The sequence below is a fragment of the Bicyclus anynana genome, chromosome Z (genome assembly GCF_947172395.1).
Source record: "Bicyclus anynana chromosome Z, ilBicAnyn1.1, whole genome shotgun sequence".
Classification (NCBI taxonomy): Eukaryota; Metazoa; Arthropoda; class Insecta; order Lepidoptera; family Nymphalidae; genus Bicyclus; species Bicyclus anynana.
In genome coordinates, this window is record NC_069110.1 from 1022674 (window position 1) to 1083621 (window position 60948).

The window sequence follows — 60948 nt, forward strand, 5'->3', positions numbered from 1 at the left end:
CTGGTCTGATTTTAAAAATTCTTTCACCAGTAGTATGCTACATTATCGGGGAGTGCTATAGGCTATATTTTATATTGGGTATCATATATATTAGCCGAGTTATCACAGTTTTTGTCATACAGGTCGGACTGAAAATCCTCTTAAACATATTTATTCGCAAGCGCTGCCTTAACTATTGTGTAAAATTGAAATTAATGTATGGAGACTTTATGTATCTTCAAAAGTTCTACAAAAAAGTACGCGACATCATATATCTATCTTCTATATATTAGCAGATATAGTACCTTTTGTGTTTTAAAAATTATTAATTTTATATACTTAGGTTTACGTCATTATTTATACAACTAAACTTTAATCCTTAGGAGATAAGATTTGCCCTTTACAGTATGTTAATTACTTAAATAGTTTCGGAGATAATACAAAATTTCTAAAAGACGCAGAAATTCCGCTATATGACGCCCGGCGCTTTCATTTACGTAGTTCGCGTTCCCGTGTGAATATGGGGATCAAACATAGCCTATGACACTCACAAATAACGTAGCTTTTTATTGGTAAAACAATTTTCCAAATCGGTCCAGTAGATGCAGAGATTACCTCCAACAACCACACGAACTTTACCTCTTTGTATTATTAGCATAGAAGTCTCTATTTCTCTTGGTCATACCACCACTCTCGAAGGACTGGACCGATTTTGCTAAGGGTAGCAGTAAGATAGAGAAGTTACAGGGTAGGGTACGGGTAGGGAAGCGTAGGGGTAGTGTAGGGGTAGGGTAGGTTTAGGGCCGGGTTTAGGGTAGTGGTAGGGTAGGGGAAGAGGTAGGGTAGTGGTAGGGTAGAGGTACGGGTAGGATAGGGAAGTGGTAGGGTAGAGGTACGGGTAGGATAGGGAAGTGGTAGGGTAGGGGTAGGGATAGGCGTGAGATAGGGTTACGGGTAGGATAGGGGTAGGAAAGGGATAGGGTACGGGGAGGGTAGGGGTAGGGTGGGGTGGGGGTAGGGGTAGGGTAGGATAGGGTAGGGGTAGTAGTAATGTTGACATCGAAATTTACGCGGACGAAGTCGCGGGCGTCCGCTAGTAATTTTATATAATTATATGCAACCAGTGGTCAGGGTTCCATCGTGACCAACCTTCTCGCAATACGCGCCGCAATATCCAGCTGTTAAGCGAATACTACTTAAGCGTTTCGCTAAGACCATTGAATGAAAGGGCTCTCGAAACAATAATAGTTGTCTCAACATTCCACAATCTGGCTGTAATCTCGTGAGGTCCAAGTATTTTGATAGGTACTTTTTCTTTTTCAGCTTTGACCAGATTACCTTCATGTGAAACAGTAATATGACACTTACTTATTAAATTTCTACTGCAGATTTTATTTTATGTTTAATAAGCCATTATAAGTCAAATTTGAGAATAAGGTATAGATAAATAATAATTATATTAATTTTCCAAGCAAGAGTTAATTTTCTTGCTGACTCTTAGCAAGCACTAGAAAACAGGTTCTACTGTTTTTTTTATTTACCATATAAGTTAAAATTTAATGTGATGAACTGTACACTTATAAACTTTTCACTACTCTTGCTCAAAAACACTGTCATATTACCACTCCACAGCGGGGCTATACAAGCATTTTAGCCTCTAGGGGCTAATGTAATTTTGTTTTTTTAATTCTTGTTTGTTACGAGTACTAGCCAAGCACTAGCCTACTATAAAACGGAGGATGTTTTATTCGAAAATAGAATCATTATAGGTAAGTCCTGATTGTTTTGAAAAATAAATAAAAAACTTTAAATTAGAATGAAATGCAGCGTTCTTGTGTGTGGAATGCGTTAATTTTTTTATTTAATTTTTGTTTGAGTTGCGAATAGAGCGAGATTTAAAGACATGTAACATCCTGTACGGTGTAATACCTTTGCCTTTTTCTCGTGAAAGAAAAATAAAATTAAAAAGCAAGAATTTTAAAAACAATATTGCCGTGAATAATCCATACTTTACAAAGTCGAGACGCATTTACTTAAATACCTACCTAGGTAAAGTGGAGAACACAACAACGAACGGATTCACTTACGAAAGGAGTTTTTTAAACTATTATCTCCCACGTTTACCTCAAATAGTCATTATTCATCTTCACAGGAGTCGGAAATTATGTTGCAAGCATCTCCCTTAATATCCAAAATTGTAGACTTTGTACATTTAATTTTCAATTAATATAAATCATTGAATATTGTACTAAACTATTTTATTTTCTCGCAATCGTAGTGAAAAGCAGAGTGTAACACGTGGGGCTAAACCCATTATAAACTCGGTTTCTATTTAGGCCGGTTTATAAAAATACCTCGTATATAATGGGTCTTTTTAGCCCCTTGTATAACAATCTACTATTTAACATTATAAACTTTTACCACAAAAAAGGGACAAATTAAACAGCGTCATGTACTAGCAACATTACGCGGGTGGAAAGTGCGACGAGTGCGGGATGTTGCTAAAATTTTTGGACACACTGCGCGCTATATAATGACTTCTAAACGTGGCTTCTGGTGTTTTTAATTTTTTTCACTCAGATCACGGATTACACCCTCCCGAATGGCCCTCTAAGCCGAGGTCCGTTTTCTTGGGAGTTAATATCGAAAAAAAAAGTATTCATACATATTGTTCATTACAATATTTATTGGAAAAAGATAATTTATTCCGACTTTAAAATCACAAAAATAAACTAAAAAGCGAAAAATAACATAGTATGCTACCTTCTGATCACTTTAAAAGCGGTGCAAACTCAGTGATGCATTAAATAAAAGCAATTAAGTCATAAACTTTTAGGATATAAAGACAGTTCCTTCCTGTGGTTCTTTCAGAAACGGCTTTAATTAATACGTCATTGGCTTGGCCCGCCTTCAAAGTGATCAGAAAGTAGCATATACGTTGTTATTTTTCGCTTTTTAGTTTATTTTTGTGATTTTAAAGTCAGTTCATTTTTTTGTTAAAAAGATTTTATCATAAATGTTTTATATTTAGGAATTATGATGTTGTAGTTATTTAATAATTTCTTGTTCAGCGGCCTCTTTTAAACTTCACACAATCCTCACTGTGTCTTCTTATTATGTGGAAAGATGATTACGGTTTTTATTTTTTAAGGTTATTTTCATAAAATTAAGCTTCACAGAGGAGATATGTTGAAGAAAATATGGTTAAAAGAAATTGTGCACAGTCTTGTAACGATTTTTACTTGTTAAGTGCGTTTCTCCAAAATTCTATGTACCTACTCCTGTTTTTCACGGTGCTCAATGAAATTAGCTTTTAACTGTGTGTCGTGTTTAAAGTTCAATGATTTCGTTCATTAACTGTGTTTTATAAAATCCATAGAGCCGTGATAGCCCAGTGGATATGACCTCTGCCTCCGATTCCGGAGGGTGTGGGTTCGAATCCGGTCCGGGGCATGCACCTCCAACTTTTCAGTTGTGTGCATTTTAAGAAATTAAATATCATGTGTCTCAATCGGTGAAGGAAAACATCGTGAGGAAACCTGCATACCAGATAATTATCTTAATTCTCTGCGTGTGTGAAGTCTGCCAATCCGCATTGGGCCAACGTGGTGGACTATTGGCCTAACCCCTCTCATTCTGAGAGGAGACTCGAGCTCAGCTGTGAGCCGAATATGGGTTGATGACGGTGGATAAAATCCAAACTGGCAGAATAATTTTATATCTTCGTTTTCGACATGCCATGGTTTTCCACAAGTTTAAAGCGATTCTTAATTTTGCGCACATCTTCAAACCTATTTTTGTCGGTCTCCGTTTGCATCGTCAGTTTCGAACGCGGTCTGATTTTTGTTTGACATGTTGGTAGGTATGTAATTTCTTAAAATGCACACAACTGAAAAGTTGGAGGTGCATGCACCGGAGCGGATAGGGTAGGGTTAGGGTAGGGGTAGGGTAGGGTTAGGGTAGGGGTAGGGTAAGTGTAGGGTTGGAGTAGGGTAGGTAAGGCTATGGAAGAAGTGCACAAAAGTTGAAGCGAAGCTTGACCGGGTCCGCTAGTTTCTAATAAAAATTAACGATTAATAACAAACATGACGTGAACTTATTAGAAACAACTCGATTTCACAATCGTCTAGCCTGGGTTCTATTATTCACTCTATAGTTCACTTTTCATTCATTCACTAATGAATATATTCTATTATCTATGTATCTAAGATATATTCAAAGATTACAGTGTATTATTGGAAATAGATAGGCTACTCTAGTTTTTTTCGGAATGCCTGTGATAGCGCCATCTAGTAACTAGCCACGGTATTTTTAGTACAGTATCCATTGTTATAAAAATAATAATGCATATTTTTTGTAAAGGAGAGAGATTTTTGATTTTGTAATAGTCGAAGAAACCAATAAAGAAAAACAAAAAAAAAGACAAAAAGTTTTCCATTGATACCCCCGGGCTCGAACTTAGGATTATTAGATGGTACCTTTGTTATAAACCACTAGGCCAAATGACTATGTGGAACGTCGTTGAAATTAATGTACACTTACTGTCTTTCTTAAATACTCCCTTTGCTTTAGAAATACAAACACATTCTTCCTATTACGCGTCATAATTAAAAGGAAAAATAATTCTTTTTTTTTCGCTTTTTTTCCGTGCTTATACGGTTTCATTCTCTAAAAACATTTTATTTCATACACACCTTAAGTCATTGAATTTACTATCCTGGAATCTTAAATCTAGAATGTAGATAGCGCTGCTTCATAAAGATTTCACGTTCTTCTAAGTTCCCATGGCATGGATATATTCATTTGTGAATTGTGCTTGTCAAACTTGTCAAAGGTTATTTGTCTGTGTTTTTATTTTAATAACCTGTTTGTATTTCTGATAAAATAATATTTAGAACTGCTTAAAATGTGTTACTACTGTGTTTATTATAAAGTTCAAAAATTACACTTTAACAAATAAGATCTATGTGAGTGATTTGTTGATCCCTGACTTGAAATTTCGTAAAGGATCCCTTTGTTTACAAGATGGGAAAGCTCTCGTAGAATCATAGATTTACGAGTCGGTAATCAAATCAAGAGTATGTACAATGTAGATATTATTTATTTATGTGTAGCTAAAGTGATATGGTGTAATAGGTAGCTACTATATCTTTCTCTTTACATCGGAAAATCGTTAATCGTTTATCGATTGTGCTGTAGGTACGCGCCTGCTCCTCCAGCCACCATTCTGTAGCTCAAATCATCGGTCCGGGCTGCGAAAAGGTAAGAAAGAATGTATTATAATTGTACCTGTTTACTGCTTTCCTACATAATAAAACGCAAATAATAATAAATAATTTGTCAACGAAATGTTTACAGTAAACAAACTCGCGCTACTTTATCTAATTCTGAGCCGCCCTTTTCCAAAAAGGGACGCTATTTAAACATTCATCTTAATAGACGTAATTAATATTATGTTCTCATTATGTCTTTTTATTTTATAATCTAGTATATACTTTTCAGTTGCCATGATAGTCCACTTTTCTCAGTTGCCAGAACATCATGGCAATTGGCATGTCTACCTATCTGGCAGCTAAGACTCTTAGGGATGGGTGGAAAAACGCCATTTTGGTATTACGGTTGGTGTCATCATCATCCAACATCATTATATCAGCTGGTGGATGTCCACTGCAAGCCAAAGGCCTTTTGTAGGGACTTCTAAATATCACAAACCATAGCCGCCTGCATCTAGCAAATCCCTGTGACTTGTTTGATGTTGTCAGTCCACCTGGTGGGAGGTCGGCCAACACTGCGCTTTCTAGTGCATGCATTCAATTAGTAATTGAAAACAATAATTTATATCAATTTAGAGTTGTGAATTCGTCAACTCGCTGTGGTTTATCACAAAAGAGGAAGTACACCATAATTTGCAAATTTGCACAGTAAAGGTTGAAGTTAGGGGGCCAAAAGGTACAAGAAGTGAGTCTTTATTCACCCTAATATCTTGGCAAACATACTCTTGACTGATGACTGTCCGAGGGGTCTTAAACATAAACACATACTCAACCTGGACATTTGAAAAACAAGATGCACCAAATGAGTTCCGACTCCTAATGAGGGTTGACCATCACAAGACAAAGACACTTGCAACATATTTGTTTATAGTCTTACGAGTGATTGCAGATTAGCTGTACAAAAAAAAATTATTTTGAGATAAAAGCGAATGAATAATTAAACTTTTGACTATTTTTATTCACAGACATCATTTTGAAAATTTATATAGCTTATGCCACTACAATTCTGACAAATTTAATGACACCTCATGTGTCATAAACCATCCAGCCTTTTGGGCTGTAGGGCGAGCCAAAGATTATTTATGAACATACATACATACACACATACATACACTCGAAAAACATTACTTTCCTTCTGACAAGGTCAGGTGAAATACACACATGAAATATTGTGCAATCAGTCAAAAAGACTATGAGCAGATGGGTTTTAGGTTTGATGTCGGTATTACATGAGTATCCCCTACTAGAGACATTCATATTGTAGTTAAGACTGGAGTATTACACATCCAGCTCCAAGATTATTTTTCTTTTCTGGCGTTTGAGATAGTCTGGTATAGTGAGCTGAGCTGCCAGTGGATGGCGTTCCAATTGCTCTTTATATGTCCTGCTACACTGTTGGAATTCCTCTTTCACTGTTTTGATACACAGATACTCATGAATCTCGCTATTTTTAATGAACCATGATGCATTGCACATTTGCTTGAGTATGTAGTCCTCAGCTCTTTGAATTATTGAGATGCTGGAGTCACAAGCGGAACCCCAGAGCTGTATTCCATATTACCATATTAGTTTCAATGCAGCTTTGTGAAGTTTGTTGTCCAGTGATAGTTTCGAGTTTCTCGAAAGCAACCAGTGAAATCCCTTCTCCACTTCAGTTTTAATTCCTCCCATTTTGCTTCAATATGTTGTCTTCAGGTCATCTTTCGATCTATACTACAGCCTTTCTTGATGAGTACTGTTTACCAACAAATAAATTAAAAATGAGGGTATAAATCACTTGTCATTTCACACCTAATAATAATTATAATTAACTTGTTCTTCAATTAATGAAAATAAATTTGATTAATAAGCTTAGAACAATTAGATGTGGTTAATATATTTATTATAACATTTTATAAACAAACGTTACACAATTTAAAATAAATAAGTTATGAAATGACATGTGTTTTCTACCTTCATACATAATTTCTTTGTTAGTAAACAGTACTCATCAAGAAAGGCTGTAGTATAGGTGAATACCCAGATATCTAACACAATTAGTGTGAGTTAGTTGTTTGTTACCAAGCCTAAATGAAGGACAATCACCAGTTCTTAATGTGAATGTGATGTGCTGTGATTCTGAGGCACTAGCTTGAATTTTCCATCTGTCCAACTTCTCTGTCCAAATCTCTGGGTTTTTTGTAGACTTTTTTGTAAGATCTCTGATGCTACTACAGAATTTTTGTGAGGGGCTAGTAATGCTGTGTCGTCAGCAAAAGTTGCTACTGATACTCCAGGGGTTTGTGGTAGATCAGAAGTAAATAATGTGTATAGGACTGGACCCAACACTGGGCCCTGGGGTACTCCAGCTTTAATTTCATAGAAACCTGCGGTAAATTCACCTTCCTTAACTTGGAAGATTCTGTCAGAGAGGTAGGACTAGAGCATAAAAAGTGTGTGGTAATAGCATTTTGGTTTTGCACAACAAGCCTCTATGCCAAACTTTATCAAAGGCTTGTTGTATATCGAGGAATACAGAGGAGCAATATTGTTTGTGTTCAAGTGCTCCTCTAATGATATGACATGCACAATGAACTTGTTTAATGTTTGCATGATCCCTCCTAAAACCAAATTGATGGTCAGGCAGCAATCTATTTAGCAATACCTTTTCATACAGACTTATAGGTTTATAAGAAGTAACATTACTAGTAGGTTTACCAGGTTTGCAGCTCATTATTACTTGAGATATTTTCCATAATAGTGGAAAATGTCCAATTCTGATAATGCTGTTGTAAAGTATAGTTAGACACATAATGGCTTTTTTAGGGAGCTCCTTTATGACCTAATAGACATTAGGTCAAATTCTGGGGCTTCCTTGTCTTTCAAAATTATGAATGTTCTTCGAATTTCCTGGATAGGATATATTAGACTAGAACATAAATGTGTCATTAAGATGTAAATCTAGCTGAAAGTTCTGGTCTAATATATTATCAATGTTGTCTATATTTCCCGGTACCGTATTTGGCTTGAATATTTCTGCGAGGTGAAATAATATTTAGAACTGCTTAAAATGTGTTACTATTGTGTTTATTATGACGGCCTCCGTGGCGCAGTAGTATGCGCGGTGGATTTACAAAAAACGGAGGTCCTGGGTTCGATCCCCGGCTGGGCAGATTGAGATTTTCTTAATTGGTCCAGGTCTGGCTGGTGGGAGGCTTCGGCCGTGGCTAGTTACCACCCTACCGGCAAAGACGTACCGCCAAGCGATTTAGCGTTCCGGTACGATGCCGTGTAGAAACCGAAAGGGGTGTGGATTTTCATCCTCCTCCATACGAGTTAGCTCGCTTCCTTCTAAGACTACATCATCGCTTACCATCAGGTGAGATTGTAGTCAAGGGCTAACTTGTAAACAATAAAAAAAAAAAAAAAAAAATTATAATGTTCAAATATTACACTTTAACAAATAAGATCTATGTGAGTGATTTGTTTTATGAAACAGTGAAAATTTTGATCACTGACTTGAAATTTCGTAGATAATATGATGATGATGATTTGTTTACAAGATAGGAAAGCTCTCGTAGAATCGTAGATTTACGAGTTGGTATTATAATCAAGATTAAATACAATGTAGATATTATTTATTTATGTGTGGCTAAAGTGATGGTGTATTAATTAGCTATTATATCTTTCTCTTTACATCGAAAAATCGTTAATCGTTTATCGATTGTGTTGTACGCGCCTGCTCCATCCAGCCACCATTCTGTAGCTCAAAACATCCGTCCGGGCTACGAAAAGGTAAGAAAGAATGTATTATAATTGATCTAAAGGTCAGGTCATTTTTCGATCTAGGTGAATACCCAGATATTTAACACAATTAGTGTGGGGTAGTTGTTTGTTAACAAGCCTAACTGGAGGACAATCACCAGTTCTTAAAGTGAATGTTGTGAATGTTTTGAGCCACTAGCTTGAAGTTTCCATCTGTCCATCTGTCTGGTCTAGTATATTATCTACGAAGTCGCCTTTTCTCTTGTATCTTCTCTTTGTCCATGGAACTATTTTTTGTCGAGGATGTAAGTTTGTAGTTTCAGGCGTACACTACCAGCAGGCTTCTTGGATTGCCACTGTGATTTCTTTTGCTGCATTTTCAATATCTTCATCTCTTTTCAAGCTAATTTGTAGCTGTAGTTTTACTTCAAGAACTTCGCGAAAGGCATTCAGTCTGTTCGATGGTTGTACAATTTTAAAAGTTTGTCGAAGTTGAGAACTGTTGTACTGGCAGTTAGTATAACAGGAACGTGGTCAGAGGAACCATCCAAGAATTTAACAACGTGAAAAAATAGTTTTGATAAACCTTTTGCAATAAAGAAACAGTTAGTCTGTTAGGATCTGTAGGTTCAGACTGTGAAAACGTTACAAGTTGTAGAGCACCTAAAGCTTTTTTCAGTTCTCTACCTCTAGTTGTCACTAATTTAGATCCCCAGTGAACATGTTTGGCATTTCAGTTTCCGCCCGCTATGTATCGATTTCCAAGAGTCTAGATATTTAAGTCTAGATATTGTGAGAACAACTCCATTGTTACTTTGAGTTTCGGTGGGCAGTAAACTCATTTGTTGTATGATTAAGTAAAATTTTTTTGATTGAACTCTAAATTCCAATATATGGAATTATTAGTAATCAAAGGTGTTTCAGAATTCTTATTTTTGTTTGGTATAAGAGATTTGAGCGTTTCCGCGTAAGTTCTCTTCTCTGATCTAGTTCCTGATCTGTTTTGCAGGTTTTCGTCATCTCTCTCTTGTGTTTTCATTTTCTTGCTTGGCAGTAATTTATGTTTTCTTTGTAGTATTTCCCTGTATACTTGACATCCTTTATAGTTTGCGGGATGTGCTCCAAAACAAAGTGCACATGTAGCTGGGGTATTTCTATTAGTTTTAAGGCAGTCTGATGTTTTGTGATCTTGTGCGCATTTTACGCATCTATACGGCCTCAGGCAATAATTTATAATAATAAGGGTTGATAATAAAAATAATAAATTACGTGCTAAAATTTTAGGTATTTGATAAAATGAGTGAAGAAACTGAAGACATTACTCCACCAAGTAAGAAACACAAACCAGAATCAAAATTGTCAGATGTGAATGGAGATGATATGCCAATTGATGAGGTCAAAACAGAAAGTTTTGTTAGTTCGAAGGAAATACAAAATTTGCAAGAGTTCAAAATTCTAGATGAGGTGAAATCTAATGAGAATGACAGCAGTTTTGAAAACTCCGACAGCTCTGATGGTATGTATATATTTGTTTAAGGAATTTGTGATTTTTAATTAAGTTCTATAATCTATAGAATTTGGCAACCCCTTTGATATCATTTCTTTTGCTGACAAAATCGATAACGACACCCATTTATAATATTGAATTTGGCTCCCATTTTCATATTTCAGTTTTGATAGGATATCATTACTTTTTGTGAAGATCTAAAGGCAGACGCCCCGTTGCCAAGTGGCACGTCGATTCTCTTTCAACGATCGCTAACGCTTCGAAAAATAGAAAAATGTATGGGAATGACAGATTTTGATCACGTGACCTGTCGATGTCATTCCCATACATCTTTCTAGTTTTCAAAGCGTTAGCGATCGTAGAAAGACAATCGACGTGCCACTTGGCTAGGGGGGCAGTAGTTTCGGAGCCTGTTCAATGCAAACAAACAAACACATCATTCCTCTTTTTAATATTAGTAAAGATAAAAGGACAGTACATTATTCTTCATCTAGCCCCAAGGTAAGTAGTTTGTGTTGGGTAAGATAAGTGATAAATATACGTAAATACATAAGAACATATAGATAAAAGCTAGTGCATAGGTCGTCAATAATAATAATTATTATTTTTATATATTAATTATAACTGCCCCGCGGTTTTAACCGCGTTGTTCCCATTCCTGTGGGAAAACGGGAATAAAATATAGTATGTGACACTCGCAAGCTTATGATCCCTGAAAATACATAAATCTATGCTAATATTATAAAGATGCGTGATTGTAAGGCTGTAGTGGGTGGTGGTAATACGTTGGTTGGTTGATATTAACATAAATAAAAATATACACAATTTATTGCTTAGAATCTGAAAGCAATTAATTTAACGATCTAAATTTATATTTTAAATAATTTTTTTATCAAAAGGCTTATGGCCTTTCAAAATCTTAAATTCAAGTCTTGTTTCAAATTGATTAGCCGGTGCAATCCATACTAAAATAAATTGAAAATTAAAAAAGAACTCAATTCTTTCAATTGTTTTCAGATTTTCTTCTTTTATATGTACACAATTATCTAGCTGGATACCAAATTTCAACTATCTAGGTCATCTAGAAGTATGTAAACATTTTGGTCTATCTGTAGATCATTTTAAATTGTACGATTTTTAGATGTTAATATTTCATCAACTATTGGAGCTGTAGTTCGTAAACCAAATTTCATGTTTTCACGTTAAATAGATTTCGAGATCACTAAGTAGACAAAAGTAACTTTCAAATTCAGTTATTTTATTTTAGTTAGAGTGAAGCCACACGGTGTGGTGCGGCGCCGCGCCGGAGACGTTTTGCCGCATCGTACACATGCGGTGCGCGACGCCGCGGTACGGCGCCGTTGCGGTGCCGAGGCAGAAAGTGTGCCTGCGGTGCATTCATCTGTGATATTTGTATGCGGGACGCCGCAGCGACGCCGCTCCAGCGCCGTGCCGCTAACGCATCGCACTGTGTTGTGGCGTGCCAGCGGCGCGGCGTCGGAACGCACCGTGTAGCATATCATTGATAATTATATGCAGGCCGCCACATCGACACCGCTCCAGCGCCGCGCCGCGATCTCTCCGCACAGTGTGGCTTCTCCCTTAGTATATTGTTTTGAACAAACTCAAAATACGTAATCTTTTTATCACCGCTGCAACACACAAACAACACATGTGACGAATAACTGCTTGTATAAACACGATCTAGTATTATTCATGGATTTAATACTCGTAGGTGCTATATGAACTAAGCGACCAACTAGCTGCGAGACTGACGCGTCGAAGCATGCATATTGCATTATCATACCAGCTAATGGACGTTCACTGCAGTACATAGGCCTTTTGTAGGGACTTCAAGGGAAATTCAAATTATTTATTTGCAAATTGTAAATATATAGATTTTTAAGGAGATGCATATAATTCTCCACAAAATAGCATGCAAGTTCCAAATTACTTTACTTTTAGATAAATCCGAAGGTTTGCCGGAGGAAGAAATTGAAAAAATGCTAGATGAAGATCTTCCAGATGACTTTAAAAAAGCTCCAAAACCTAAAGAGCAGACATTTATCACCCGGACAAAAACTGTCCTTGAAGGTAACGATTCTGTCTCATATAGGTTCATCATCATCATCATCATCATCATATATCAGCTGACGGACTGCAGTACATAGGCATTTTGTAGAGACTTCACAAACTTTTTTGTAGAGACACCAAACATCACAATCCTGAGTAGTCTGCATCCAGCGAATCCCTGCAACTTGATATCGTCAGTCCACCTTGTAGGGGTTACCAACACTGCGCTTTTTAGTGTGGGGTCGCCATTCCAGCACCTTGGGACCCCGATGTCCATCAGCTCTTCGAACTAAGTGCCTCACTCATTGCCATTTAAGCTTCGCGACTCTTTGAGCTATGTCGGTGACTTGTTTCATACTAACTATATATTTTCATATTAACAAAGCTTTTTTTTTCTAAATTCTATTATATTGTAGTATGGTATCTTAAATGGTATATTATGCAATATTAATTATATATGTATATATATATTAATAGTATATATTCTTTGTAGACATAGGCGTTGACCAGTTTCAATCTCTACCCTTGGATTGGATCACTCTGAAACATCAGAGTGGAATGCCTATTTACTTTCATAAGCCATCACGTGTTTGCACGCTTTCCAAACCTTACTTCCTCGGGAGCAGTAACTGTCGTGTAAGTGATGCTCATTCCGCCGTACTATGACATTACACTGCATCATCAATGTCTTGCAGTAAGACTTGTAAATGAGGTCCTCAAACATGGTTGCATGTACATTTTTATTTTGTTCAACACTTAAAAATACCAAGTAATGCATTAATAGTATACACTATAGTCTTGCAAGTGTGTTGATGACACTCCCATGATATGCGGGCGACGGGGGGAAAGACTGCTCGGGTGTAAAATCTTGCGTGCGTGGAAGTGAGGTGCATCAGTCGTGGGTTTTTCATCATCGCTACACGCCCCCCGGCCCGCGAGGACCATTGGGAGTGTTACGGACGAAGTTTCCAAGCTATATATACGTATGTATATACATCATACAAATAGTAGGGGACTGTGATTTTTCAATAGTGGATTTTTAAATTTTTTTAGATGCAGTGTTTTGTCATTGTGTATTTATCTATACTAATACAATGCAGAAAGGATTCTTACTAATCTTCTTCAAATCGCTTAATAACGATCGTTTGATGTTTAAAATCTGGACGGTGATGGTATATTTGTAAATTACTAATTGTAGATCTTGTAACGCCATATTCTAGAGATTTGATGTACAACTTATTCAATACTAGCGATCGCCCGCGACTTCGTCCGCGTGGTATTCAGTTTTTCAGAAATCCCGCGGTAACTGGATTTTCCAAAACAAATTCTTATCTAATACCAAACTTTATTCAAATTGTCTAACCTTCTTACTGAGTTTAAGATTGTATTTATTTATATACGTACTACACTACTTATATACGTACTTACTTATATACGTACGTACAGTACATTTTTGTTTAATAGTTAGGCTCTATGAAATTACAGGACTGATTTTAAAAATTCTTTCATCAATGGAACGCTATTTATTGGCGAGTAACATATTCCCGTAGAATGTAGATAATATCGCCGTATGTTCGTGGGAATACGACGATAAAATCTGTCAGCCTCAGGGAGCGTGGCCTAAACGAACACACCTGTAGTGTAAAAATACAGCACACACTAACAAACTTTATGATTTTGACAGAAAATAAGGAATATCTTATTCTTCATTGTTTCAAAAAGAAACTCAATTTCCTTGGGTTACAGTTGATTGTTGAATAATTATTCTTCACAATTACTTATTATTCTTTATTGATAATCTGTATAAAGCAAAATAATTTTAAAAAATCTAGCTTACCGTTCAATGTTCTTTGGCGAACACAATACGCTCTATAAAGTGTTCAGGGCATGTAGAGTTAAAAGTTTTACTTTACATGAGATCTGATAACTTTTTTACAGTGTGAGCAATACGCGTTGGCCTTAATTTATATGAAAATATTTTTGGCGAGATTTTCGTTACTCGTAAACAAGGGTAATATTTTAAAATAATCCTAAGAAATCACTGTAAACAACATGTTCACTTACCTAATTTTGTTACCAGTAATTGTAAACTTTAAGTAACTAGGTCCTTGGTAACAATGCACTTGTTTATATATCGCACTATTCTATATGAGGAAACCCTGGCCCACAACTTTAATAATTAAACTATAAGACCTTGCTATAGCTAACAATGACTTCATTATAATCCATTGCGTAGTTTGAAGGATTAGGTTGAAGCTTTCAGTCGGTGCGATTCAATTTTGTTTTTAACCGAGGAGAAGTCGATTTTTCAGAGTTCAGTAGCGGTACCAAATATATAGCCAATCATAAAGTTTAAGATTTAAAGACAGTTCTTTGCCGTGGTTCTTTCAGAAATGGCTTTAATAAACGTGTCACTGGCTTAGCACCGCCTTAAAAGTGATAGCGCATAAGATGTTATTTTGATGTTAAGATTAAGTTAAGATGTTATTTATTTTTTTGATTTTAAAGTCGGCTCCATTTTTGTTAATAAGTTTTTTTATATTATGTTAATTTGAGTTTCCAATGCCTGAATTTTTTTATTCAAATTGTATGCGTTTCAGAATCACGATATACCTATAACCGCCATACCTTGCTTGGCATACAGACGCGGTTTAGAAGAGGTCGAAAAAGAAAAAGAAATTGACCGTAAAGTAGAAGAACAAGTTAAAAATCTGTCACAAAACGTGGCTAAAGAAAGCATGGGTAAGGACGTCGAAGCTAATCTTAGACTAGGCTAGGCTATATATTATTCTTCTTTGGTTATTAAATGCTCGTTAAGCGATATAAATAGTAATGAAAAGATAAATGGAAAAAAGTTCCCTGCAGTAAATAAGAATGGCACATATATCCAGTGCATTGAACCGGCGAAAGTAGATTTTGCTGATGATTTAATTATACAGGGTGATGGGAAACCAAATAAATTCCTTGGCTTAAAGTTGAGTAGATTTGCTACTAATTTAGTCATATAACACCCTGTCTGTAACATAGTAATCTCTGAGTTATGGAGTCATTACTGGTTTTTCTTTTATGATCATAAAACAATTTTCAAATTATTGTTATTCCTAAAATTAATCAATTAGTTGTAACATGCTTCAAATTGAAAAATTGTACTTGGTAGTTTTTTTGTAGGCATCTGTAACTTTTTGAATAGCTTATGAACTAAGGATGTTAGTTTTATAATTTGTACGTAATGTCCATACATTTTTTTGTAATCCGATATTTATTACCGTTTTTTTTTCTAAAAAAATAATAGTGTTTTGGCCTTAATTAAAAATACAGTATTTTCTGTTACAGCAGTTAATTTTAAATTGAATATTTCAATTAAAATTCTTAATTCCATAACTCAAAAATTTCTATGTTTTGGACAGGATGTATTATGACTAAATTAGTAGCAAATGTCCGACTAATTGCAGGGGAATGGGAATATTGGTCATATTTAAATAAAGATATGACCAATATTCTTTAAAAAAGAAAAAAAATGTGCGCAACTTTAAGCCCTTGCAAGGAAAGCATCTTTTTCCTCTCACTCTGTATACAACGTAACGAAAAATCAAAACACTTTTAATTATTTAATAAATCCTACAGAATCTGTTGCCAAAAGTGATGTGAATACGGTATCAGATGTGACTAAAGAGGGAGCGGAGACAACTAAAGAGGAAGCTATGCCTCTATTGGCTGATAAAGAAGATCAAAAGGATAAAGTGTGTGACGATACTTCCAATGTCGATGTACCGATGAGTAGACAGCCAGTGATTCTGCCGAGTGGGGACGTTATACCGGCGCCGCGTGTCCAAAACATCAACAACAATTGGAACAAACAGCACTTGACTCCTGAACAGCTCAATGACTACTGCAAAAAACTCTTTAAGTTTAAGACAGTACAAAGTCTACAATTTAAGCAAGTACACTTTCTTTTTTTCATTTTGTTTCATAAATAGTGTAGGTATATTGATGCTTTAGAAAGTTGCGTTATTTACATCTTCGGTTCTTATATTTTATGAAATTGATTACACTGAATAGTGGTTTAAGTTTGATATTTGGCGTGCCGTGTAGTTTTTGTACATAATCGCCTAAACAGTACTTGCGAACTTTTCAGGAGAAGTATGTAACGTTGTATGTAAGTTGAATAATTACTTTAAGTTAGTATAATGTATAAATGCAGAAAGTTTAAAGCTTTTTATTAAAAGTTCGCAAAAATTTTATTTAAAACGTCGCGGGTTTAAGTGTGTATAGCCAGCTATACACACTTAAGTCCCTATTACTATTATATATTTAATTGTAATGTATGCATTTTTAAATTTTAGAACTTGGTTAGCACGTCGAAGATTTGTAAAAGCAAAGAAAGCATTACAATATCCGAAAATGCCAGAAGGGGCGAAGCTCATCAGTATACCAGTAGGAAATTCCGGACAAGATAAAGGTATCCTTGTTTTGTATGAGTATTCATAGTTAAGACATATTAAAGTATTTTTCAGATAGCATGGGTACACAATATTTGTCAGGACAACTTAATTAACAAATCAAACTGTAATCATAACAAACCCTAGAATGGAAGAGAATACATTGAGCAGTCCCAGTGGCTTGTAACTCCGGATGCAGGTTTAATGGATCCCTTCCCACTTGCCAACACTCGCCATTCACTGCTCAAGCTATTATCCCCGCTTATCTCAAGTAACCCATAAAGAATCACACAGCAAGAAATGTGGACTGCTCGAATATATCGAATACTGAAGCCGACCGTACGGCTAGCGTCTTATATCGCCGGATCGCTACCCCTCTCTAACTCCCTACTCTTTACGGAAACAAGTCGCGCCACCTAGCGTCGACACGACCCAACACGAGATCGAGCGACGTTTGTCGCTCGCGATTTTTTTTTATTTAGTATGACCAATATTCCCATTCCCCTCCAATTAGTCGGGAAAGACTATGTTAGGGTGGGTACGACAATAGACCAACGGGGCGGCCGACCGCTCTTACCGTTGAGTTATTGAGGCTATAAATATATGATATAAAAGTTTGTATTATGTTGTTACAGACGGGAAGGGTGCCAAGCGCAACTGGGTCATGAACATGAACAGCAACAGCTGCCTGTCGGTGTTCCACGAATACGTCAACCGCGCGCTGCACAAACAGCCGGTCTACGAATACAAACACATCGGTAGCTTATCTCAGACTAATGATCGCTGGATTGAGATTTCGACTTTCGTACCTAAGGTCGGCGCTCGGTCCAATGCGAACCACTCGACCACAGCAATCGAGTATCACTCGCTTCAACGGTGAAGGAAAACATCGTGAGGAAACCTGCACCCCTGGGGACTCTCTGTAGTGTTCTCAGGGTGTGTGAAGTCTGCCAAAGTGCCAAGATCCAACGCGTTTGACTCAATGATGTTAAATACTATAGATGTGTTACTAGGTCTATCTAGGTCTAGGAAATTTCCACATCTCAATGTTAGTTGTGGTCGATTAACGCTATTTAAACAATAACGTTATTTTTACTTATTTATTTATTTATTTATTTTTTATTTATTTGAATAAGGTAGTTGACTAATATCAAATTTAATATAAACAATATTAATTTCGTGCAGTACCTACATGGAATAAGGGTCCGAAATATATCGATATAAATTAAAGTTAAGGATTTCTTATAAATTTTAATTTAAATATCACGAATTGTTTCAAATTTTCCAAACGTCAAAAACGCTGACGTCCATTTTGTGACGTCACTAACACTAACACACAAGTAACTTGACGTACTAAACGTCGAACTAATTGTTATCTAATATTTTTGTCAAATGCTCCATTTGTATGGGATTTAATAAAGTGACGTTACGAAACAGTCGAAACTTAGACTGTCATGGCCGACAGGCGTTTTGGCTTGTATTGTCAAAAACGCGTCATGTAAAATCGCGTTTCAAAGAAATATGAACAATGAAATTCAGTCTAATAGAAGTGAACTATTTAAGACCATTTAACAAAAAAGTGTCAACTAGCCTATTACGGTCGAATTTTGTTCTATATAATACTAATCATATCGCATTATTCTGTTCCGGTGCGGCCTCGAACTGGCAGAGAACGCTTCCACGCCCTACGAAGCGTCGGTGACAATCGGCGGCATAAAGTACGGCGTGGGCCACGGCTCCAGCAAGCGGCAGGCCAAGAGCGCCGCCGCGCGCGCCTCGCTGAATGTCCTCATCCCCGAGGTGGGCGAACAGTTGGAAGATCCCCCCGCGCGCTCCAGCAAACAAACTGACTTTGAGGTGAGTCTCCAATCGTTTATTCTCAGATACAGTGCTAGATAGAATCTGTCCGATTGTGGTGGGTTTTGTAACTCATGATCTCGGGGACGTCCGGACTGATTCACTCAGGTCACGGTGGCACCCTCCCGAATGGCCCTCTAAGCCGAGGCCCGAGTCTCATAGGAGACGCCCTCCGTGGCGCAGTGGTATGCGCGGTGGATTTACAAGACGGAGATCCTGGGTTCGATCCCCGGCTGGGCCGGTTGAAGTTTTCTTAATTGGTCCAAGTTTGGCTGGTGGGAGGCTTAGGCCGTGGCTAGATACCACCATACCGACAAAGACGTACCGCCAAGCGATTTAGCGTTTCGGTACGATGTCGTGTAGAAACCGAAAGGAGTGTGGATTTTCATCCTCCTCCTAACAAGTTAGCCCGTTTCCATCTTAGATTGCATCATCACTTACCATCAGGTGAGATTGTAGTCAAGGGCTAACTTGTAAAGAATAAAAAAGCCGTTCCGTCCTCTATCTTTATTTTAGCCGTCGTGCACCAGGCGATGCTTCTGCGCTCGCCTAAACCCCCCCCCGGTGTCGCCGTAGTGGTTTCGCTAGATAGTCGTGTGCACTACCTACTATAGATAGTGATAATAACCGTAACTGATTATGAGGTTAAGGGTGAAGCACTTATCAGCAATCTAGTTATTTATATCAATGCTCTGTGGTTATAGGTAGTATTACATAATTCCAGCAGACAGACACCAGAAACGCATGCTTTCTGTGGCTGCACTATTATTTAGAGTATTTTGTAACATTACCGATATCAGTCAGGTCAATATTTATTAATTTCAATTAGGCTTAGTTTACAAGCACGTTCGTAAGGTCAGGTATTAATATTATAAGAAAATGGTGATAATAATATTAGTCGAAAACTCAAAATTAAATTTACGAGGATTCACCAAGTTTTTTCTTTCTTAGTTTATCACCATTTAACAATAGGTGTATAAAGTAGCCAGTCATGTAAAAAAATTCATTTCCAAGCTACTTTGTCATGCATGCATATGTTACAGCAAATCTATGCTACGGTATAATATTCTGGGGAAATTTATTTGACCGTGATCAATATGGCATTTAAGTCCTATGGGCAGGTCATAATTTAAAAAAAAATTAAAATTATGAACTGCCCATGCCTGTATATTTATGAGGCACTAGTATTTATGAAAACTAATAGTCAACTGTTTGAATATTCAGATAGTAAACGTAGAAAAATTAAAATATGTTAAACATGGCACAAAACATCTTTATATAATAATAGCATATTTCACGTGGCACCTAAATTGTACAATAAACTGCTAAATTGTACAATAAATTGTAAAATAAACTAAATTGTACAATAAATTGTAAAATAAAGAGTTAGCCGACAGAAACTTGAGTGCTGCCGTATTTAAAAATAAGATCAAAGAATTATTGCTCAAGAAATGTTACTAATCTATATATTAAAGATTATTTAATTGTCATTTTTTAATAAACTTTGACGTAATTGATTGTCACTTTAGAAAATAAGTAATTTGAAATTACATAAATATAGTGCGCATATGATATTGTAAAAAACAAATTTAATTTTGTATTTATTTTGACTAGTGATTTTTAGATAGTGTTTTAAGAAATTTGCATGACGGTATATGGCGAATTGTATAATGTACCTACTTCAACACCACAACTGTATACCAGCTAATGTACCTAACTATACAATCGCAAATAAATAAATTGAATCGAATTGTTTTTATATATTCATCACTAATGTTTGTTTGGAATTGTTTGGCAGTTTTATGACGACGTGGGCATCAAAGACCCCCGCGTGGCCGAGTTCTGCGCCACGACGGGCGAGCCGTCGCCGCACGCCATCCTGCGCACGTGTCTGCTACGGAACTTCGGCGCTAGCGACCGCCACATCCACACCGAGGTAAGATCTCAACTGTACCTTAACTATTTATTTAACTTTGTTTTATTGTTATACATATACGAGTAGTATATTTTATATATTTAGTATGTATGTGTAATACATACATAAATAATATATGTATTTGTATATTTGTATACATAACATTTGTATAAAATGTATTGCACTTCACGCTTTTCGCAAGTCCTCTCGACAGGGGTTGCCTGGTACAGATTACTTATAAGGCCGCCTTTGCAGGGTAAGCTTAGATTATTAATTGTTTTAATGTTTTTATTTATATATTGTATTTTTGTGTGCAATAAATTATTTCTTTTTCCTTAAACTCTAACGCCGTCACTGCACGCCACTTTGCGCAAGCCTCCTAGTTACACTTCCATACCTCGGTGAGCACGTTAAGCCGTCGGCCCCAGTCATTAATGTTAACATTTGATAATGATTGCTTCTAACAAATTTTCAACCTCAGCCCGCCGTGATAGTGATAGGTCTAAGCACTACACATCTTCTATAAGAGTCCCTACCCTGTAGTGAGTCATTTAATAACCGGATAATGGCGATGATCATTAATTGCACCTGTTGTATAACAGTCGAAGACAGTAGCGGGCCAGGATATCGAGATGACCATGAAGGTGGGGAAACACAGCGCGACCGTCATCTGCAGAAACAAGAAGGCTGCCAAACAACAAGCTGCCCAGGCCATCTTGCAGGTATTACCATAATATAGATTTACTAGCTGACCTGGCAAACGTTTTGCCTTATATGGTGTGAACCACCGTTTTTACTTAGGGGTGTGAAAAATAGATTAACGATCAATTCTCAGATCTAAAAATTTGCATGTACATATAAAACTTTATTAATATCGGTGTAGGTGCTGGAGGGTATGGCAACTCTGTGACACGAAAATTTTATCTGTAAGATTATTTTTACCATTTAAATAAATAATTTGTGTATTAGCATATACTCGTAAGCAATGGCATTCATTTCACGGATGCAAAAACGTACTGTCCACCTATCGATCTCACACAACGAGTGCCAAACACAACTTCTTGGCACTCAATTTAAGTAGTCGCATTTGCAAATTCAACCTTAAGCTCAATCATTAAGGTTGAATAAACTATTTGTTGTGTATATTCATCATTAACAACACATATTCGGCTCTCTGTTGAAAACAAGTCTCCTCTCAGGATGAGAGGGGCCTAATTATGAAAATTCTCAGTTATGCAGATTTGCTCACGATATTTTCTTTCACCGTTTGAGGCACGTGATATTAAATTTCTTAAAATGCACGATATTCTCTATCTGTGAAGTCTGCCTATCCGCAATGGGCCAGCGTCCTGAAACTATTGGCCTAACTCCTCTCATTCTGAAAGGACACTTGTGCTCAGTATTCAGCCGAATATCGCTATGCTTTTGTTTATAATAACGTAAAAAAACAATAACAAATATTTTGACTTTGTTATAAAACACTATAAACGTACCTACATAAAATAATTTTGAACTTTGACTTTTTATATAGAGTATTCATTTATAGTTACTTCTTCCTAGGAGTTGCACCCCCACGTTGGTTCATGGGGCTCCCTTCTCCGTCTCTACGGCTCCAACTCTGGGCAAAGCTCTAAAGAAAAGAAGCATGAGGAACAGGAAATAACCCTTCTGCAAGACAAAGCACGTCGCAACCAGCCCAACTACGCTGTGTTGGATAGACTGCGCGCCGAGATGAGGAAGCTGCGCGAACGGGATGAGTCTGTGGTCCCCATCGGCACCTTATTAGTCAAAGAGGATCTGCCAACTAACTCAGGATCTGACCTGAACAATGTTACCCTCTAAATGTTTACTATTTAAACTCATAATTTATCTAACATTAACATTTTGATCTCTTATGCATCCACTATGTAGTTGTGAAGTTATTGTATTTTACCATTGACCTCTTATAATAAAAGGACGCACAATCATGTGCAAAATTTCACTTAAAAACTCGCCAATTTTGCTTTGACAGTTTTAGAATTATTGGTAAAGAAAATTATACCTAACAGCCTTTAAATATAGTCCAATATTCAATAAAATCCCAAGTTCAGAGCAAATGCAACCTTAAGGTTTGAGTTTAGGGTTGAATTACGACTACTTGAATTGAGCGCCAAGTTGTGTTTGGCGCTCATTGAGTGGGGACGTTTTTTGATCGCTGATTGTGCATCCACTTTTCATATGAGATCGATGTATTTTACTCAACAATATTGTATTCAGCTTAGCAACATTATTAATCAAGTTGCTGAGCAAATTATGTGTATGAATCGTAGTTTTTTATGTATTTATAGTTTTTTTTTAATTTAGTTTAAATTAAAATAAACTATAAATAAATAAAATTATTTTAATTAAATATTAAACAATTTATTTTAATTAGTAATTAGTAATTTATTTCTTTACTTCAAGTAAGCTTTATTTTTACATTCCATAAAAATACCTAAGATTAGTATAGTTTGTCAGAGTAGTGACTTTATCACAAGTTTAAAAAACAGATTCTATTTATATATTTGGTTACATTTATTTATAATTTATATAGTTATAATATGTCATATATGTATGCATGTTTTGGCTGGTGGGAGACTTCGGCCGTGGCAAGTTTCCACCCTACCGACAAAGACGTACTGCCAATCGATTTAGCGTTCTGGTCCAATGCAGTGTAAAAACCGAATGGAGTGTGGATTTTCATCCTACTTCTAACAAGTTAGCCCTCTTCCATCTTAGATTGCATCATCACTTACCATCAGGTGAGATTGTAGTCAAGGGCTAACTTAGTAAAAAAGGGTAAATAATAAAAAAAAGAAAAAACAAAATATATGATATATACTTGAATTATAAATAAATGTTTCACGAATACAATTAATTTTTAATCTTAAATGTATCTTTAATCTTAATCTTTAAATTAATATTCTCAATTAGAGAAATTGATGTCAGTGTAACTTTTAAAAATAAATCAGTAGTCAAATGAAGTGGTTTTATTTTTTGTATTTAAGTACTGCACTATGTATGTACTGTACTTCCGTAATTGATGAATAAAACGCAAACTGTAGATAAACCACTTAATAATCTAAAACTATTTGAATAGTTTTCTAAAAATCCCTAGCGTGAACAAGTTATATTTTTTTCAGATTCTAGAAATTTTTCTTACTGAATCAGTTTTTTCAATGCTGTAGCAGTTGTAATTAAGATTTTAAAGATCTGATTTTTGTTATACAATAGCGAATTAAATTACCAAAATACTAAAATCTTTACTAAAATACTATTTTCATAAATAATGTTTTATTTGTTTTGTAGAAGAAGCTTTGAATGCAATAATTATTTTTCTTTCATTAAGATGACCCAATTTAAAAAAAAAATTGTATGTAGCTGAAGTGTAGTGTTATTTAAAAACTGTTACACTTATAGAGGTTAATAGATTGGTATAACACTTGTGTCTACTTTCTGTAGTTAAGTTGCTGGTAAAAGTGTAGGTGAGGTGCTCAATTTTCAATACAAGAATATTTTTTTAAAGTGTGCACATTCCATTTTTTTGTCTCCAAAATGTATTATAATATCTACCTACTTGCCTAAATTTACTATTATTTACTAATGCATTCGTTTGTAACTTGTTATTTAATAAAAAACTAAATAATAATTGACTTCTACTTATCAGATCTGTAGTATGTCAAAATGCTTGATTTTTCAATAAATATAGCATTTTACGAAACAAATTTTTCAAAATTGTTATCCTATTTCAATGGTCTATAACAGTCCTGGCAGAGAAGGAGATATACCACCACGCTGCTTAAATGCGGATTGGTGGGCTCAGTTTCACCACATAAAGGTAACTTCTGATGTTAATGACGATAACCAAGAACGACGCATTAATGTGAATGAGTCTCATAAAATCAACAGAGATGCCTCATTAATTGCATTTGATACATAGGTGTCCTTTTTATTTAAAAAAAAAACTGATTCAGGAAAGAAAAAATTTAAAAAATCCGAAAAAAAAACTTGGTCACCCCAGGGATTATAGGAAAACTATTCCTAACTACGTGTGGCGTATCTATCGATTGCGTACTATCCAGTATCCATTAATTACGATTTACGGGACACTGTATATCTAGGGTTGCAAACGATACATCGATGTTTAAAAACATCGATTCATCGTTCATAAACATCGATGTTTTAACATCGATATTGATAATGTTATCATCGATGAAACATCGTTCAACGAGAACGATGTTTTGTTAACGATAATTTTTCCACGCCATCTATCTTTATATAAAAAAATCATTGGCTACGAAAAATAAGATGGGATTGAAGAAATAAATAAGTAGTACTAGTAGTAGAAATTCAGTCTAGTGGTATTTAACAAAGGAATTATCCTGAGTATGATCCCTGTAAACAATAGAAAATCATTTTTGTCTTTTTTTGTTTTTGCTGAAATAATGTTGCTACTATGTCCAACGTTTTAATGTAAGTAGATTCACTTCTTCTCCTTGGTGTATATATTCTTTGGTTAGCAGAATAACATACCCTAATATTAATTTACTCATTCGCATTCTTATGTTGTCTGTGACGCCTAGCACGAATTGTTGCAAAGTTTAAAACAATGACAATCCTAAAAACATCGATGTATCGTTCATAAACATCGATGTATTTAACATCGATGTTTCAATTTTAAAAATATCGATGTTTTAATATCGATGTTTATTATGAGCGATGTTGCATCCCTATGTATATCAGTCTTCGTCTGTTGAAGGTAACGGCTCGTTTTTGATGAATAATTCATTAACTGGGATCAGAAATAACTTTCTACCTATGGTGTAAATGATAAATCTATAATAAAATCATTAATCCGGCGAATTTTCTGACAGATGCTAATGTCACTTTGTAAAATAATGATACCATATTTATTGTCATAGTGATGTCCTGTTCTCTATAGATAAATTATAGTGCATCAGTTCATTCACTCTCAAAGAGGAATTTTGAACAGAAATTTCTATCATAACACTTTGTGACAGACGGTTGAAAGAAAAATTGTGTAAATTATGTATTTGACCAATTCTTACCTATTTGCCCTAGTCTCTGAGAGTACCACTACTTCTGATTTGAAAATTTAGAGTAATGAAATTTATAATAATCTAAGAATAAAATACTTACTGTATACCATACTCTCACCCAACAGCTACCCTAACATACCCTACTCAACCCTACCCCTACCCTAAGTAAGTACCCTATTCTATGTCCTTCTCCTGGTTCTAAGCTACCTCTCCACCAATTGTCAGCCAAATCGGTCCAGCCGTTCTTGAGTTTTAAATATTGTAACAAACCCGACTTCCGAATTTAATTATATGGATAATAACATTATATAGGGGAAAGATTTGATTGTTTGCTTGTTTGTATTGAATAAACAATAACAATGACAAATGGTTGACTCTGTCATTGTCGAAAAACTACAATTTCAAACAAATATCTAGCGTTTGATGATGAAAATAAAGATGTAGAAAAAGCAGAGACGGAAAAAATAATGATAAATTTATGACTCTAATATCGGAACCCCGAAGATCAACGACGGTGCATACTGTTTTATACTGAGCAGGGACTGTGTTGATATCGGAACTGCTGTAATATTTCTTTACATTTTATCTTTCATTTTAAAATATCTAATTTAAACTTATGTCATATTAAATGACATTGGGTTATTACAATTTCAAATAGGATTTAAAAATTAAATTTAAAATAAATCCTAATTCCATGTAATTCAAAACATTAATATGATTTATATTAAATTTTGCTTTCAGTTTCAGGCGTTGCTAGTCATTAATAACATAACGTGAAAAATCTGATCTATTAATTAAAAGCATTCATTTAATTTTATTTGTCTCAGATATTAGTCAAATTAAATAAGGTCTTAGAATAATTTTATTTTCATCACTGTGACTCAAAATAGGTTTTACGTTTATTATTAAGCCATAGACTGAGAAATTTCTTAATAAATAACAGATGTAACTGTTATTTATTAAAATTATTTACTAATTTTGTTCAGAACATATTGAGTGAATCATGTTCGTTCACTTTGTCACATCACTATTTTTGATTCAATAAAAAATGGTATCACTGGAAACTTCAAAAGAGATCGCAGAATTCATTATTCGACATAGTGTGGTATCTATATTATATTATTATCTCATTAATCTGTGGCAGTAATTTTCTTATTTATCTGTGGTAGTAACTCTTTGTAGATAAAATTCCAGATCTATATATTTTGGTGGACCTATTTAGATTTCCATGTGATTCGAATTAGAATTAGTAATAGAAAAGTTGACAAATTCAAAACCACATCACATTCTGAAACTAAAGTAAAATGTAGTTGTGTGATTTAATTTTAATTGTTATCTGTCACAATAGACTACCATTGGAGGCCTAAAAATTTTGTTTTTTTCCAATTCCTATGCTATTAATTATTCAGAGTTTATATTCAAGTTAATGTAAAGCGTCAGGATGGCCTGTTCGACAACAGAGATGCAGGACAGGATGAAATTGTATAAATTCACGAAGATTTTGACTTTGAAAGTGGCACAGATTGTTGTACAAAGTAGACAAGGAAAAAAAATAGGACATAATATTATTAAAGGTAGCGACGAGGGCCGGCCGGGGTCACCGCATACTCTGCAGTGGGTAAGGAATTTTCGTTGTTTTGTAGTGATACCAAAAAGATGAGTAAATATACTTTTATTTAGCTAGTTACCACCCCAGTATATGTCATCATAATCATAATCAACATATATTCGGCTCACTGCTGAGCTTGAGTCTCCTCTCAGAATGAGAGGTGTTAGGCCAATAGTATAACCACGCTGGCTCAATGCAGATTGGCAGACTTTACACACGCAGAGAATTAAGAAAATTCTCTGGTATGCAGGTTTCCTTGTGATGTTTTTCCTTCACCGATTGAGACTCGAGATATTTAATTAGTTGGATGTGCGGACCAGATTTGAAACCACACCCTAAGGAATCAGAGGAAGAATAGATAATGTTGGAACTGATGACTTACGGCCAGTTTCTTCATCGTAAGTAACAGTCAAAGTAACGTGATAAAGCAAAAGTAAAGGTCTTAATCATGGAAAAATAAAGTCTTCTTTACTACTTACTACTTTTACTGTTACTTTAGCTTTACATGAAGAAACTGGCTGTAAATATGTTTTCTGTTGCATACAATGCATAGGCCAAAAATCTCTACTGAAAATTTCTTCAAAGAATAAAAAGCTGTAGAATTGGCCAGGAATTGAACCAAGACCTCATAATCTGAAGTCACATTGACGAACCACTAGATAAATGAAAAATAGACGAGAATATGAAGCTGTACTTCCTAAAAAAATCTAATCAACTTTCAAAAAGGAGGAGGACACTTTGGAAGTTGTATAGTAAATTTTTACATCTAAGTTAGCCTGCTACTAACTTCATAGGCATGCATCCTTAATATCTGATGACATTGCAGTTAAAATCCTACAACTAAGAGATTACATTTCTGACAGGTTGTGTTTGACCTACCAACTGACCAACCGATTTTAAGCTCAAATTATTTTCACTAATTTATGTATGAATCTATAAACTCAAAAAACTACTGAACCAATATATAGTCTATAGCTTATCCCCGTATTCCCATGGGAATGGGAACAACACCAGTTGAACCATGAAGTTTTGCTAGTTAAACATAGTTCAATCAAACAATGCATTCTAGTAACAAATTCCTCAATATCATTAAGATTGGTTTAAGTTTATGGTACATACATAAAAGTTTTGTGGATAGTTAGACATTAAGTATGTGGATTATGTTGAATCATCACAATAATATTTGCAATGTTTTTTTTTTCAGTTCAATCTATCTATACCTGATGTGCCAGAAGTAAACACTGATACAAAGAGAGTTTTAAATGGCGAAGTTTTAGAAGCTCTTAGCAATGTTCTTTGTATTGAAATAGTGCTTCGGACAAATGACGGTGATGAGATGGTTCTAGAAGTGTGGACTGTTAGGCTCACACAGAATAACTCTTGTGAAAGCATTGCTTCAATTTCAAATATTTACTATCGTATGAGCATCATGTTGAAATCTACTCTGAGCATATCAAGGATAACCCCAGCATATAAACTTTCAAGATTACAAAATCGAGAATCATATCAGATATCTTATAAAATATATGGAGGTCTACCAGAGCTCAATTTTTTAGGTGAGTACCTGTTTAGAACTGTCTGGTGTAATTGTGCATAATTTCCTCTGTAGCTGTGAGGTTTTCCAGCATAAGATTATTTAAATTATAGTGTGCAGAATCTAGTCAGGGATCAGTATAGTAGTTTTGTTTTTCTTGTACGGCCAATCAGCGATCAATCGTAGAACTACAAGCAAGTGAGTTATTGTCATGCGGAGGCCTCTGTGCCAGACCTTATTGAATCCCAGTTGGATGTTCTAGAAAGCTGAAGCACAATATTCACTATGTGCTAGGGATTTTCAAATCTTATGGCACACTCAATGGACTTGTTCTATTGTGGGGTGATGCTATGTGAAGCTAAATTGGTGAGGAGGAATCAGGCTATTCTCATTTGGAATTAGGGTTCATTCCAGATGAGTTTTCGCTAATAACGATAAAGAATAATTTTGACAAGGTTGGTAATAAGCTTGTGGGCCTATAAAATTTGAAATTATGCAGTGGTTTCCCCGCTTTGTGAACCATCAGTATTTGGGACACATTCTATATTCTCGGAAAATATATCTCTACCTATTGAATGGTATTCTCTGAATATATACCATTCAATAGGTAGGATAGGCAAACTAATGTCTTCTTGGGTAGCTTTACTAGGGACTTCTTGTAATTAAGTCAAACCCAAGTGCTGTCTGTTCCTTAGATATTTAATTAGTCATGCTATATATAATATATAGATACATCTTGACTTCCTATCTAAACTTATAAATTGACACTTTCCATACATACAGAAATATTATAACAGATTTTATCAAAATAACATAAGCAATTTTATCAATGAGAATGATTTTTTCCACTATCCTTATAATATGCCTCCATAGCTCTAGAGGTCATGGGATTGGTTGAAGATTTTACCAAGTTAATACTACATTTTTTTATCCTTTACAAGTTAGCCCTTCACTACAATCTCACCTAATGGTAAGTGATGATGTAATCTAAGATGGAAGCGGGCTAACTTGTTTTTAGGAGGAGGATGAAAAACCACACCCCTATCGGTTTTTACACGGCATCATGCTGGAAAGCTAAATCACTTGGCGGTACGTCTTTGTCGGTAGAGTGGTAACTAGCCACGGCCGAAGCATCCCACCAGCCAAAACTACCTACCAACTCTAGCTCATATTAATTTATCATTTTTAATGAATTTCAGGAGAGAATCACAAAAGTATAAAAGTCAGCGAAGTCCATACCCCAATAGGGAATATACAGATAGAAGTGGCATATCGTACGAAAATGAATATTCTGCCAGAAGATCACAAGCCTATGGAGAAGAATGTGTTGCAGACCAGTGGTAACATCATGATAAAAAGTGATCATTTCCCCAAAGAAAGTCCAAGGTATGCACATTTTAATATTTTTGACATATGTAAATATAGTGTATATTTTAATATTTTTAACATAAGTAAATAAGTTTATAGATTAATATTGTTTATATTAAATTTGATATAAGTCAACTACCCTATTCCATATAAATTGTTGTTTATGATAATGACATAGTAACAACATTGTTTGAAATCATTTGCAGGAGAAATCTGAATGAAAAGAGGGAACTGGATTTGTCAAAGCCATTGACAGCCGGAGCGTTTGTAGACACCATTAAGATCCAAGAGCTCCATGACGCGCTGAGTCAGCAGATCCCGCCCGAGCCCCCCATGGCGTGGCTCCTAGCCGAGAAGGACAAGATGGAAAAAGTTTGTATACAATGATTTATTCTCTGCATTATCATCATCATCATCATCATTTCTCCGTGGCGCAGTGGTATGCGCGGTGGATTTACAAGACGGAGGTCCTGGGTTCAATCCCCGGCTGAGCCGATTGGTTTTCTTAATCGGTTCAGGTCTGGCTGGTGAGAGGCTTCGACCGTACCGGTACCACAAAGACCGTCTTTGCCGGTACCACAGGTAAAGACGTACCGCCAAGCGATTTAGCGTACCAGTACGATGTCGTGTAGAAACAGAAAGGGGTGTGGATTTTCATCCTCCTAACAGGTTAGCCTGCTTCTAGCTTCTATCTTAGATTGCATCATCACTTACCATCAGGAGAGATGGTAGGCAAGGGCTAACTTGTAAAGAATAAAAAAAGCTTTACTATCCCCGAGTGCTACAGGCTATATTTTGTCACGGTATAACTAAGGGAACGGGCCAGTACAATATATAAAACAAAGTTGAAAATATACTCTTATATATTTAGATATTCATTGCTCAGTAATGCTTTGTTATAAAAATCATCAAAATGTTTGTTGGCGAATAATTATTATGTTAAAGAGTTATTATAGTAGATTATGAAACTGTTGCATAATAGGCTGCATGAGATTCGATGAAGTAGATGTAGAGTATGAAACAGTACGTAACTTGCTATTTAAATACTCATGTCTCTATTGTGCAACTGTTTCTTAATCGACTATTATAATTCAGTTTAAAGCTTCATGTCATTTGCTCTGTTCTGTCTACAACTATTTGAAATGTAGCTAGCGCAACTTACCATGTTAGTTAGGTGAATAAGCAAAGTGCTAACGGTTTGCTTGCGTATCATTCAATTTAGATAACTAAAAATATATGGAAATTGTAAATTAATTGTAAAACATATTAATTGTCGATATCAACTCATATTTGGCTCACTGCTGAGCTTGAGCCTCCTCTCAGAATGAGAGGGGTTAGACCAATACTCCACCTTGCTGGCCCAATGCGGATAGGCAGACCTCATACACACAGAGAATCTTTGTAGTTGTTTATTACTATAGGATTGAATTGAGACAAAATGGTTTAATATCCTTATTCTTATTTTAGTTTATTGTACTCGTATTATTTTACATTAATACAATTATTTAATAACTGAATATTTTATGAATAAATTAGAGTTATTTAATAATATGTACTTAGATACATCCATTCGAATTCCGAGCCACGTCCTTTGCTAGTTCTGCTTTGCGATTCATTGAGCTATGTCACTTTGTAAAGATTTGTGACATTTGATTTTGATACTCCGAGCACAGCTTGCTAAATCGCCCACTGAGTGACTGCATCTTATATCTGTTGAGATTAGTAGTGGTTGTTTTTGGTGTTTTTAGATTAGTCACAACCTAATATTAAAAATAAAAAAAAACCCAAATGTCGTACCGTTTTTGAATTATGACTTAAAGAATCTAAAAATTTCTAAATGTTTTTCTGTCCTAAGACCAAATGCAAATTTATTTAAAAAAATGGCCTGTGCTAGTTAATAAGCTATGAATAAATAAAGAGTTATTTAATATGTAAATATGATGTTGTCAATATGCCTATCTTAGATACAGCCATTCGAATTCCGAGCCACGCCCTTTGCTAGTTTTGCTTTGCGACTCTTTGAGCTATGTCACTTTGTAAAGATCTCCGCACATCTGATTTCGATACTCCGAGCACTGCTTGCTGAATGGCCCGCTGAGTGACTGCAATTAGTAGAGGTTGTTTTTGGTGTTTTTAGATTAGAAACAACCTAATATTAATACTAAAAAAACACAATTGTCGTACCGTTTTTGAATCATGACTTGAAGAATCTAAAATTTTTTAAATGTTTATCAGTATCTAAATGCAAATTTATTTTAAAAATAACCCATGTTTGTTAATAAGCTATGAATAAATCAGAATTATTTAATATGTACTTATATACATCCATTCGAATTCCGAGCCACGCCCTTTGCTAGTTCTGCTTTGCGACTCATTGAGCTATGTCACTTTGTAAAGATCTCCGCACATCTGATTTTCAATACTCCGAGCACTGCTTGCTGAATTACCCGCTGAGTGACTGCATCTTATATCTATAAGTATATCTGTTGAAATTAGTAAACGAGATGTTTATATAAATATCGGGACAGGATGGCTATTTTTATCAAATTTGTCCAATAAAGTCAAAGTCAAACAAACATCCATGGTTTTTTTTACATATTACTCGTACAATGTTTTGCACCTCACAGTCATTTATAGTTCGTTTTGATTCCAAGATTTTTTAACATTTATATAATCAATCATTAACACTATATAGTAAGACTTTTCTATAAGCTTGCGTTTAAGCCTTTGAATTTATTGAGAGTCATGTGGCAGGTCAATCAAGGATGATCCTTGATAGAATTACTATTTTTTTTGTAACCAAGCACATAGTTTTCACAACAATAGGTTCCAATATTTTTGTTCAACACTGTCGATATTTTTCGAATACTAGATCCAGTGGCGTGCTCTTGATAGATGCATAAACACAATGAAAACCCTGAGGATTCCTTACGAACCTGTATAGAGCATACCCTAGTAAAAACCTTGTGCACGCCACTGACTAGAGCTCAGAGTTGTGAGGGCAGAAACTCCAACTGTCAACTGAGTTCCTGGCCACTCTTTGCAAATCGCGGCTTCTCGGACGTGTTACTGGCAACTCGAAATAAATAACGCCTACATATGTAATATTTACGTTTTCAGAAAATGAAGCTATTATCACTGGACGACCCAAACGAGGCGAGCACTAGTGAGCAGGCGTGCTACTCCACTGCATCCAGCCTAGCCATCGATGTGCCCAAACCCAACGACGCCAGCAAATACACCAGCCTTATGGTGAGTCCTGGGTATATTACATGCTGGGTTCGAGGATTTGAATTGAGGTACCTAGTGACTCTTATGAGACTTTAATCCACACTTAGGTCACTTCTTGATCACTTTTGTTTCACTTCTTTGTCACTTGGTATTGCTCCAAAAATAGATTTCTCCGAACGGCCTGAAAAGTACGCTCGCCCCTTAGCGCTGGTTGTGAATCGTTTTTCTGACACCAAGCGGAGGTCAAGATCTGGCTCTTCTTCGCCAGCTCCTCCTCCGATTAAGAAGTGGAATAAAGTCTCACACGAGTCACCAGATGCCTAATTCCACATCCTCGAACCCGAGTTCGTAACAAACATTAGTAACATTTACTTTAAAAAAATAACTTTTCTAAATTATCTTACACTGAAGACATACTAGGTGTATGAGAAAACTGCATTGGCGTTGCGCAACTTCTAAATATTACCCGATTATGGTGATATAGGCACTGTGCATAAACGGTATCAAGAATTCGAGTAAATTCAACTGAAAATCAAAAATTAACAATCGATCATCCCCTTTTTTATTTTCTAATATACATGGTACCAATTTAGAAATATACCCTATCCAATAAAAAAAGAGATTCGCGCTTAGGACAATATTCATGATGCATTTTTACATTATAAACAATTGATGGCATATATTGGCGATTGGTATTCAGAAATGTTGTTTTCCTAAAGGAATTCCCGTTTGCGGAGGGCAGCCCCATCGCCGAGTTGGCAAACTTCTACCGCGAGTGCATGCAGGCGCGCTCGGCGAGCGGCGGCGAGGCGTGGGCCAGCGCGCCCGTGGACCGCGCGGCGATGGCGGCGCAGCTGCGCTCGTGCGAGGAGGCCGTGCCGGAGTTCGACAGCCTCGTGGCGGCGCTGTGCGGGGACGGCGAGCCCGACGACCGCTGACACTGCGCCGTTGCTCGGTACCAGTGAAGTAGGTACTAACTTTTCGGGGTCACCGTCATTGTCAGCACCACCAAGCTGCTCCAATGCGGATTGGCGGGTCACGCTGGAAACGCTTCTTACTTTATACCAAGCTCAGGTTCGTTAGTGCATGGTGTACTGCTCTCATTTATGGGATACATCAGGCAAATACCAGCTTGCTGCTCTGGACTCGGTGGATCACCGTGCTAGAAGGCTCATCGGTAATGAGGCGTTAACTAATGCAAAATTGCAATCATTGGAGCATCGACGAAAAGTTGCCTGCCCGTCGGTGTTCTACAGGATTTATTTCGCAGAGCGCGCCCAGGAACTTTCGATCTAGTTCCCTCTTCACCTTTTTACCGTAGAATTGCCAGGCATCGCAGAGGTCAGCATCCATAGGTAGTTGTCAAGCATGTTTGTAGCCACGCGATCGCCTATACAGGGTGCTTTTGAGTATTTCCCATAACTTCATGGTATTAACGAAATTATATTATTACTTATAGGAACCAAACTGCATAACTAATATTTTATTAACCACAAAAAAAAACAGAAAAAAAATAAAAAAATAAGGGGTAGGGGTAGGGTAGGAATAGGGTAGGGGTAGGGTAGGAGTAAGATAGGGGTAGTTTAGGGGTAGCTTAAGTCTTACCCAGTCTTACCCCTAGGTAAGGTAGAGGTAGGGTAGGGATAGTTGAAATTCTACATCGAGCTTCACGCGAACGAAGTCGCGGGCGTCCGCTAGTCTATAATATATAAAAATAAATGGCTAAATGTGTTGCTAAGCGCAAACCTCAAGAACTGCTGAACCGATTTGGCTAATTCTTTTTTTAGAAAATTCGTTGAAGTACGACGATGGTTATTACGAAGAGTTTGTTTAGGGAAGGGGTAGGGTAAGGGTAGGGTAGAGGTAGATTAGGGTTAGGGTAGAGGAAGGGTAGGGGTTGGCTAGGGGTAGAGTAGGGGTAGGAGTAGGGTAGGGTAAGGGAAGAGTAGGGGTAGGAGTAGGGTAGGGTAGGGGTAGGGAAGAAGTGCATACATCAAAGCGAAGCTTGACCGGGTCTGCTAGTTAAAAAATAAAAAGGGTGATAATGATAAATTCACTGCCGATCAATATCAGTCGTTAATAATAGTGACCGGGACTATAGTTTCACGTGCTCTCCGAAGCACGGGGATAACACCACCAACTTCCCAACTCCGCGTTTGAATATTTTTTAGAAGAAAGAAAAACAAAAAAAAGGAGTGGAAACAGGACAAATATGTAAAAAATATTTATTTTCTACATATTTGTCATACATACCTTTGTTGAAATTCGCCGTGGCTCTTTTAGATCGCGCTTTACTTAAGCTATTGTTATACATGCTCATTTCAAGCACGAAAGCATGCTACTATTGATCAGTTGCTACTTATTAGCATGTGTATTGCAACATTGCTAATAAGAATAAGTATCGTGTTAGACAGGGAGAGAGGTAGCTGAAGAGAATACAGAATAGCAATGCTGATCGACTAGCATACTCAATAAGCAAACCTGTTCAGACGCGCTAAAAGCACGCCCCCTTCCACCCGCGCAGCAAGTAGCATGCTCATAAATCGCACGACTGTTGATTCTTGAGCAAGCTCGAAATAAGCATGCTCATCATTAGCAATGTTGCGTTACACATGCTAATGAATAGCAACTGCTCAATAGTAGCATGTTTTCGTGCTTGAAAAGAGCATGTGTAACAGTAGCTTTACTCTTTTTGTTTAGATGTATTCGGCTGTTACCGGTAGCGCAAGAAGAGTCAAAGGTTCTTGTTTTGTTCATACGCACGCCGCCGCCGCAACGAAACCACGTCGATTACGTTTCTTATGTACACAAAAATAGCATTTCGTAGATGTTTGACGAACGAACTTTATTTTAGTGTCTGTGTGTGTGAAACATTTTTACCTGGCATTTCCAACATGTTCACATATAGTGCAGTGAAGTGTTTATGAAAGGATGACGTTACACTGAAAACATCTGCCGCGCTACGATAAATATCGTGTAGATAAGTCGACCAATTGCGGTCGAAAAATAGAAGATTTGCGGAGAAGTAGCATCTCTTCATCATCCCAATACAACAAAAGAATAAGCTGTAAGTCCGGTTTGCCGCTATTGGTCGATTTATCTTTACGAGGTATTGTGGTGCGTATGTTAAGCCCACTGAAAGTCAGATCTTGCGTTCCATCTTCCACCTGTGTGAAGATGATGAGATGCCAGTTAAAGTAAATGAACATTCGAAAAGAGTTCACACCCGAGTTTTTAAATAGCATTTGTAAATAAAATATGCATGTACCTACTGTACTGTACTTTAAATTATTATTTAAATAATATAAAATTGAGATTATATTTAATTTATGTGTGCCAATATTAAAAGTTTAGTGTGCTTTTTATATTGTATATATAATGATTATTATTAGTTAAATGAATTGTCACAAAGAATTAAGACCGTCGTACATCTGACGAGGGGCACCTAAAGGCCATTAGGTACTGTCAAACTAATTATCACATATCGTCATCGGGAAATCGCACACATGTTATATTATAATAGTCATTAAAAATATGTAGGGCAAGGTTGCCTTTAAGAATGTGCTCTAGACTATACGACAAGTAAAACTTTTTTCAAAATAAAACAATACATAAAAGAGGAACTTCAAAAATAGTAGCAGTTAATAGCGCCATCTCTCGTATCAGATTTGTTTTACTTCACAAGCTCCTACTAGTTAGTTCACAACTATGCCGTTAAAAGACTAAACGAATTCCATATAATACCATCACATTGCCGTGTATACAACTTAGAACGACTTTAGGCAACCATTCCCTACATATGGCCAATAATATTGAAACTATTATTTTCAATCAGTAACTTGCAAAATTCAACAAGAATAGCATATTTTATCGAAAGTTAGACGCCAGTTGAAAGTTTAATAAAGTCAGATAAAATAAATATAAGTTTCTTACAGAATTTTCTTGTACACCTGATAATAGAGTTTGACAGTGACATATTAGTACGATACATTTTTGTGTATAGTCCTTGGACTGACTGCACACTGGGCTCTTAATATTTTTATAAGTACTCTAAAGGAATCCTATATCGGGCTACTAAATTAGTAGCCACTGCCATATGCACGGTCAGTGTTAAACCTTTTCGCCTTACGCTGGTTAACCGCACGCGCGCAATTACATTGTCAATATAATTTATCTGAAATGTAATTATTATGTATTTAATGTTGAAGTCAACATCACATCTACATCCTTAGAATAAAATGACGAAGTTTGCGTATGCTTTATATCAGACAAATGAGTAAATACTGCGATAATAAGACATATTATTGCCGCGATAACACTAACGACATGGTTCGAAAATCATGCAACTTTACTCCACTTTACTGACAATATTATTGTGCGCGTGCGGAAAACCTATTTGATGATGCCATGGTAGATGTTTGCCTTTCTACGACTAGATTAGTTTTACTTGGCACATCAACATATTCAAATAATGCCCGTTGTAATAGAGCCTATGAAGATGTGACGCTACACTTCGTTCATTCATATACACCACAGAATGAAGTGAATGTGTTGACGCCTCAAGTTTAAGTAATCTTGTTATGCGCCTGGTTTGCGCTAATATTATGTTGTGTAAAGAAATAAAATACTGATAAAGCCAATAAAATTGTTATATATGATTATTATATAGTATAGTACTTATATTATGCAACTGTTATCTGTAATGATAAACGAAATATTTAGGCGTAGAAAGTTTTTAATCACGCGCTATTTATTAAGGTTATATGTAATTTTTTACTAAATATATTTATTATATAGACGTTGTCCGCGTCCTATATACTTTGCGCGGAAGTTCGTTTCTCTATGTCTCCGATTACAATGAAGTTGTTACGAAGTTATTCTGTTTTTGTGTAACGTTACGAGTACATTGGCAACATTACTTGTTGTAGAAGTTTCGGAGGTTACCCTGAAATATTCAGGTTACTGAGCAAATAGACCGACTGATGAAAAAATGTTTATTTTCTTTATTTTTTTTTATAATTATATTTAAAGAAACTAAAACTTAAATTCGGTTATAAATATTACTTATTATATGCATGTAAATTTAGATATCAAAGCCGGACTGAGTAGAAATGATCAGCCTGACTATAGTTCCCATGCACCGTGCTCACCAACCGTGGCATCGGCTTGGGCATACACTACGATACGACTCACCATTTAATCGGTTTCGCAATTTTTGATGATATTTAGAAATCATTATTTTAGGAAATGCATAACATTTTTAAAAATTTAGTTTTTTAAATAATGACCTCTATTGTACTTAATCACTGTTAATAAAACAAATCATATATTAAATTGGATTAGATGACCAAGTCTAATGCAAATCAAAATGAATTTGTTATGTACTATTTATTACGTTCAATGTTATTCTACTAACTGCTTACTTTGAGTAGTTGTCATAATCTGGTAAACTTATTTTCATCATCTCTTATTTTAATCAATTTATTTATTTATTAGGTTTATTTACAATTACTTACACTAACTTAAATAATATACGAGGGGAGGTCAAAAAGTTCGCGCAGTGGAGGGGTTGGTGAGGGTAGGTTTTCCGATTAGTTGGAGGGGAATGGGAATATTGGTCATATTGTAAAAAAAATATGGCAAATATTCTTAAAAAAAAATGAAAGCCTAAGCCTTCCTAACTGAATCTGAAAACTGTATTAGAATTTAGGAAGAATATATTGAAAATGAAAAATAGTTGGTTTGGTTTAAATCTCCTTCCTGGGTCATTGCACGAACTTTTTGACCTCCCCTCGTTTGCATGGAAATTTTAAAAAAGATGATTAAAAGATGGTGGTGAATTTTAACGGTGTTATGAACGTCTATTGTATAATATGAGATTAAATATTTTGACCGTTTCTGGGTTTCTTAATCCGGGAGTCAAGTTACATTGACACTGTTTATAACTGTTTGTACTATTTACATTATGAGGCTATTTAAAAAGCAGGGACTTGCGCTTTGATAGATACATAAAAGACTAGAGGGCGTAACTTATAGTTAATTCAAAATGTTTATTATTTAGTATATTATATTTATATACCGATATTATTATAATAATAACAATTGCTTAGAAAAGTTGGTACTACTGCTGAATTTTTTCTTCTTTCTAGCGTGGTCCCACTATATGGGGTCCGCTTTCCGTCATATTATGGCCCACTTTGCCTGATTTCTTAAGTTTGTTGGCTCTCAAGTCGACGTTTCAATTCACGTTAGCGTTCTGTGAGAGAGCCAATGTTCCAGGTGGCAAAGTGGGTTTTTGATACTAACGTCTTAGACCGCGCACATACCTTCCCCGGTAGCCCGTAGCGACGACCGCGCGTCGTTTTGTAGCGACGCCCTAACCATGAACGTACCATTTCTTGTTGTTCTCTCCATTGTTGATGTGGTGGTTGTACAAATACATATATGTGCGGAGCGACTGCCGTCTGACCTCCGCACTGTACTAGTCGTCTGAACCTCGTTTTTTGAGTGAGGTTGACTTTAGACCGCTAAGGTGTTGGTGCGGCCTAGGTACTACCGCATGTATTTTAAAATATATATATTTGCGATATAAGATGGCCGTTATTGACCTATAAACACAACAGTATTTTAAAATAATATCTTCTCGTATCATTAATTAGAGTCACTTGTAGCAGCGTTACGTTCACAATTTATATACACACGTCAAAACAGCCTTCTTATTGAGTCATCGTAGTGTGCAAAATCACATTATTTCAAATAAACACATATTATTATTTTACTGTACCATTATTTAATAAATAGTTGTTAACATTATTAACAGGGACGATCGTAGCTTACGGGTGATCGCACATTATCGCACGCCTCATTTTGCATTTAAAGGCCTCTTAAGTACATAAATGTTTAAGCACATTATATAAACGGTTTACCTATACGTGATTAATATCAGCAACGCGCTGTGACATCCGATAATTTGATATTACATTCAAAGTATTACTACCTAGAATGTAATATCAAATGAGAGGTGAGTATCAAATGCCCTCATTGGCAATTCATGCATTCGCGAACAAACTAAATGCGACCATTTTGCGATTCCATAATTATGATTAAGAAACTAAGATGGGTTATTAGATTATATCATCTTATCTTTTTTATTGTAAGGAATACTTAAAAAATACTTATTACGCATGATTAAAATTAAACTATTTAAACAATACGATTAAATTATTCCGATTACAATATGGTCCCTTTCAGAGACCACGTGCAGGGACCACTGAGAATAAATGCTTGGAACGTATCCTAACATCGTACAATTTTATACTAACTACTAATTAGTATTCTATATTCAACGCAAAAACCAAAATCATCTATATTTGGATAGGAACCTACAAGGAGGTTTTTGGTTTTTGTCAGATTGCAACAAAAAAAAATCATGGGGTGCGTGCTGCAAAGTGCGATTGCCTTAATATATACATAACATTAGGAATTGTTTTTGAAATATTGTATTTATTGGCCTTTGTATTAAAATATGGCGGTTGACATCGTATGCTATTTGTTTTGGATATAAATATATATACAGGCTATACGTGTTTTATTTTACATACGACAGCTCCAAAAGTTTTATATTATTTGCGGGACTGCGCAATATTATTGGAAACCATAGAGGCAATCAGTCTAATATAAACGCAAGAGTTTTATAGGTATGATTATATCATAGATTTAAGATTAGGTGCAGAGTACGATTATAATATTATAACCTGGATCAACATTTTCTATCCTTATTGTTCCGAAAATGCTAAATTTGCTACAATTAAAATGTTATTGTCTCGTTGCCTCTTGACTCAGACGAATTATATAGGGACCTATATCGCTAGATACTCCTCTGTCAAAGTACAAGATCAACGATCTACCGCGATTATAAAAACTGTTTCTATAGAATAAATCATTTATTGTTGTATTCGTTATCGACGTGTGAATAAACTCCAAAAAAATGCCTTAAAAAACGGTCAATACCGTCTAGTTTGCTTAAGTTGAGTGTGATGAAGTTAATTTTCAATAGTAAATATTTCTTACTTAATTGTATCAAATTTATAATAAAAAAAATAAATAAAAAGAATAGATGCGTCAGCCGAAACAGGAGAGCATCGGCCAAGTAATCGATTATTCTGTAAAATTAGTTTAATTGTGTTTGTTAAGTTGTGTAAAAATTATACATGTGTGTATTGCGAATCAAATTAGGTTAGGACACATAATATATTTATTGGTGTTAAATATTTTTAATGCGTGAGTCTCCCTTAAAAAACCACAACAACTTGTTGTTGGTGAATTTGGGTGCGATACAAATCCAAAGGTAATTGGTCTGAGCCTACTGACATGATTTGTTTGATGATTGATTGATTAAAAAAAAACGATTTGATTATAATTATTTATTTTAAAAACAGATGCATTATAAATAATTATGTTTTTTTCAGGCTTCTATAATTTCCTTAAGTTTGACTCTTAACGTTCTTTATTGTCGGTTCTTGGTCGGAATGCTGTGCACTTTAACATACTGGCCGGTCGGGTTCTGAATGGAAAGAATATTGTATGTAATACGAGCTATTGCATGTAATTACTAATTTACACACACAAAGGCGTATGTACTGTTGACTTAAATAATATAAATCAACTTTCTGAGGTAGACTGACTACTTTCTATATAATAAATATTGTCAAAATATGATCATCACACTAGTATTATAAAGGCGAAAGTTTATGTGTGCGTGTATATGTTTCTTACGCCTTAACGCCGCAGCTACTAAACCGATGTGGCTGAAATTTGTAATGGAGATAGATTACCACATAAGGTACTTTTTACGCCAATAAATGAAGTCGCGGGCGTCCTCTAGTTAAGTAATATGTTTTTGGTGAGATACTTACCGAGTCGTCGAGTGGCGGTCGGTAGGTCGAGATAACCGCACGGTCTAACGCTACTGCGGGTTGCGGCGTCGGTTGCAGTGTGCGGCAAGCCAGTGCGGCGGTGCGACCTGCGCAGCGCACCTCGCGCATTGCATCCAGAGCGATGTTGAGACGCACTTGAGCCAAGAATGCGTACAAGGATTTTTCTTCGCTAACGTCCTGCTCGTATTTTAAAATTAAATTAAATTATATATATATGATTATAATTATAATATTATATTCACGTATAATAAATAACAATTAACATATTTTATGTAATAATATATAATAATGTAGTAATGACTACAGAACAGAAAACGCTAAATGCTAACTTCTTTTATCCGTGTCAATAACCCATATTGTACAATTATACACTAATAATTGCATAATAGATATACTAATAAGGACAACTATAGCACGACGCACTGTCAATGTCGGTAAAATCTATGCACAGGTAGCTCATTAAACTGTCTGTAATTTTAATTATCATGATCTGAATGTCAAACAATATTATCACTCTAAGCCCGCCGACCCGCTTGGGAGCTACTTGGTGGATCTAAACTCCATATTTCTTATCCGTGGGCCGTCAAAATAGACTAATATTGATGACGAACGAGCTCTGTTACATAACTTATACATGAGCCATTTTATTATATAGTTACTAGCAGATAATCAAAAGGCTTCCTTTTCCCTTTCCTTCCCTTCCTTTTCCCTTCCCTTCCCTCCCTTCCTTCCCGGAACTAGTTCCCTTTCCCATTGGAATACGGGGATAAAATATAACATGTTACTCCCATATAAATAGCACTTTATATGTTTTTATATACGTAACTAACTGACAACTAAAAACGTACCTACAAAGCTTAATAAAACAAACCTTTTGTTCATGTTTCTTTATCACATCTTCTTGTTGCTTTTTTATTTCTTTTGCCCATCCGCTACAACAGATGAGCATTATGTTATTTCACTTAGCTAGAGCCCTTGAAGCATTTGATATGCGTAGGTAGGTTATAGTATACCTACCATGCGCAGTAACACATCTTCGGGTGTTAACGACGTTGTCACTAATAACTATACGTTAAGGCCATTACAATCATGAATTTCAATTATTTGGCATTTTTAATGCAACCACGTAGCACTTTTGTATATTGTACCGGCGCAGATAGCAGTCATTTTGGTTCAACTTACTTGCCATTGTCTATACCTCAGACGATTTCTATTACCTACATACTCGTAATATGGGGACTAATAGAATAATAAGCTCTAGAGCCGTGGATATGACCTCTGCCTCCGATTCCGGAGGGTGTGGTTTGAATCCAGTCCGGGGCATGCAGCTCCAACTTTTCAGTTGAGTGCATGTTAAGAAATTAAATATCACGTGTCTAAAATGGAAGGAAAAACTTCGTGAGGAAACCTGAATATCAGAGAATTTTCTTAATTCTCTCTTTTCTCTGAAGCATATTGTTGATATTTTTATACAATAAATATATATTTTGACAACAATTAATGATAGAAGAAGAACAGTAATGCGGTTTAAGATGTAGAGCGCATAACTAGAAGATGCATGCATGCATGTCAGGAAACGCCGGAAGTGCATTCCAAATTTTACTGTGGCTATTAGAAATGTGGATGCCCATCGTTTAGTACGATTTATATTTTATCCCCGTATTTCCACGGGATTATGTAACGTAGAAAAGAGTATTATACAGGAATCGCTTCTTGCTAAGGGTACTTGTACATAATATGTATTCTGTGCTAAGGGAACCATTGAGTAGTGGATGGCACTTGATAAGTGAGGTATAAACGCGGTTATAAAAGCTAATAACTAACCCATTTATTTGTAAAAACTCGTTCAAGAGCTCTTGGTCTGGTGGCAGAAGACGATTACTTTGAGCCTTCGCTTCGGCCCACGTCTCGTTGAGCTTCAGAGTCAGAAAGTGTGCGCACAGCAGCAAGATTGTCTGAAAACGTTTGTCAGAAAAACCCGTATTATTAGAAATATACTTGTTTATTTTATTTTAGAAAGTTTCGTTTTTATGTGTACCTATAAACTACGGGATCGTCAGCAGATGTGCATTGTATATTTTAGACTTTATTTCTCAGTAGCCAGATACTGTCATTGGAAGCCCTTCTGTAAATACTTGCGCCTAAATATTTTAATTAGTAGTAACGTCTAGTTAATAATTTGCTGTACTGATTACTTTTAGCTGTAATAGTCATTAAGAATAATTGCTAAATCGTTAACTCTAGCGTTCTATGTTCTGTGGTAATTAATAGTGAACAAGAATTTGACCACCACATTATGTCTCTGATATTTCTTCAATAGCCTACCTCTTCGTTAGGCTTCAATTTTACGTTCTTGTACATATTGTAGGCCTCATCTGCTACAGACACCTTATGTTGTAAGTCTTCGGTTAGGATTTGTAAAATTGCGTACGCCTAAAACATAACGGTTAATTGAAACTTGTAGATATTATGTATTCCGTGCTTGTAGATTTTCGAACATAATACCTAAAAGTTAAAACTTTATTTTTATTCAGTTTAATAAGTATTAGGTAATTTGACTGCTATGTGCAGTGCAGTGCATGTATAAATCTATAGCACTAATATTAATAAAGCTAAAGAGTTTGTTTGTTTGTTTTTTTGCTTGAACTCGCTAATCTCAGGAACTACTTTTGGATTTGAAAAATTCTTTGTCTAAACTTTATACATACCCTCTTCTCCTATAAGAAGGGAGGACGTTTAGTGGGCTGTTATAATAGGCTGATTATGATAATTTATAATCAGCAGATCTTTTATTATAGTCAGTGACTCGTTGAAGAATCTTTGTAAGTTTTACAGATTACACTTTCTAGTCTACAAACATACGAAGAATGACTATTATATCCAGCACTAGTATAAGAGGTAGTGGTGACCTTGGACATCCGGGAGGCTGCCATCCCAGCGACCACCAAGCTCGCGAAAGGGGATTGGTGAGGACCCGTACAGAGCTGAGGGTTCTGCAATTCCTTTCGTACTTCAGTGCACATGAGCGGACAATCCAGTTCTATTATAATAGGATTATTACAGTATTATATCAATTATATTTTCATATATATATAAACACATGTAAATTATGTATGTAGTTTGGCAAGTTCGTTGATAACACTCCCATGATATGCGCGCGACAGGGGGAAAGACTGCGCGGGTGTGAAATCGTTCGTACGGGAAAGTGACGTGCATCAGTCGTGGGTTTTACATTCATCGCTACATACCTACCGGCCCGCGCGGCCCATCGGGAGTGTTACGAACGAAGTTGCCAAGCTGTAGTAAAATATTTTATTATGTAGGTATGAGTTCTCTTCCCAATATTTTTAAAAAGATTAGATTTTTCAAGATTGTATTTTACGGCTTTGTTCATAATGTTAATGTACACTGTACACACTCAAGCTAAATTAAAGCTTTCTAACAGTAGGTAATAAAAAAGTATTTGCGCTAAACCGCGGACAAACGGACATGGCGTAACTTTAGGTGTTCTTGTGGACTACGGAACCCTAAGAGCGCGGAACCTCAGGGTAGGTAGCGCATTATTGCGTAGGTATATGAGGTGCACACCACTGGATGCGGAACAGTGCTTACCCTGTAGGATGCCGCAGACGTTGAGAGGCACGCCGCTAGAGACACAGTCCTCTCTAAACACAGTCGCCAAGAGACTCGCAATAGTTGCACCTCGCTTTACTAACCTTGGAGTCTGAAAAGGCAACGGGCGCCAAAATATGAAACTTTACTCAGGCTGTAAAAATGTTTTTTTATACATTAAACCTTTAATATTTTTTATCAAATTATTTGCCTTATTCGGGCGAATGTTGAAATTGCAAGTGGAAGGACACAAGAGAAGAGGAAGACTGACGAAGAGATGGTTGTTGTGTGTGAAAGAGGATATGTATGTAAAGGGAGTGGATGATGAGTTGACGAGTAAGGTCCGTTTATACCCACAGACACAGTGCGTAACATAAGTAGCGTGGCAGACACCCACAGACACCGTCTATTCACACTGCCCAGCAGGTAGCTAGAGACACTTGAATTAGTACGTTAATAAACACTGTATAGAAGAATATCATTTTGTCTGCCACGGCACGTGTCTGGCACGCTAAATCTCTGTAGTTATAAACGGACCTTAATAGAGGTGAATGGCACATTTTGCCGACCCCACCTAAGTCAGCGAAATTGGTCATATATGGTCCATCGTCCGTCGTTGGCAGTCAGTGCCGTATTAAGGTAACTTGATGCCCTAAGTATGCCATGTGGCCCCCTATTCTTAAATGAACAGTTGTGGTATTGTAGAGACGTGTCTACCTTAGGTAGAATATTGTATAATTCAACGTTAATTTAAAACGGTCGGATTTTGAAATTAACTTTCATGTGCTAGTTTTTATTCTAGAAAGGCACGTTATTCGTGAGAGTCGTAAAGTTTTATCCTACGCGAAACCGCAGGGCGACGGCTAGTTTTCGATAATAAGGGTTGCATTATTTATTGATACATTTTCAAGTTCTGGGAATCGAATCCGCGAGGTTTGATACAGAAGATTATTACTTGATTATATACACAAACTGGGAAGCCATACTAAAAACAGAAAATAACCGTGACAAAAATACAATCGAAATTTGAACTTGCCGCATTGGAAGCGCCAAGGTTGGCTCGCCAAGTGATCAGTTGGGCGACCGCACCGCCTGCTCGCGCCAAGTCGCACAGCATCGCCAGCGCCAAGCATTGCACAGGGGGTTTGCTCATCTGCATAAAACAAAAATCGCTGTCGGCCATGATGGTCTACATTGTAACCGTTTCATGACGTCACGTTACGGAAAACCTTAACCAAACGGAGTATTTGATAAAATTATTAGTTAATAATAATTTGATATTATGATTATATATATTATGATGATATACTCACAGTAACCACGTCCAAAAGATTATAAACCCCGTTTTTCAGTACGAATTTCTCTCTCGATTCCTTCTTCCATATAATTGCCTCCCATATCAAGTCCAACAATGATATTAACCATCTATAAAATTGATATATATATTATATATTGAAAAAATATATAAATTCAGTTAAATGGATAAATTCTCTATTGACTCTTATTCATGTTTCGTAATAGTACGTTAACTTGGTTCAGTGGTTAGCCTACCTGGCTCTGGTAATGGTCTGGTCTTGTCTCGTGACCCAAACCATATATTTCATACGCCGAAACATTTTTTTTCTCAATAAAAGTTCTCACCCCGGAGATTGTGATGTGCCTAAAACTCCTATGGCTTGGAGAGCACAGATAATGGCCGTCGGTCTCGGTCGTTGTCTGATAATGATCTCCAAAAAAAAAAAAAACACTAAAACGCACACCGGCCACCGGCCAGTAGTTTTCATACATTTCAAATGGACTCGCCGCACACGGTTGACGCCGGTGGCCGCCACACGCTACAATCATCGCTGCTCGCTTCTTGTGGCCCGCACCGGCCACTAAACGCCGCCACACGCCACTCGCGCGATTCCGCACCCCTCTCTCCCTTATCACGTATCAGACGAAAAGTGCCGTAAGTGTCAGCCATCGGCCACAAGTGGCTGTCGCACGCTTCAGCTACTTTTGTGGCCCCTTGTTTCTTGTGGTGGCATTTGTGGCTGTCGCGTGTGGCCCGTGTGCGGCGACACTATCAACCAAAACCTAAACACGTCAATTCAATATCCTCTCTTCTTTAAAGGAGGAACGCTTGGTCCTATAGTGCCCTGTTAGAATAGGTCGATAGAGGCTGACGACAAAAAAAAATCTTGGAAGAAAAAAAGCTCAACCTAACCCAGGACGTCATGACCCGAGGCCACATTAGGGTGTTGTCTCATGCAACACATTTGCTTAACGTTGTCACCTGTAGAGCAAGAGGACAACGCGAGGGCCTAGTCGAGTCTCAACAATGGATCGAAGCAAGTGAAGCGCTTTCCGTCGTAGCAACAGAGCTCCTTTGAAATATCCCTCCGTTGAAACGACGCAACGCTTTATTCTGGAATTCAATTTAAAATACATGGAAAATGACGCAGCGTCGACACTGCCACGTCGTAACGCAGCGTGCTAATGGGGCATTGCTGTAAACTAACCACTGAACCGACAAGGCACTAGCTGCCGCTACAAGTTATATGGCGATGAAATAACAAACCTGTCATTAACAAGTAAATGTTTGTCAAGCGAAAACAGCACTATATCGAGCATCTTCGTGGTCAGTGTGTTGATGGAGGCGGGCCACGTGACCAGCGGGTACACACAGCATGTGACGCACCTAGAGTTGCCAACATTAAAAAATATAAATAGCATTTTTCAGAGACACTTAAATTAATATGATGGTTTCTTATGTAAACAATAAAACAATAAAACATACAGCATTCTTTTGAAGAAACAGTCATGTGCCTTACCTTATCTGTGGTCCGAACATAGATGTCTACCACCACCAAGCAAGTCGAAGATGAGAGAATGATTTTTTCTCATCTATCCCATAGTGTGTGACAGTGCTAGTGTGTAATGATATCAGTATTTTTGTATTATAAGGGTTTGAAGCGCTCATTTAACCTACCTACATTGCGCGTAGCTCGACATGCATTTCGCCGGTTTTTTACATCGTTTTACCATCATAGTACGGTTGGCAACCCTAGACCCACCTGTCAGCGGCCAGCGCACTCGTTAGTAACCGCACCGCTAATGACAGCACCACTTGGCTCTTCTCCACAGGCGGGCAACGTTGTTCGAGCAATGTGTAACATAGATCTGAGAAACAATAATATCCTTATTATGCTGCTCGCTCTGCCACGATTTTAATGCGACGATACATACATACTATCTGCACAACCCTCTGCTCTACTCGCACGAAATTGACTCGCGCTTGGAACAAAATAGTGAGCGGTGGGAAGGAAAGTGACATAATATGCGGCAAGACGAGTAACGTGGCCACACAAAATCTCTGCTTACTTCCCACGTCACTCAGGCAGTGTATGGAAGGCCTGCGAGCTCAGATTAACCTTAACCTACGGGAACTGGAACCATGCGGGTGAAACTGCGCGGCGTCAGCTAGTTGATAATATGGATTAAGAAGCAACGGTATTCACGCATCAGTATAATGATTCCGTGTGTGTCGAAGAGGTCCCCCAGAAGATGAGCGGGTGGGTCTTCGTCCCGGCCGAGCACTGCCACGTCCAACAGTCTCACACACCAGTACAGCAGCGACAGCTCGTAAGGACATTCCGAGTACCATTCGATGTACCACATTATTCTGGAGATACAATTAGAGGCGATCTCACGTCATCTAACTAATATTTATAATACCGGCTCCACATTAGTGCCGTGAATTCACGTGCAAATTCTCGCCATGAATTCACGGCACGAGTCCATGCCCTCCACATTTGACGCGTTGCTCACAATCGCTTGAAACCCGCCGCGAAATGGACGTAGAATCTGCTGCAGCAATAACTTTGTTGCTTCGTAGTTCGGAATAAACTGGCGGAGGGCCGTGAATGTCGCCGCAAAGGAGGCGCGAATTCTTTGTCACGGGACAAAATACTGACTCTGATCAGAGAACAGACGAGACCGTGCATGAACTCCGTGAAAACCGTCTATATGTACACAGAGCTTTACGGCACTAATGTGGAGCCGGTATAAAGAGTTAAATTTTGTGGATTGTAGGGGATTTAGTGAACCGATGTTAAAAATTTTTTTACCAATAGATGTCCACCTTATCTGTGAGTGTCATTGATTATATTTTATCCCCGTATTCCCGCAGGAACAGGAACTAACTACGCGGATGAAACCGCATGGCGTCTGCTAGTTTAAAACATATTGAAATCTTAGCTGCGACGTCGCAACGTAATGCGTCGTACTAATGGAGCTTGGCTCTAAGAAGGTGGCCCTAAAAATACATTAGGAGCAAATGCTGGTTTGGGCCCATATGACCCTGAGGTTGCTGGGTTATATTTCATTATTGTGTACATACATAAAGAATACTTAAAATAAAGTTATGAGCATTTTTATACCGTCTTATGATTTCATATTCCTCAATCAATTTGGTCGGCATGAGATACATTGTGCACACTAAAGCTTGTAACGTTGTCTTTCGAATCTCGGCATAAAGAGAGGGTGACCAGTGCCATCTAAGGTGGCTCAGGCCAGGGTCCAGTAAAAACATCATACCTAGGAGCCAGTACTGAGATTGTATCATCTGTAATAAAGCATATTATGTAAGTAACAATAGTACCTAAGTAGCCAAATAATGTAAACGTTACAATGGTGGGTAAACTTTACACAACAACATTTTACCCGATGTAATATGCTTAGTAGTAGGCGAACTTATTTACTTAAACTTAGGTGGATACTTTAAAGTAAATTTATAAGACATAGCGGGGATATTGTAACCAGAAAAATATTATAATCAAGCGTCTCATTCCAAGTTAACAGACCCCAGCTAGTAACCAATACTCGTTTAAACTGAATTAAAAATATGGCTTAAGTATTAGTGAAACATGAGAAATGAATTTAAGATTACAAGGCAGAAATAAAATATTTTAAAAAACTTACAAACTTATTACAAGGAAAGGTTTTGAGGAGGTCAACTGAGAGGAAGATAAGCATATTCTTGAATTGGGCATCCAATTGTGATGTGTTGAACCCAACACTCTGTATCCAGAGTTGCTTTGGACGGATTTCAGTAAACACAGAAAGAGACATCACATCTGAAAAGTTTATACTACTCTGTTACCAAACAAAAATAGTAAGAGTGAAAAGGGATTGTTAGGATCTGGCAGCAATAAACATATCAGACAACAGTAAGAGCCAAAACGTCGTCAAAGGAACTGTTAAGACCTGGCAGCTACAAATCCATCAGGCAACAGTGACAGTAAGTGTGAATAATAATTGATAACAGTAACATTAAGCGTGAATGGCAGTTTTTGGGACATGGCATCATCCGACAAGAAAACAGTAACCATGACAAGCAGCACCAAACTCATCAGGTAATAGTAACAGTAATCATGAAAGAGATTTGTAGAATCTAATGTCTGCAACAAAAGCAGGCAACTGTAACTGTAAGCGTGAAACCCAGGTTTGGGACCTGGCAGCTAAGACATCATGCAAGAGTAAGCGTGAACAGTTAGGACCTGGCATCAGCAGAGCAGAGAACGCAGTGAGGCGGTGTCCGAAGCAGCTGAGCAGTGCATGTGCTATCACTGTGAGGGTCATCCTTTCGTGTCGGCGTCCTCTCGCGCGACATTCGTATCGGTACGCCCATAAAAAACACCTGGTAGCATACGAATTGATTATTTTTTAAATTCTTGACTGTAATCTCACCTGATGTTCAGTGATGCAGTCTATGATGGAAAAGGGCTTACTTGGAAAAAGTACAAACTAGTTCTATGAACGAACTGCGCGGGTGTGAAGTCTAGCGCACGGGGGGCAGAAGGAAGGACTACGCGGGTATAAAGTCGTGCGAGCGGGGCATCGCTACCCCCCTCCCGGCCCGCGCGGGTTATAGGGAGTGTTACGAACGAATTTGCCAAGCTATACTTCCGTTGTTAGTTAAAAACAGTTGTCAGTAAGATGACTCAGAGTCTATTAGAACTAGAAAGTTTAAATTTGGTATGGTTATGTATATTAATTACGTCTTTATAATGGTAAAAAAATAATAAAAAAAAATGGGGTACCTTCCACATGCAAAGTGAGGATGAATTTTTCATTGTCTTTCCCATGGGACTTCTTTTTCATGGGGTATCGTTATCGGTTTTTATAGGCATTACACAAGGGATTAAAGTGCTTAACTTATACTAACCTGATGGAAAGCAGCGATTAGGTCTAAGTTGGAGTACATTTTGCCTTAAAGGTTTTCAAATATAAGTAGCGGTATATAAAGACGCGAGAAGGGCATTCTTTAATTTTGCTGTGTGAATTACAGGCTACGTACCTTACCCATACCCTTATTACATACATACTATTAAATCGATATAACTATCCTACTAATATTATAATCACGAAATTGTAGTTTGTATGGATGTTTGTTACTCTTTAACGCCGCAACTAGTAAACCGATTTGACTGAAGTATGGATAGATTTTACTGTGGATTAACACATATTTAATCCCGGAACAATCCATGGTTCCCGAGGGATTTGTGAGAAACTAAATTTCACGCGGACGAAATCGTGGGCGTTCACTAGTCTCTCATAATTAGAGAAATCTAAAACTACAAGTCTTACCTTTGAGCATAAAAGTCTGGACAGGGAAACGTTTCAGCAGTATCGTAATTCACGTCCAACAAAGTCTTCAGAGTTCTTACCAGAACCAAAAGCAATGACATGGTATTAGATATATGGATGCTGCTTGCACCTGCAATTAGTTTTTGTCTTCATACAATCGCAATTGGTCTATTTCTTCGCGGCGAACGTTACAATACAAAAGCCGTGGTAGCCCAGTGAATATGACCTCTGCTTTCGATTCGGAGAGCGTAGGTTCGAATCCGGTCCGGGGCGTGCACATCTAACTTTTCAGTTATGTACATTTTAAGAAATTAAATATCACGTATCTCAAATGGTAAAGAAAAAACATCATGAAGAAACTAGCATAACTGAGAATTTTCTTGATTCTCTACGTATGTGAAGTCTGTACATACGAATATTGGCATAACACCTCTCATTTCTGAGTGGAGACTCGTACTCCACAGTGAGCCGAATATGAGTTATAAAATTCAAACAGGGTCTTACCTCCATATCCTATCTTTTATGTAGAGGCCTTGTAATGGGTTAATTTAATAGGCTCATAATGATCATAAGTTAGCCGAAGTTATGGAAGTAAACATAGAATAAGAACTCACCTAATTTAACATTACAATCCTGTGGATCTAAGGGATTCTCCTCATAGCCAGGCAACTGTTTCATAGGAAAGTAAGGATTAAACCGATAAAAAATGTTCTCGATAATATTTTCCTTGATCATTTCGGCACCTGAAAATATCAGGGACATAACACGTTATGAAATATAAAAGACTGGATTTCCACATGTAGTTCCCGTCCCGTAGGTATATAGGTGCGTCGAAATGAGTGACTTCTCTGCCCGAGGTAGTCTGTGACGGTAGCTGGGTTTTCTAGAACCGTCCAGTTTAGTAGAATTCGCCGTTAGCTGGCGTGTTCCGTACATTCCGTCACACGTTAAAACTATTAGATTACACAATAAATTTACTAGCTGACGCCGCGCGGTTTCACCCGCGTTGTACCCGTTCTCGTAAGAATACGGGGATAATATATAGCTTATAGCCATCCTCGATAAATGGGCTATATAACACTGAAAGAATTTTTCAAATCGGACCAGTAGTCCCTGAGATCAGTGCGTTCAAACATACAAACAAACAAACTCTTCAGCTTTATAAAATTAATATAGACTGTTTTGATCTCTCTGGCGCATATGGTAATGCTGTGATTCGCAGAGGTCCTAGGTTCGATTCCCATCTAGGATCAGGATTTGGTAATAGATATTGATCAAACGATTTAGCGTTCAGGTACGATACCGCGTAGAAACCGTCGTAGCTAATAAACTTTTTCCCAAATAGGCCCGCTTCCATTTTAGACTGCATCTTCACTTAACATCAGGTGAGATCGCAGTCAAGGTCTAACTTGTCTTGTAAAAAAATCAACGAATGTGGAAGACTTACAGCAGTCGACGGAGTGGCACGCCAGTAGCAAAGCCGTCTGCAGGAAGGCGGGGAAGCGTAGCTCAGGGGCGAGAGCCAGCATCCTCGACACTGTGACCGGCAGCAGAGCACTGGCCGCAGTCAGCGCGTGCCTTGCGACAGTCATCATCATCAGCCTATTTTGATGGCCAGAAGGCCTAGTGTCGCCACACACGGAAGCCTCGCCATAATCGTGCCAAACTTTTAAGCTACATAGCTCAACTCGCTGCATTGCCACTGGCCCACCCTTTGCCACTTCGACGAACTGCTTTGCTTTGCGACGAGTCACGTAGCCCAAGTGGCAATGAGCGGGGCACATAGTTCAAAGAGCCGATGGATGTTGGTATCCCAAGGTACTGGAATGGCGACCACGCACTAAAAAACGCATTGGTGGTCGACCCACAATCAGTTGGACTGACGACATTAAGCAAATCTCAGGGATGCAGGCGGCTCAGGATCCTGATGTTTAGTAGTCGCTACAAAAGACCTATGTCCTGCAGTGGACGTCCATCGGTTGATGATGATGATGATATTGAAACAGAAAAATCGTCTTATATTTTTTTTAATAAGTACTGAATTACTTCTATGCTTATAGGCTGGTGGTCTACCCAGACGCCCTTTAGTTACGCCACTGAATTGAATAAACACCTTCTACATAGAGCGCCCAAGCCGCGTGCAGCGTCGTCAGCAGACAACTGCCACAGCACCGCGCGAGCAACCGGCTCAAACAGATCATCCTGCTCCATCCGCAACAGAAGATACCCTGGAGTCAACTATACTTGTTAGAACAAAGTCCCATTAGTGCGTTGGCAAACGTTTTGACGTCGCAGCGTCCCAACCCCCGGTGACGCCGACGCCGCTGAGGTCCCATTAATGAGCCTACGGCCAGGGCCGGCCCGTCCATACGGCGAACGGATCGGTCGCTCCAGGCGCCAAATCCTAAATGGTAAAGAACAATAAAATTAATTTCTTTGCCATCCCTTCGCCATCCGATCCGGTGTCCGGGAGTATGATTTTAGAAGTTATCGATACCTACTTCTAAAATCCTAGTCGACCGTAAACGGATTTGCGCCTGATTTTCAATTGGTCACTGCAGAGTCGAGATCTTCGCGTTCCATACTTACTTTGGACTCACAGTTGGCACATATAATTATTATTAGGAGCCTGGAGCAAACAGGAGAGGCGCCATAATTAGATCTCGCTCCATTCTAAAATTTACTTCGGGCCGGCACTGCCTACGGCACTTACAGAATCAAACGAAAAGTAATAGTTATACTTGACAACTGTTGCAAAATATAGAGCAATTTACACTATGTAATACTTTGCTATCGACAGGTGACGTGATCAAGATCTGCCATTCCCATACATTTTTTTAGTTTTCGATTGTAAAAAGAGAATCGACGTGCCACTTTGCTACAGGGGCTGGTCAGAGACAAACAGGCAGAAAAATGTTTTAGTTTATTTGTTTAACAAATAAGATGTTTACTTCTGGACTATAAGACTGTTCACACCTTCCTCATATTAAAATTTTGACGGCCTCCGTGGCGCAGTGGTATGCGCGGTGGATATACAAGACGGAGGTCCTGGGTTCGATCCCCGACTGGGCAGACTAAGATTTTCTTAATTTGTCCAGGCTTGGCTGGTGGGAGGCTTCGGCCGTGGCTAGTTACCACCCTACCGGCAAAGACGTACCGCCAAGCGATTTAGCGTTCCGGTACGATGCCGTGTAGAAACCGAAAGGGGTGTGGATTTTCATCCTCCTCCTAACAAGTTAGTCCGCTTCCATCTTAGACTGCATCATCACTTACCATCAGGTGAGATTGTAGTCAAGGGCTAACTTGTAAATAATAAAAAAAAAAAAAAATTGGTAAGTTTGTCTTTTGATATATCAAAACTAAGTACAATGGGCAATTGTGGATTTTTGACTGTAGCTTTGGGAGGTTTCAATTGTACAAATATAAAACTTTATTGCACAAAATATGTTATAAACAGCAATGTAGCTTACCAAGGAAGCCAAAGTAATTTCTTAGAGTTTCTTGTTGTGTTTCTATGTCGGACATGGTTTTCAGCAAAATCGGCTTCTCCAAGCGCTGCAAGAGTAATATCAGCCCATCGCGTAGACAGGGCTTCTTCTCCAGATTCTCTACCACGTAGTCTAATATGGCGGTTAGACTGTCTAGAACGTCTACTCGCTGATATATATTTAAATAAGGATAGGACTTAATGTTCGTATAAAATAAAAAAAGAGGATAATTTTACGCCTCAGTAGCACCACGTTAATGGCCAACAGTAATATGAGTTTATGGGTTCGATTCCCCGTTGTATAATTGAAGCCTACCGACTAGCATTTTTCGCTTCACTTCGCTAGTCAGGCTAAAAGGAGCAGGAACTACCCAACAACGACAAAGATACGGTAAATGAGTTTAGGTACACATAAAGATATCATATTTAAGTACAAGACAGAGACCAGGATAGATTAAGCTATCAGATTTTACCCGAACATCGAAACAGTTTTATTTTTTGAACGTATGTTACTGGAACGTTTGCTACATTCTTTAGTACGTTATGCAGTTTAAAAATCCTCGTAGACTGTAGAGTGTGAAGTCTGCCAATCCGCATTGAGCCAGCGTGGTGTACTATAGGCCTAACTCCTTTCATTCTGAGAAAAGACTCGCGCTCAATAGTGAGCATATATGGGTTGTGAAAGAGGCTGTGACGCTGGTGGTAGGCTAAATGGCAGGTACACCAGCGTTTTTGGAGGTTTTTAGTCGGTAGGAGTCCTGCACTACCCAAAAGGGTGTCCATGAGGATTTTCCCCCCTATGAAGAAAAAAAAATGATAATGACCTGAATGGACTATTTATTTCAGAATAAACCCAATACGCTCAGTCGTTAAAAAGGATACATATCCGGCGTGAGCTACGGTAGCAAGATCTTGTATGTGTGCCTGTAGTCTCTCTGTGTTCTGGCTGGCGACGGGATCTGTGATTAGGAACTTTAGCGTGACCGCCACTTCCCATCCGATGGACTCAACCACCGCGGGGCAATCGAGTCGCCGCGCGGGATCTGCGACGATAGATTCCAAAGTAAATTAAACCTCATATTAGCTTGACTGTTTGTCCGGGATAATGTTTATAGGGCTGCGCCGATTTTAATGGAACTTTTACTGGAGAAGTTTATTGAGCAACATTATTAAAATTTAAAAAGTAATAGTGGTGGGCAAGGTGAAAGGGAAACGACCACGCGGCCGATCACCTACCCGCTGGTCTGACCAGGTTAAGTCACTAACTGGACTTCCTGTAACAACAGCCATTAGAAAAGCTGAGGACCGGACTGTGTGGAGGCGAATTGTTAACAACGCATCGAAAGGACTGCAGTGCGGAAACGATCTTCAGCAATGAAGAATGCGACCAAGACGAAGAAGAAGAGAGATTAAAATTTAAATAAAAGTGGAACAAAAAGCGGCACGGCCCTATCCTATTCTCGAAGCAATTTAGGTCATTTTCGACCCCCTATAACTTCTTAGATTGACTTGGCCATGGCATGACCACATAATGTATCTCACAAATAACATATCACATATTATCTTATAATAATTACTCGTTACTCTAAGTTATTATAAAATAATAAACAAAAAGAATAAAACCGCGTCCGTGAAGCTAATACGTAAAGTAACTATGTCTCCACTTTCCGTCCTAATAGAATGAACAATACAAGGTTGGCAGTCAGGTTTCCAGGTCAACTGTAAGGACATGAGAAATCCTATAGAAGTTATGGTGCCCAATGAAGGGGAATCTGGGCTATGGAAAGTTTTATAACAACTGCATAAAAGGATTCGTGTATCACTTCAACATGGGTAAGCACGCACTATGTCTGGAGAAATTAATAAACTTTTAGTTCACCATGTTACACTACTGGGCCTAATTAGGTATAGTATGTGCCTCTATTTTCAACCGACAAAAAACGAAGAGAAGGTTCTCAGTTCGACGTCTATATTTTATTTTTTATGTATGAGCACGCGTAATTTTTTACAGAGTGGTCCGATTTTGATTTTGCTTTTTAATTTTCGAAGGAAAACAGGGTACGACGTTCATTAATTGTAAAGTAAAACCAAGCATAACTTTTTATAGTGTAGTTAATTTTGATAATTCTCATTTTATTAGATAGGGCCTTAAAATTAGCCCCATATAAATTTGAAAAACAAGTTGCTTTCCTAAAGGTGGAAAACAGGGGTACCACCCCTGCATTCATCATCATTCATCAATAGCCAATGCCTCGCAGTTTCACCCCTGTAGTATCCGATCACGTGAGAATACGGAGATAAAGTAGGTATAACCTATACCACTCACAAATAACTTTCTATTGGTAAAAGAATTTCAAACTCATTTCAGTAGATCCAGAGATTACCCCATACAATACCACAAACTTTACCTATAAGTATAGATTTACAGAGTCGAATGCTGATTGCTGAGTAGTGAAACCAACAAGTTTCAGGGGGGAATATTAGGATGAATTAATATTTTTACATTTATTGATTACACTAACCGCGTGGCTTCTGTTATTTGGTTTGTAGGACCTTGGAGAAAGGCAAAAATATAGGCTACTTTTTAAACCGGAAAAATCCATAAAGTCAGCCATTGACGGTCAATTATTCTCACGTTTCTGCAGCACAAACGGCAGCGAAGACGTTTCATAAGTCGAGCCGTCATGCACGCAGCGACCAATATACGATTAGTTATAGTCGTGGGTGCTGCAAAACCGTGAGAATAATTGACCGTCAATGGCGTGCATTATGCACAAAAATTGCATCGGGCAACGGGCATCCGCTGGTATTTACAATATGTACCCTAAGGTTCATCATCATCATCATTATCAGCCGCCGGACGTCCACAGCTGGACATAAAATGGAACGAATGGATGGATTGGTTAGAAAGACACTAAGTTAGCAAATAACCCAGCCCATGATGTCACATCGATCACCTTCTTCGAAGTTCTTCAACCGGGTCACTGCGGAATAACGACTTGCACCATGGCGGCACCCAAACGAATCTGATCTTCCTGATTCCGATTCCAAAATGCCCAGGTACTCATCACTTGTAATTCTCACGTAATTCTTATCTTTTTTGTTTTGCCTGAAGATGTGAGTGTGGGACGAACTAGAGGATTCCTTGCACACATCTCTAGTTTTTCTCGCAGATTCTTTTGATTTACGAGAAATATTTTCTTGCGTTAAATTAACAGAACGCTTTTTATCCATGTCACAAACTAATTAACTAATTTTATACAGCTAAATAGGTTTTGTTTACATAATGTATAGTTCGTATGACGTGTCATATTGGTCATATGTTTAAAACGTCAAACAAGTATTATTTCATAAAGTATTTCATATAATGTTTGATAAGGAGGTTTTACAATTTAAATTATTAAAATACTTCTTGAATACTAAGGGCAGCCGCACAAGTGCCGAAGCTCTTTAAAACGGTGTTTGGTGCTTCTTTTCAGGAAAATTTTGGCATTGTTAAATTCGACATCTAACTAACACTAACGAACATAGTGTAAAGTATTTTTTTATTGAAAAAGAATACAATAAGGAACTTAAGCTGAATTATCCTAATAACTATACAAATCATGCCCACGTGGAATAGTAGCAAGAATACTGGCTGCATTTCCGCGCTGGACAGCCAGGCTGATCCTTTGCACAAAAAATGAGCCAGCCCTTTTGTCACCAGTCGAGGCAACTAGCCGCGGTGAAATGTTTCGGTGTAATCTCTCCACGGCAAAAGGTACAAATATGTAACTCTCAGACAGAGGCATAGTTGAGCCACCGGTTGAGTTACCGGTTTCAGCTTTTTCTGCTGCGGCTCCCGGGCTTGTAAAGTTACGTTTTCCATAAACCCTAATTACCATTAGGGTAAAAGTTCATGGTGCCCCATGAACTTTTAATATAATAATATATAATATATACATATTATATTGTATGTATATTTTGTAGTTTATAAACATTGTAAAAAATTTGAAAAAAATGTGCGAGATAGGGTTAGGTTTCAGTCGACGCATTGAACACCCCATTGGGATTCCCATTGTCAAGTATATCCGATCTGTTGATTTAACGTTAGCCCCCCTAGCCAAGTGGCACGTCGATTCTCTTTCTACGATCGCTAACGCTTCGCTAAGAGAATCGACGTGCCACATGGCTAGAGGGCAGGTTAGGCAGCCATTGTCTAAATGGGACCGAGGCGAATCGGTCAGCCGGTAGCAGTGTGCAGGCGCCGATCGTACCCAGTTGGTCTCGCGCGTGTACATTGATACAGTAAAATTTAGAACTACGAATTACGTTAACAACTTTTGAAAAAGTGTAATTTATTCTAAAAAGGAGAGCATTCTAGCTCCATACATTTTTGGGCTCTTTTTGAAAGTGGGCAGTTCTACGTACCATATTTTTGTTGAATGACATTTTAAAAAGTGTATAAAATATAATTTGACGAATCATCGAAACTGTTTAACTTGACTCAGAGCTACACTACAACGTTTATGCCATAGTAACTATTGCTGAATATGGCTAGTTATAACGATATACATAATTTTTTTGTTGTTGATACTTACACAACTCAGTAAAATGTGTACAAGCGACGAGTTTTGGGCATTTGGGCCTTACTAATTATTGCTGCAAATGAGCAGTTCTACCACATACCACGT

The 60948-nt window shown here is 37.3% G+C and overlaps 3 protein-coding genes across 9 annotated transcripts; 2 read left to right on the top strand and 1 right to left on the bottom strand.

Annotated features, from left to right (window-relative positions):
• The first annotated feature begins 4809 nt into the window (after positions 1–4809).
• Positions 4810–23785, top strand: LOC112050431 (microprocessor complex subunit DGCR8). Of its 6 annotated transcripts, none has more exons than XM_024088703.2 (13): positions 4810–4946; positions 5179–5241; positions 10281–10512; positions 12469–12597; positions 13070–13212; positions 15177–15318; positions 16201–16513; positions 16920–17035; positions 17651–17773; positions 18685–18872; positions 20671–20808; positions 21390–21509; positions 22348–23785. In XM_024088703.2, the coding sequence occupies exons 3-13, from the start codon at positions 10293–10295 to the stop codon at positions 22627–22629; spliced, it is 1914 nt and encodes a 637-aa protein (XP_023944471.1). In that variant the 5' UTR covers positions 4810–4946; positions 5179–5241; positions 10281–10292; the 3' UTR covers positions 22630–23785. The 6 variants fall into 6 exon arrangements, with proteins under 6 accessions (XP_023944471.1, XP_023944469.1, XP_023944470.1 ...); XM_024088701.2 differs by having other exon boundaries at positions 4829–5057; XM_024088702.2 differs by having other exon boundaries at positions 4829–5042.
• A 3204-nt stretch (positions 23786–26989) lies between these two features.
• LOC112050435 (autophagy-related protein 13 homolog) lies at positions 26990–41185 on the top strand. Of its 2 annotated transcripts, none has more exons than XM_024088709.2 (7): positions 26990–27483; positions 28679–29030; positions 30208–30394; positions 30583–30748; positions 33497–33628; positions 34327–34577; positions 36308–41185. In XM_024088709.2, exons 1-6 carry the CDS (start codon positions 27307–27309, stop codon positions 34543–34545), a joined length of 1233 nt encoding a protein of 410 aa, XP_023944477.1. In that variant the 5' UTR covers positions 26990–27306; the 3' UTR covers positions 34546–34577; positions 36308–41185. The 2 variants fall into 2 exon arrangements, with proteins under 2 accessions (XP_023944477.1, XP_023944475.1); XM_024088707.2 differs by having other exon boundaries at positions 26991–27483; positions 34327–34573.
• Positions 41186–41335: 150 nt separating this feature from the next.
• LOC112050428 (uncharacterized) lies at positions 41336–59509 on the bottom strand. Its single transcript, XM_052890707.1, has 22 exons — positions 59233–59509; positions 57158–57318; positions 56259–56445; positions 54902–55016; positions 54236–54570; positions 53403–53531; positions 52789–52918; positions 51699–51838; positions 51121–51275; positions 50580–50764; positions 49659–49822; positions 49215–49320; positions 48719–48838; positions 47469–47580; positions 47192–47308; positions 46156–46267; positions 45453–45583; positions 44869–44976; positions 44368–44498; positions 43415–43475; positions 42523–42720; positions 41336–42170 (listed from the first exon to the last, which is right to left on the bottom strand). Exons 1-22 carry the CDS (start codon positions 59507–59509, stop codon positions 42114–42116), a joined length of 3231 nt encoding a protein of 1076 aa, XP_052746667.1. The 3' UTR covers positions 41336–42113.
• Positions 59510–60948: the final 1439 nt, after the last annotated feature.

Excerpts from the sequence above, each read along its gene's own strand:
- LOC112050431 (XM_024088703.2), top strand. The coding sequence starts at position 10,293 with ATGAGTGAAGAAACTGAAGACATTACTCCACCAAGTAAGAAACACAAA. Across the intron at positions 13,213-15,176 it reads TCGGGAGCAGTAACTGTCGT|AATCACGATATACCTATAAC; the intron begins GTAAGTGATGCT and ends TATGCGTTTCAG. Across the intron at positions 15,319-16,200 it reads CGTGGCTAAAGAAAGCATGG|AATCTGTTGCCAAAAGTGAT; the intron begins GTAAGGACGTCG and ends TAAATCCTACAG.
- LOC112050428 (XM_052890707.1), bottom strand. The coding sequence starts at position 59,509 with ATGGATAAAAAGCGTTCTGTTAATTTAACGCAAGAAAATATTTCTCGT. Across the intron at positions 44,499-44,868 it reads AATTGAAGCCTAACGAAGAG|ACAATCTTGCTGCTGTGCGC; the intron begins GTAGGCTATTGA and ends AAACGTTTTCAG. Across the intron at positions 43,476-44,367 it reads GAGTTTTTACAAATAAATGG|CGGATGGGCAAAAGAAATAA; the intron begins GTTAGTTATTAG and ends CATCTGTTGTAG.
- LOC112050435 (XM_024088709.2), top strand. The coding sequence starts at position 27,307 with ATGGCCTGTTCGACAACAGAGATGCAGGACAGGATGAAATTGTATAAA. Across the intron at positions 27,484-28,678 it reads CACCGCATACTCTGCAGTGG|TTCAATCTATCTATACCTGA; the intron begins GTAAGGAATTTT and ends TTTTTTTTTCAG. Across the intron at positions 30,395-30,582 it reads TTCCCCAAAGAAAGTCCAAG|GAGAAATCTGAATGAAAAGA; the intron begins GTATGCACATTT and ends AATCATTTGCAG.